Genomic DNA, 72089 nt, shown 5'->3' with positions numbered 1-72089 from the left:
TTGTATGAATTAATCAAAACCTATAAATGTATTTATATATAAAATGTTAGATATGCAGAGCTGCTAAAAATACTTAGAAAGTATTCCATAACTATTATCTCCCTTAATTGTACACAAACAATTTGATATTAATAGTGATTTTTACTAAAGAAAATTTCCTTTAGAAGAAAAATCAGTATTAATGAGTTTTTGTTGAAAATACTCATTTAGGGCTGGGGATTTAGCTCAGTGGTTCCGCTGCCTGCCTTGCAAGCACAAGGTCCTGAGTTTGATCCCCGGCACCAAAAACAACAACAACAAAAAATACTTATTTAGATATTTCATAGATTTTTGAATATAAATTTAAGAAAAAGTATAATTAATTTCCTTGAATATATGAATTTTACACATTATTTTTTCTGATCATCTTATAATAATTTTTCCAATTACTCAGAAAACGAGCAAAAATGCAATTTTTACATTAAAATAATATTTCATATTTATTTCAAAAATCACACAAGGAAAACTAGTATATAAAAGCTAGATAAACATGCAGGAGCATAGTAACATAAGCCATGCTTTTGGGTTATTATAGGGTTCGAGTTCTGACTGTCACAAAATGCTGGTGTAACATTTGGCCTCACATAAACTATACTTCAGTGTTTTCAATGTGATATTCGTAACATTTTGCTCTAGGTTTATTAAAAGAATCAGATGAACTAATCTGTAAGTGTTAAGCACAATTCCTGGAAAATTGTAATTTTTCAATAAATATTACTACACTTAATTATAACATTTATCATATTCTCATACCCATATTATTTGCTCAATAATTTTTCAAATACACAATGCTTTCTATCGATATACATCGAAGTTTTTATTTTTATTTTTGGTACTGGGGATAGAACTCGGGTCCTTGGGCTTGTGGGGCAGGCAGTGGAACCACTGAGCTAAATCCCCAGCCCAACATTAAAGTATTGATAGCCAAGAAAATTAAAATTGACTTCCTTAAGATAAATATTTTAAAATATAAATATCTGCAACTAAGCTCAGGACTCTATGTGGAAATATTAAGAATTTTAAAATTATTATTACTTAATTCATCTATATTTCTTTTATTTGTCAAAAATACTTTTCAGCAAATAATACTTTTTTCTGAGCACTTTAATAGACCTTGAAACTATAATGGTGAATAAAACAAACCCAATCTCCTCTTGGAATCAAGAGAAGGTGGAAAGCATTAAATCCAGTTTGTAAATGAGAAACAAAGGAAAGATAAAAGAAATAGTGTCTTATTAGAGTTACCTAAACAAGTCAAAGGATAAGAAAAGCAATCCCAGGAAGAAATTGAGATTTGATGAATCTTATCATGATCAGTAAGAAATTAAAAAATGAATTCAATTTTAGTTGAGAGAAAGTTGGGCATATTTGTATACTATTGGAAAAGAGTTTTAGAGAAGGGTAAATATTAGAAAATTGTTAATTTTTAACCCAAGCCTTCTGACGCCCATGACTGGTGAGTAGTATTCATTGGAGGAATGGTTCTTACCTAGAAGGAATATTGTCCACGTGGTTGGAAAACTATTTGGTTCTTTTGTAAGTAAGAATGATCTCTTATAACTGTCATTTAGTAGGAGAGGACAGGATTGCTAAATGTTATGGTTTAGATATTTTTAAAAGTTTCATGTTCAAAGGAAGGCCTTGGTCAAGACAAGCAGTCACTAGGACCATGACCTGGACATGTGCACTCTTGTTGCTGTCTCTTTCCTTTCTTCTCCTCTTCCTGGCTACTATGAAATGAACAGCATCCTTCTTCAGTGCTCTTCCATCATGCTCTTCTGCCTTGGAGGCAGCCACTATTAAATCCATTTCATCCAGATTCAAGAGAGTGAAAGAGTAAAGTCCTTTGAAACTGCTTTGAGAAGAAGGAACCAAGGCACCCTGCTCACTAATGGCATCCTAAGAGTACTCCTGGACTTCCCTCATCCAGGTGTTAGGGGTCACTGTAATCATGGTTCAGGTGGGACAAGCCACCGCTTGAGCTGGCAGTAGATGGTGGTGTCATCCACCTGGTGTTGATTTTTTAGACATGCAAAATGCAAGAGTTAAGGGGTCATGAATTATAGGGTAATGGAGGCTTCTACCTCCACAGAATGTCTGGGATACCAGGGAATATGGTATGTGAGGACCACAGTCTGTTACAGAGAGCCCTAAGAGAGTGATATGTGAGGCTCTGAGAATTAAGCCAAAGAAGCAGTGAGACACTGGGAAATTGGAGATGCAGAGAAACATGGAATGTCAGCAGAGGAAAGCCATGGACAGTGATTTCAGCCAGCCCAAGACAGAAGCCATGTGGGCTACCACTAACGAGGCCATAAATGTGGGGCTGCCCAAACCTTTTGGAACTCACATATGACAACTACGTTGTCTGGGTGCTGGCCATGCATCTATTGGATTTAATGTGTACTCTGCTGGTTTTGGTCTTGCCTTTGTCCAATTCTTTTCTATAGTTCTAATCTTTCATTTTAGAATGGAAATATTTACCCTGTGCCATCGAATCTTGGAAGTATTTAATTTTCCTTTTAATGAATGTACAGCTAAGGGTTTGCCTTGATTGTCAGAGGAGACTTTGGAATTGGATTTTAAGCAATGCTGGGATGGTTACCAAATATGGTGATGCTTAGAGATGGACGAAATGTATTTTGCATAATGAAATCAACCTGAGCCTTCGGGGCTTAAGGAATGTTATGGTTTAGATCTAAAAATTTTCCCCCAAAATTTCATGTGGACAGATGTGGCCTAGTCAGAGGGAACTTCTCACTGCAGAAGTGACATGGAAAAATCAATTCTTGTTCTTGGCTCCAATCTTTCCTCTCTACATCCTGGCTGACATAAGATGAGCAGCTTGGCTCAGCCATATCAATCCAGCCTGCTGTTTCTGCCTTGGAGACAGTGGACATGGACTGAATCCTCTGAAACCATGAACAATAAATCTATCTTCCTTTAATCTGTGGGTGTTAGGTATTTTGGATTAGTGACTGGAAAGTGATTAATGCACTAAGTAACTTAAAGTGAAAAGGCAGCCACTGATAATAAACTGTCAATTGTGTCAGAATTAGGAAACTATACAGTAGGAACACAGGTGGATAAGATGTTATTAAAAGGAGAAGGGGCCATCTCCCCAGGAAAGAGAAGATGAAATGCAGTATTGTTTGAAGATGAAGGTGTTTTCAAGGATGTGATGATGTCATAGATAAAGGACTGCAGAATGAGACAACAACAAATATGCTTTAAAAAATATAACAGTACTTGGTTAAGGAAGTATATAAATATTTGCAAATGGTACATATTTACAATGATCTTAGTTTGCATATATACAAATATAACTATTCACATGTACATAGTATAAAATAATATATAATGTATTATATATGTACATGTATTCATTTTTATGTGTATATATTAAATATACATATTTAGAAACTACCAATCCTCATGCATGGTTTAGAAGACTGATGATGGTTATGATTCCAATTGAGAATTTTCTATAGGCAAAAAAAGAAAGCTAATAGTAAAACCAAAAATAATCATATTATAAAAATTAAGCCATGAAGATAGTGAATTACATGAAGTGATGGTTGAATGTTGAAAGAAAATTTAAGTGAACACACTGTACACTGTAGATAGGGTATTTTGGGATTAATTTATTACTACTATTATTTAAAGTTTATTAGCTTATTTATAACTACCCATTAAATAGTTGTAAAATGTAAATGAATTAAAGTAAATTATAAATAATTTGACTCATTTTGTACATTCTTATCATTTTATGTTTCCCCAAAATGCAGAATTATATATTAAAATAACAGAAAATTTGTTATATTTAGTGCATATAGTTTTAACATTCATAGCTTCAACAATTCTCTAAATATATTTTGAAATACTCATACTACATAATTGATATTTGCCAACCTTTTAAATAATATTCACATTTTTTAGTAATGTTCATGTTAGAGTAGTCTGCAAAACCCTTTTTTTCAAGATTTAATATCACTTATAACAACAGTGAATGTGAAACAATATCTACCCTAGTGAATATCACATTCCAACCAGGGAACCATATAATAAATAGATATGCAACTTGATATATAATGTGGTCACTAATATCAGGGAAAACTAAGCGATCTAAGGAGATAGGATATAACAAAGTAGTGTCTGATTTTTAGAATGGATGGTCAAAGAAGGTCTTTATTCATGAGATAACATGTGAGAAGGAACTTGATTTCTGTTAAAGAAGGGATATAAGGTATGATCTATAAATAAATATGAATATTCCATCTAGAATTTGTCTGTAAAACTGTGAAGTATTTTTGCTTTTCTAGAGCTGCATTTCAGCAGTGTCATTACTATTAAAGAATAGATTATATATTAATAGTAATCAAAAGAGTAAATTTTATTTCATTTTGAAGTTTAAATTTACTGTAAGTTAATGGGAGATAGTCACAATAAATATGTTTAAATATATATTACAAAATGTGAAATGAAATAGAAAAATTTCACAAAAATTTATTCCGAATAATGGAAATACAACTCTGTGTGTGTGTGCATGCATGTATGTGTTCTGGTTTCATTTAAAACTTTTCTTGGAAAAATTTTAAAATCATATCTAGTTGTTAACACCCAGTAAGTGTCTGAAAATTGATAACCATGAAAGAAAGAACAACAACCTGATCATGGTGTCAGCATGTGGTGCCATAATGGAGTCCCCTGCAGAAGAGTGCACACTTAACTTTTGTCTTTCCTCAGAGCTCCTCACTCTACGAAAAATGAGAGCTGAACTCTCTGAAGATGGAAATGACAGTCAAAAATTTCTTAGTCTCCAAAAATAGCATCTGTATTTGGGATTATTAAATATACAATAAGATTAAATGAATTTGAAATGTTTATTATACACATTTCAAAAACAATGTTCTATAGATAAGAAAACACTTTCCCTTTTTCAATTAAATAATTGTACAGCCAAACTGAAAGCATATTAGTTTTCTCTGATAAAACAAAATATGAAAGACTAGCAGAATGCCCAGACATTTTACAGTGGAATATTACAGAAGAGTTACTTCTGGCTAACTGGAATTAACTGTATATGGGTGGTGCTAAACAAAATATCAATGGTCTTCATGTGAAAAAAAAAAAAGAATTATGGAATTATAGAAAAGTATGTGCAAGTCATTGTGGTAATTATTACCTCTGCACTGTGATACATACCTATCTTTCTACATAAAGTTTGCATATATTTAAGCAAAAACGAAAGGTATGCAGATAATTTTAACAGGCATATAGATAATTTTGTCCCAAAAGATGTGATAAAAATATAGTATTTTAAGTTTTGAAATTTTATTGAACTGAAAGACACATTACCATGAATCCTCTCATAATACTTTTCCTTCCTATCAACACAATTATTCCATCATTCTTGCCACTTTTGGAAGCAGTTCTGGAAGTCCTTTTTCTAAGTGTCTCTTTTTGTCATGTCTTGGCTACCTCCATTTCCTGAATCCATGTAAAATGTTTGCCTTTCATGGTCATTTTGAATTTGAGGAAGAGCCAGATTTGTGCCATACCAGATCTAGAGAATAAGGTGGATGAGGAAGCACGATGGTTTGTTTGAGTCTGCCTTTCCCTTGGATAGCACTTGGCACTACCACTCCCTGGATTTTTGATCACACCTCCTGAAGACACTCATGAAAGGGGACTTCCAGAGCTGGTTCTGAAAGTATCAAGAACAATTGGACAAGTGTATTCAAAATGAGAGCAAGTATTTTGAGAGAGATTAATGGCAATGTGGCATTTACTGTAATACATGATTACTCACTGTATTTTTCATCACCTCTTGGATTTTAAAAATCTGACACAAATCCCTTCTAAAGGGTTATACTTGGCTGTGTAGGTTACTTGTGGGCTGGATATAAGATATGTCATAAAAGTTAGAAAGGATAGTGCCCTGGAGTTACACAGCAGCAACAGAAGTGGAAGTCTACAGATTGTAGAGATCTGGCGAACATGTTTAGCACAGTTCATAAAATTTAAAAGATAAAAATAGATGGTGGGTAAGTTCTAGAGTTCAGGTTTGCACACCAGCTGAGTGGCTATGATATCTATTAAATAAGGAATAAAGAAGAAAAATGGGGGCTATTTTGAGGATGGAAATGAGTTTTGTTCCAGTTTTGAAACATGCTTAATGTAATGACAGGAATGGGACTACGGCCATGGAGTAGGCAGCTAGGACCTAGAGGTACAAGAGCTGGAAATCCAAAAGCCTTTTACTGACATGTGATTGAGTTTTAGTTGTTTTGCTTCCAGGGTCATCTGTGTACGCTCATTCCTAAAAAATCAACAAAATCTCTATCAACAAGCCTCCACTAATAATGAGGGATAGATTTAGGGATAGGTAAAGCTAGCTACTGTTAAACACTTGATCCCCTTGGAATCAAGTGTGAGCTCTTTTGTGAAAGATTCTGAGTCTGTTGCTAAAAAATAAATGAATAGAGATCTGAGTTCATGGTGATGTGAATAGTCAGTAAAACTTTGACTTAAACCTACCACTCCACATTTTACTATTTTTTAACAAGTTTAAGCTTCACTAACTTATTCACAATTCAATTTTGTAAAAATAATTACTCTTTAAAGAAAAGAGAACACAAGTAGTTTAAAAGGGTTTATTTCTTGGGCCAATTTCTGCTGTTATTTCACATTTGTTTCAAGTTTTTACTTGCAAGGACTGCTCATAAAACTATTGCTTTGTATGAATACACACATAAGTACAACTCAATGCTGTTCTTACCTTAGCAAAAATCCAGGTGCTAGTCTCCCGCTGACTGTATCAAAGATTAAATGTCCACTTCAAATGCCCTTATGCTTCTATCCATTAAATTATATTCTCTTATCTCAAAGCTTTCTCTCTGGAGACGTTTTTTCTCTGTGTGGGCAAAAGAGAGAGATCACATAACTTTCAAAGGACCAACATCCTTCATCTTTCTGAATCATCTATTTCACCAGAACAGAATTTTATATAATAATGAAATCTGCTTCCACAAAGCATGATCTCAAAATACTGTAAGTGTATGTTTAAAAAGTAAAGAGACTCTACAAATTACACCCAAATGATAAGTATCTTTCCTCTTTACTTCAGTTTTTATACATCCAAGCAATTGAGTACGGCAATGGTTCAAATCCTTCCAAGGATTTATAGCCAGATTTCACTATTGACATGAAATAGGAAAAAAATGTGATAATATTTCCTATTTTATTCTACTATAAAATAGTAACCCACGAAATATTCTCATCTATATTATGTATTCTCATGTTATGTCCTTTATTTTATCAAGGAGACTGTATGCTTCTAAACTAGATAAAGAAACAGATTATGATTTTAAATCTTAAAATGACACTGAAAAATATATTCACTCCATAGTTTAAAGTAACTCCAGGAAAACTTCTCCACTGAGTATATTACAAATGACACTCCTTTAATATGCTCATCTGATCATATGTCTAGTAAGTAGGAAGATATGAAGGAAATTCTGTTAAACAGCAACAAATACCAATTCGTTCATTTTTATTTTATATTATGTGAGATTGCCTTAGATTATTAGCTCTTTAGACATTGTATTTCTGTTTTATTTGTAGCACTTCGCATGACAGAAAAATTAGACCAGTGTTAGTGATATTAATGAAGACATCCCTATTATAAACACCCAGATATTTAACTACTTCAGGTGGAGTAACACAAAGTTGATAACTGTTTCATTTAGTAATGAAAGATCAAAAAGAAAAAGCTACTTTAAATTATTTAACATTGAGCTGTTTTCTTTTTAAATTATATATTTTATTTAAAATGAAATGATCAATTTAATTTGTAAATATTAGATTTGAGAAGCAAGTTCTTTATGAGTAGATACAATAGATTCTCAGTAGTTGCTGTAATTTATTGATAAATAATAAGTTATTTGGAAAAGGCAATTAAAAATTATGTGGGAAACAAACTTTGGCCCTATACAGCACTTGATTCATTAGGTGCTTGGCAAAATGTAATTTATGCTATATAGAACAGATGTTAGGCCTACAGGTTAAAGTAATATTCATCTCAAAGTATTTCTGAACTGAGAATAATGATTTAGAAGATGACTCAACATAAAGACATAGAAAGCTTCATTTGGAGAAGAAATATTCCTAAGTATTTTTTAACATTTTTTTTTTTTTTAGCCCTGATAGTTCTAAGAAGCCTGCTCATTTCCATTCTTAAAGTTTCACAAGTTGAGTTTTAAAAACGACCTATTTGGCAGCTGTTGTTACTCAGTCAAATAACTCACCCACTGTCTAGATCTCAGTGGGGGACATGTGGGAGGTCCCATAGTTTCTATCCAGCTGTTACTGAGTCTGGGATAATGTTTTTGGCTCTGTGCAACTCCCAGCATGCAGTCTGCTCCTGACAACCTCAATAAAATTCCATTTAAGCAAAATGAATTAAAAGTTAGTGTAAACAAAGTTTAGACAGACAAAATTAAGTACTCTTTCTGAACAGGCTTATGACTTAGAAAGTTTCATCTTGAGGAAACCTGTCACCTTGCAGGATAAAATACCATAGGCAGCTTTGCAATTGCCTGATTCTACCTTTTGCTTTTCTGTGTAAACTCTTAAAAGAGTTAAAAGAGCTTCTACAGAAATATCTTGAGCTTAAGAGATAGCAACATCTGTTTGGTATGATAACACTAGCAGCCTTCTTGGCAGCAGTCTAAACCCTAAAATCTCCAAATACACCCCAGACTTAGAATCAGAGAAAAAAAGATTGCATTAAACCATCATTTTTCAAAACTTCCAGAGAGAACCATATCTGAAAGAAAACTCTCTCTCTCTCTCTCTCATCCAAATAAAGCTTGCACACACAGAATAGAGAGGGAAAATGAGATGGTATGGAGCAGCTAAATGACAAGTTATAGTGAAACACATGCAGTACATTTGGGGAAACTGACAAAATGAAACACAATGGATGTTTACTGAAACATTGAGAGTAATTGTGGATACTCAAACCAATACCCAACCAACAAAATGCTTAAAATTATATGTTGGCAAGAAATCTTAATTTTAAACAACCCTGCTATTAATGCATCTAATTTGTATTCTCCCTTACCTTGTTAATTATACAGTAAGTTTGTCTACATAAGAATCTCAGCTTTGCCTCTTATTAGCTACTTTTGTGCCTCAATTTCCTCACTGCAAAATAAAAATAATTATAGTATCCATCTTTGGTGTTAAAAATTGTGCTAAGCATGTAATAAAGACATATAAATGTTTGCTATCACTATTCCTCTTTTCTTTCCTAATAATTCTATTGTTCACTGATAGCCAATGCGTAGAAGAAAACACCATCAAATGATCTAAAGACAGTAAAGTACACAAACATTGTTTCCCTCTAAAATGAGTTTTTCTTCAAATAAATAAATGAATATACTAAAGTGTGAACAAATTTAAAGTCTTACCCAAAGGATTATTTTGTTTACTGTATGTTACATATACATAAGTATTGACAAGAAGTTAGGCTTTATTTTCTTTATTTTTATTGCAGCATTCATAAGTAATGTGATTATGTATTAGAGAAACAAGGTAAGATGGGGGACATCTTAAAATTTATCAAGCTTTAAGTACCATTATGCCATTGATTTCAAAATAAAGTGTTATCTAAGCTTAAATGGTCAAAAAACCCCAACACATATAATATACAATGATAGTAATAACTCAGTATTAATATATTTGAGTTCTTTTAACAGGTTTCCTAAATTTCTTCTATTGTTCAAACCACTGAGCTATCTAGAAACTGTACAATTATTTAGCAAAGGAAAGTTTCCTTCCAAATTGGCTGATTTTAGTGTTTTAATCAATATTTTAGTCATTCATGCTCAGTGAACTTGGTTTCTTTGCTGTAACAAAATTGTCATGAAATGACTATGGAATAATTGAATATGAGGAAACAAACATGGAAATATTTTGCTTCAGGAAATAGTTTTCTGAAAAAATAAGACCATAAAGGATATAAATATATTGAAAAAGACTCAACATTAAAGTGGGCTCTATTGCTTATCTTTGTCTAATTTGTTTAAATATCATGGAATTTGGTGTTCAAAACATGAGAGGGTAAAATTTTTAATTTGTAACATCTTTTCTCATATTAAAATACTAATTTTTATTGTGGATAAAAATGTTGCAGTTCAGCCATTCATTAGGGAGCATGGGAGCTGGCCCGGGACAACTGGCCTCTGATATCCCACAGTGCACCATGGGCTGTTCTAGTGCTTCCGGATCAATTGGGCTGAGGCTAAGAAGGGCAGGATGCCATTTTCCTGGCTTTCCTGGCTGCAGTTCCATGTCTTCAGGAGAAGTATTTCTAGTGACTTCAGTTTCACCTTCACATTTAAAGATTTTTTTCTCTTGTGTTTTCAGCAGCTGGGTTCAGTGAGTTCTGTTTGTCAGCAAATACGGTAAACTGTAGCTTGAACACATCCAGCCAATGATGCTCTACTGTTGGAAGAGTGACAGTTTATGTGGGTTTGGCCAGTCAAGTCTGTTGCGATCAAATAATGCTCACAGATTTTGATGTCCCTTTCACTTGAACGTGTCCCAGTTTGCATGAAAACGAGTGCTTATTCTGACATTGAAAGCTAAAATCTTACTACGCATACATGTCCATGAAAATATCCTTTCTCCCAAGAAGTCCTTCATCTAACAGTGCTCATTTCTTTGAGTTCCAGAGTGCATTTTCTTCTCTGTACTGGGGCAGTGGGTGGACTGAATTTAATCATTTGTGGCCCATTCTATAATCTTTATTTACCCTCTTTGGTACTCTATGCTTCCTATTAATAAAGCTGCATTGCCATAAACTTTACACTGTGATGGGTGAACTTGCTTATTTCACCAGTTGGTGATTTCCATTCTTGTAACTGTCCCAAATTCTCTATGGAAATTAATTTTATAGAGTAGGAATATAATGGAAGAATACGCTAACATTTCCTGAAGTCTGTTTGGCAAATATACAGTATCAAGAAAGGAAAAAAAAAAAAACAAAATAGGAAGATTTAGTGGGGCCAATCTTTCTTCCTTTCTTCCCCTCATCCCAGTTTTATTAAGATATAATTGACAAAAAAAATTTATGAATGTTGTATGACAGTGGTGGAGAAACAATTTTTTTCAAGATAAAAGATGTTAATGTATGAGTTGTTTTTTTTCTAAACTAAAACCTCAGTATTCTGGTTTAATTGTAGTGTTGGCCCATTGTGATAAATAAGTGCATTTTGGGTGGCAGTTTGGGCACTTGGTCTCTAAAAGATTCACCATCACTGTTGTGCGACATGATATTTTTATATATGTATACACTGTTAGAAGACTTAAGTTAACATACACTTTACTTGCATAGTGGTTTTCTGTGATCCATATCTTTATGATCTACTAATCTCATCTTTATCATTCTATATTCTATAAGTTGTTCTCAATTTTTTTCACTTGAAATGTTTCAACTTATTTTGTATATACCAAATTTAGTCCAAATTTCACATTTCATAGTGTTCACTAATTCTAACATATTGCTTTCTAGATCTGAGGGGAATATAGCTTTTTGTTTGTTTGGTTTTTTTTTTTTTTTTTTTTTGAGACAGTAATTGAAGAACAATGGGGTGATTTTGAGTTACACTTTTCTATAGGGTAACCATTGATGGAAAGAAAAGAGTACTTTAGACTTTAACTGAGCAGAAGTCATGGGGCACGCCAAAATTCACTTCTAAAATCTTACAAAGAAATTATAATGTCTTTGGTTATAAAAATACATTCATGAAAATCTGTGATTTCCTATTGCTTATTGAATTAAGTAGGCTTTTAAAATTAGGACATTTTAATCCATTTCAAAATAATATCTTTTAAAATAGGATTATTTATGAATTAGAGGTTCTAAAATAATGGTTTGCTCATTTCTGTACTTGACCCCTCCTCTCAAGTAAGTGAAAATATAGCCCAATATTTTCTAGATTCTACCTTATATACATGTCCTTCATTTTCAGGATTTCACACTTGCAGCTACTGATAAAAGTATGTTATTAAACATTTTGATATTATTATCTCAAATCTATTTTTCTTGAGACTAAAGAAAGTGAGATTATGGATTATTTCATCTACATGTATCAATTTTATGAAAACATATTAACTGTCCCTTTAAAGATCTTAAATCCTTTGAAGACAAGGACTGTAGTATTAATGCTTGATTCCTCTGCAGCCTGTAGAATGTATAGTGGTAATTAGTGTGAAGTGGTTTATACATTTTAGGTATTTGTTGAATCAAATTCCATTTTCTTTTTACAGAAAGCCCATAATTTTAGGTGAGACATCTTGAAAATAACTTTGTTTTAAAAATGTTTATGAAGTAGAGATCAGTCTAAGAATAATATTCACTTATCAATATTTTTATATCTTAATATTCATGTCTTTATACTTTTACATTATTAAAATGTCTAAGCATTATTTTTGTGCTTATTCTTTCTTTTTACTTTTATATTGTGACTGTCATCCAGGACAAAAATATGAGCCTCGAAAATATACTTTTCCTTTGAGAACGAATACTTAACTCTTATGAGATTATACACCCTCCACTCCTCAAAAATCCATGAAAAACTGAGTAATTGTCATGCATTTTTCTCATCCTGAAGAAACACTTGTGTTTTGGGGGTGACAAGGGATACTAAACAAAAATAAGAAGGTAATTATAACTAATACTTTTATGATTTTTTTCAATAAATATTTTTTAGTATCGTAGCTTACAAAGACCATGTTCCTATATCTGGATTTTGTACCTTATATCCTAAAATATATAATAATCTGTTTTAAAATAACTTTACATATATAAAAAGCTTATGTTGATGGGCATTTAATCAACTCTTTCTTCCTAAAGTGGATGACTTATACTTACAAGTCTCTGTCCGTGGCCTCATTTACCTCTATTTTACTTTGCCTATTTATTTATTTCACATGGTATGAGAAAGAAAACATTTTTTTAAAAAAAATTGATTAATTCTGTAGTTTTTTTTTAAGATGTGTTATAGAAAATATGTCATAAATATCTTTAAAACTTTATTGGTTCAGGAAAATTGTATAACACCAAACTTATCCTGGCACCTATCATGAATTTTTGATGTACCAAATGCTATTTTGAAGACTCATCTCATATTTTGCATGTAGCATTTCCATTTTCCTGTGAGATTTTGAAGAAGAGGAATTAAAGTCATTAAACAATTTTTCTGAGGTTAATTTTGTTCTCTTATAAAAATAAGCCTAATTTTGAGTACAAAATGTACAGAACTAACAAGAAATTTTACATGAGTATTTCAATTTGTGAAATAATAAATATTTAAAATTTTATCATCAAGATTCTATAATTAGTAATCTCAATTAATAACCACCTTTATAGAAATGAAGATTATTTAAATATACAATATTTGACCCATGTTTTAAATATTATAGCCACACAGCAAATAATTTTTGAGGGAGTAACGGGCATCGAACTTGACACTTTGCGCTTGCGAGGCAGGCGCCGGAACCACTGAGCTAAATCCCCGGCCCAGAGAATAAATAATTATCCTACATAAGTGAAGTTTTACATTAGGCCTTGCAAAAAATAATAATAAAGAATGAAGACTGCAATCATAAAAGTTGAATTAAAAATCTCTTTACCAAATTGTTTTCTTAAGCTTTTCTGGTAAATGTTAGCAAAGCAAATTAACATCATACATATGCATGGATACAAGCATACATAATGGAAAAATATCATGAAATATTATGGTGACATTTTTCCACTCTTGCAGTAGACAAGCCAGATTCATCTAAATCTATTCAAATATTATAGCTACAGAAAAGAATTAAGGCCAAACACTACATGAAGAGAGTGGAAATTATATAAAGAGACTCTGACTGAAGTGAAAACATTTTCTAAGACACTGTGAATTACAGAAAGAAAATGTGAGAGAATAAAACAGACATGAATATTCTGGTTCTCTATCCACACACAGGAGACACACAAAAAAGACTGGGAGATTACAAAATAGACAGATGGTAAATGAAATGAAAGGCAAATCCCATTGTCTTTTTTAGGAAGTTCTTTGCCTTACAGACAACCACCACCTAAAATAAGTATAAAGTGATCAGGCATAGAGAGTCTCATGTGCTGCAAACAAACTCATGCACTTGCCACCTTGTGTAGAATCTGAAAACTGCAAGTGTTTTGTTACCTACACAAGGTACTCATATGCAAGTCAGTGCCTTGTGCCTTGTTTACTTGGCAAGGGCCAAGAGAATTACATATACCAAAATTCTAATCCCCAAGGTGATAGTAGATGGAGGTTGAGTTTTAGGTTTAAAGGAGATCATGTAAGCAAAACCACCTCCCTCCCAAATCTCCATGAGACCAAGGCCCCTGCTTGAAGAGGAAGAGACCAGACTACCCTTTCTCTGTACCACCTGAACACACCAAGAAGGAGGACATCTGCAAGCCATGAAAAGGAACTTTACTGGAGCCTATGTTGGCACCTTAGTCCTGCATTTCTCAGCCTCTGAAACCATAAAAATATATTTCTGTTCTTTAAGTCATTCAATGTAAGTTTTTTTTTTAATGACAACTTGAGCAGACTAAGACAATCATGGTTTTATAAATTTTTCCAACATTCTTTCAAGTCACTCTCCAAATTGTTTAATCCAGGCACACTGATCTCCCTCTCTCCCAGAGCATGCTAATTTCATTTCTTCTCACTGGTTTTATAGTCTGAATTCCCTCTATTTTCATCATAGTTCTAGTTTTTCACCTACTTGACTCATTTCTACCATAGTGTTCAGACATCTTCCAGAATGAGTCTCAATTTCCATGATCATCCTACCTAAAGCCATTCTTTCCCAATTTATACAGTTACAAGTAAGTAACTGTAATTATTTCCTTCACTAAACATTTTATATTCTCTAAATGCCTTAGTTGTTAATTTATTCAAAATTGCATTGCTTGTCCGCCATATACCACTGCAAATTCCAAAATGTTTTAGCTTTCCTGGTGTTGGGATACAGTACTCATCCAAAAACTTAAAGGAAGAGAGATTTAATTTGGTTCATGTTTTCAGGAGTAGTCAGTCAGTTCATGGTTAGCTGTCTCCAAGACTGAGTCATCATGGTGGAAGCATATCACAAAGCTCATCTGCTCAGTTCATGGGATGAAGAAGCAGAGTAGGAGAACACCTCCAGAGAGAAAGAGGTGAAGAACAAATATATTACCCAAATCACATTTCTGTGACTCATTCAGACACATGCAGAAGTGTGTTTTATTAATCCCTTTGGTATTTTGTAATACAGTAAGGTTGACAAATTAGGATAAATAGTCACACAAAGTGTGTAAATATCTTCTATTTCTTTCTCACTCTAATATCCCATTTGTTACAAAGGATAGCATAAAATGATATTAAATACATTTGTGAAAAATGAATGAATTTCTAGGATAAGTTCACTGAAAAATAAATACCAGCAATGATCCTTATCCACATGTTCTATACTCATGGACTCAACCAACCACGGATAGAAAATATTGGAGAACAAAGCCAAGTTGCATCTGGACTGAATATGTATGTACTTATAACTAATATGATCATATCATCATCTCCTTAACAATACAGTATACCAACTAATTGCATAACATTGGCATTGTTTCAGGTATTATAAGTAAACAAGAATGATTTTTTTACCATTAGATAGATTTTTCAATCTGATCTACTTATTTTTCTATAACAAAACATTTATTGGGACATTTTAGGCATATATAATGATAACACTCATTGTAGGGAATTTACACCAGTAAATGGTACATCCCACCTCTTTTTTCCCAATCCTTCCTTCCCTCAAGCCTCCTCCTCTCCCTATGTCCAAAAGCTTCATTTCCATTTTTTCCTCTTATTTCACTTTTTTTCTTGTCCGTTCCTTCCTTTCTCCCTCCCCACTCCTTTGTTCCCCTTCCCATTTGAACATTTTCTTCCCATTTCCCAATATCTACTGTACATTTTAGTCCTTATTTCTCCTTTCATTTTCTCACACTAGAGAAATAATGTGATATTTAAACATATGTGTCTGATTTATTTCACTGAAGAGTATGTTCTCAAGGTCCATCCATTTAGCTCTAAATGTCTGAAGCTCATCTTTCTTTACAGCAGAGTAGTACTCCATTGTGGGAGAATGTACACAGACTGTAAGCAAATACTATATTTGCATACATTTTATATAGAAGACTTCAACATCTACAAACTTTAATATTTTCCTGAATTCCTTGTGGACATGGGGGCTAATTTTATATAGGGGTGTGTGTGTGTGTGTGTGTGTGTGTGTGTGTGTGGTGTGAGTTAAATCTTACACAATTCCTCAAAGGGTAGAACAAAAAAGCCTTGTTTACACACATTTTAGACATTTTTATAAGTACAGATATTTTATGATGATGAAACACTATGCTTTTGCCCTTGAGTCATTATGAAATTCAGCCAAGAAATGAATTGTTGCTGACTAAATCTACATTGTTTCATATTGTGCTCCATATTCAGAATACAGCATATGCCACATTAACCCTGGCTTTATGCAAATCTGTTTTTTATATTAGTTTTTTTTATTATATTATGTTTCTAAGAAGGAGTTTTAAGGAGAAAATTTCCATAGAGATGGGGCTTAAATTACTATAACATAAGTAACTACTCTTTAGAATCCATTATGAACACCATGATTGGGTAGAAATTTTTTATGTTTTCCTATAGAATAGAATAGTATAACATTTTCTAATAAGCCTTGGAGCCATACTTTTTGCAAGTTTAATGACATTAGGTAAGTGATGAAAACTCTGACTTCAATGCTTTCATCTACAATAATGGGAATAATAGCTCCATTATCATAGAATTGTTATGCAGAACAAAAGAGATTTATTTGAGGGTACTGCATAACAAAGGGTTTGCCACATAACAATGGCTCAATGAATCTTATGATGTTACTAATAGTTACCCAGGTATTTTCTGTTTAAACTTCGTCTGGCACTGCAAATGTCACCTTTTTAAAAACTACCAAAAACTATACAAGTTAGAAATTTCCCGACAGATGAGAAACTGTAGCACATAAAGATAAATTCCCTATTGCCAAACATTGTGACCAATAAAGACAACTAATTTTTATTTTACTTGGTTTATCTTGTTCCTAGTTAGAATTCATTTCAGAATTACTTAATTTCAGAAAACTGATAATAAACACTTTAAAAATAAATCTTTGAATTATTATTTCTCTTAGTTGGAGCTATTTGTATGTTGATGGTTAAGCAAGAAAGAAGGAGAAGGGCTGGGAATTTAGCTGAGTGGTTCTGTCGCATGCCTTGCAAGCACAAGGACTGGAGTTCGATCCCCAGTACCAAAAAAAAAAGAAAGAAGGAGAATAAGAGCAAACTAGAACAAAGAAAAAATAAGGAGAAAGTCAGAAAAGAAAGCCTGAGTATACTGTGTCTGTTCACAAAACACAGATAAGAAAATTGTCATATTTTTCTGTTTCCTAAAAAAGCCAAGATAGTAAAATCTTACTAATTATTGGACAAAATTTTTAGATATAAAAATAAATCAAAGAAGTATGTGAAAGAGTGTATGCCGTGTGGTAGTTAAACTTTTTGAAACAAGATCAAATTTAAAGATAATATTTTAACTTCAAAGGTTTGGCTATTCTACTTTCTCACTTCAGATAATTCCAGAGTACAATTGGAGCCTTCCTTACTCCCCTTTGTATATCTTTTCCTATAATTACATTTTTTTCATTCTTTCTGTCTTGCTCAAAGTCAAGATTAGCCAATAGGAATAAATGTACAGCTTGAAGAGTTCAATGGTCTAAACTGTTCAAGTTATATTTTTGTTCTGCATACTTTCAATTATGAATCAATCTATAAGTTCATCTTAAGAAACAAAACTATTTCTGAAAAAATCAATATATTTTATAATAGACCCAGGATACATTAGACATATAAGGTAAATGGAAATTTCATCCATTAAAAAATAAATAAATATGAAAATTTTCTCTAAATTATTCATCTCTCTTTTAGTCAAAATTACAATATTGTGTTCAATTTAAATATAATCCCTTGAGATTTAACAATTCTACCCTTTATTGGTTTCCCCTCATGTATTAGAGTGGAAATAAATTACTTATGTCTTGTCACACAACCTTCCCTGCTTAATTTCTCTGGCATCACTGTGTACAGGAATGCAAGTTAAGCTCTTTTAAATTAAGTGCCTTACCTTTTTCTGGTTCTCCTGTCCAGAAAGCTACCAGAAGTAAATGAAATATTGAATTCTCAAAAATAAATATTATATTTTCCAAATAATTTCAGAAGAATCTGCCTTTCATTTGAAAGCTTTAAGGTTGTGTGGCAATCAGTAGTCTCCATAGAGCAGTTCTGGGTATCAGGGTCCTTTGTGTCCCTGGGAACAACCTCCAGACAAATTGGTCTAAAGGAAAAATACTCAAGTCTCTGCTGAGCTGAGAATCTTTGAGGAAGTATGTCCTTTAATTACATCAGTTGATCGTGTTCTGAACATTTTTTTGTAATTATTGATTTTTATCTTCTCTTGCAATCTTAAGTTGAACCAGAATACACATACTGGGAAAAAATGCCTTAACAAAACAATGTTTGCTTTATCATTTTAAAATAAATGTAAGTGGAGGAGCACAAAGGTTAAAAAGCCAAAACTAAAGATTTTGAAAGGAAAAAAAACCCAAAAAACTGCAGCTTGTACAAAATTCACTCTCTGCTCAATTCCCAGTGACCGAAAGTGATCTATGTATAGGGAAATAATTCTGGGCATCATTACTGGAAATGAGAAAGGAGCCATGGGAAAGTAAATTTACTCCATTGTGTTGCCATAGAATGCAAGTATAAACACCAACACAGGAACTTCAGCAGTTAAGACTCCCCACACAACAATAACTTACAGTGTGATTGCACAACTCACAAAAATGTCCAAAACAACAGCACTAATAGCTGCTTCAGGCAGTCAGTTCTGGAGAGGAATAGCCAGTTATGTTTCTGTTTTTGCAGAGATGGCTCTATTGCCTCCTTGAAGCTACATTCTTAAAAAAAACTATTCCAGTCTCACTCTACTGGTCAGAAACATGGAACCACAGAGCACAAAGCCCAGGTTGAGGTTGAGCTATGTTGTTAAAGGTGTACTGATTGAATATCCAACTCTGCCTTAATTATCTTGTTCCCTTAAAATAATCATTTTTTTAAAATAACTTTATTATAAAACACACACACATACAAAAAATTAAAACCATTCAAAGAAGAACAATGCAAGGGGAAAAAAAACTACAATAATGTTCAAATACAGTAGAACCCAACCAAAACAAAACTGAAAAGCACTTAAACATTTTTCCATATAACTTAAAAAAGCATCTCAAGCACCAACAAGACAGAAGAGGATCTGATTTGTTTCAGAAAGGTCCCCCAAACCAACACTGAACAAATAATGATCTGGAAAAAAGCTCCAGTAAGTTAGCAGACTCCACATAAGCTAAACTTCTCCCTAATTTAAATTTCGATACAGTCATATGACACGCAATGGAAACACAATCTGAGAAATATGTTATTAGGCAATTTCACCCGTGTGTATCCTTAATTACACTTTCAGTTTCTCACACTAGAGAAACCATTTGGTATTTACACATATGTGTCCTATTTATTTCACTTAAGAGGATGGGATCAATATGCATCCATTTAGCTATAAATGTCTGTAGTTTCTCGTTCTTTATGGCTGAGTAGTACTCCATTTTATAAAAAAACCCACAGCTAGTCATTTTGTCATATAGAACTGGCATTTTGTGATACTTTTAAACAATATACTCATGTAAAAATATACTTACTAGTTCATAGACGTTATTAGATGAAGTCTAAATTGTGAATCGTTTTTTTTTTTCTTTTCTTGAAATTGATTGCTTAGTAATTTAATAACCACTTAAATTTACATTTACCAAATTAATCAATTAACATTAAATTGAGAATTAACAAGAGGAAAACTATTAAAAATTAAGGTAATAGTGGTGAGTAATAATACATTTTAGAGAGTTTTTTTTATGATAATAGGTGGTATTTTTCAGAGGTGGCAGGATCTAAAGCTTAGGAGCCTGGGATCAAAGGTGTGTGACTACTAAATACGCCACTGATTGGTTTGGCATAGTTCTGGATAGGATGAAGGGTGTCTCACCCTGGGTGTGAGTGTTACCTACCCTAAGGGCATGTAGTCTGGATAAAATATAAGGACAAAAAGAGGGTTCTTGCTTATCACTTGCTTGCTGCTTGCTGCCTTCTGCCTAGCCTGCTCTTCCATGGACTGTTTCTCTTCTGTGATGCCCCTCTGCCATGCCACCCTGCCTTGGAAGCAGTCAACAATGAACCGAAACCTCTACAGACTGTGAATAAAATAACCTTTCCTCCCTTAATTTATGACTGTTGGGTATTTTGACTCAGCAAGGAGAAAAATAACTAAGAAAACATATAATACAGAACAAAAACACATATATTATTCAAGATTACTTTCATATTTCCACTTCCTAAGAAAGCCCTCCTGCTTACAACAGATCTTAGTCAGTGATTCTCAGTAGGTGAAGTCATTATATAGTCCATACAAAATGTTATTCCTTAAATCAAGTCCTCTTCAAAATCTTTGCTCCTAGTGGCTTTACATTGTTTTGATTCAATCTAGAAAAGTTAAATGTTTTTAATCACTCATTATGTAGTTTTAAATCACATACTATTTTCCTGGCTCTTTTTTGCACTAGGCTTGAGGAGTTAAATAAAGCAAATTCTTGAATCACAATGTTTCCCTACAGTGTAGGAAAGCAAAACAATAAAATAATTTGAATTCCTATATTGGATACAGGGTTTGTATCACAACTGAGTAACCCTGAGCTCAGAAACCCAATTTCTTTAAAAAAGCCTGTGAGCAAATCTGTTCAATCATTGCTTGAAAGATAGCTTTATTTTTGTCATAGTGGTTAGCAAACAAATCTTCTTTCTGTCCTGAAGACAAATACTTTATCTAACAAAGTAGTTTCCTAAGCCAACGTCTTTGAAAAGATAATTCAAAATCATAGCTGATTCAGAATATGCAGAAATGTGGTGGAAACTTGTATCCTAACAGACATGTGATGCCTCAGAGTTAGTTGTTGGGTTGTATAAAAGGAAAGAGGTGCACATATTTAACCAAAATAAAAATCACTATTGCAGTCTGATGTATAAAAGGGTACTTTCATGGCAGATTATAGGAGTTGATATTAATAAAAAATAAGTATTTTCAGTGAATTTTAGAAACCAGACTTAATTGTGGGGAACACTGGAAATTGGTTAAACAATAAAAATGGATAGTGAAAGCAAAATTTGGAGAAAATTTTCATAATACATTTGCTGAAGAGTCATCCTCACTACATACCCTGCTAAAAGATGCACTGCATCAGGGAGAATCCACTGATTAGATAAGAAAAGACGACATCTGATGTGTTCCCACTGTCCTAAGCCTAAATAGCTAGGGAGAATTATGGTGCTATAAGGAGAAATAAGTAAGTCAGAAGTACTTTTTTTAACAGCTGGGAGAATCAGACTGATTTGAACTTTGTTTAAGTTGCTCTAGTCTGAAAATATCCAAGTAGAAAATATCTAGGAGGAAGTCGAAGATTGTAGATGAGCAAATGTGTTGAAATCAAACTTTCAATAGATGTGAATTGGAGAAGGCTAGCTTGTGAGCTAGCAAGCAAAATAAAATCTTACATCCTTCACTATGCCTGACAATATTGGAAGACTTAGAGTGGGAGTTGAACTGATAGCCTGTCAACATAAGAATAAGGGTATTGAAGTTAGGCATGGTAACACACCCCTATAATTCCAGCATCCTGGGAGGCTGAGGCAGGAGGATCATGGGTAAAAGCCTAGCCTGAGCAACTCTGTAAGAAACTATTTCAATATAACATGAAATGAAATGAGATGAAATGAGATGGGCTGAGAATGTACTCAGTGCGAAGTCTCTGGGTTCAATCCCCAGTAGTGGGAAAAAAAAGAATAAGAAAATTCTCTACAAATACAGTGAAGACCATTCTCTCACAAGAAAGCACTTTTACTCCCTTTGTAAATGCTAAGTTTGTACATTTCACAGATTGGAACTCTAGGTTCAGTCTGATAATTTGTACTTCATCCACTCTGATAAGGATAGTACTCAATTCCTTTGCCCACGGTCATGTAAGTACATTGGATTCAGTTAATTAGTAAACTAAACCTTCCCTGTCTAAAAAGCCCTTGAATATTCTTTCACTACTTTATATAGGGATTCTGTGGTGTTACCTCAGAGTTCAAGGAAGATTTAAACTGTAATTTGAGTTTGCAGAGTGGCACAGAAAACTCTTCTGCTTTTCCCTCTGGCAGTTCATTTAATTATTCCTTCACTCATATTCATTTATGCAACACATTCTCTATCAATAAGTGCAGTGATACATTTTGCCAGGTGTTATGTATTGAGCAACAATTAATCCACAGAGTTTGTATCTCACTTCTGGCGAAAAATCTCCACAGTGCACCTGAGCTGTGATAATTGAAGCAGTTTGGTTATGCCTAAAATTGCATCTTTATGCCAGACTCAGGAAAGATTCTCAGCTAAAAAACAGCAAAGCCAGATCTAAGTGAATCAAATAAAAGGAGAGAAAGAGTTGTCATTTGGGGAAGACTGCAGGCCAGGGTGAGGCAGTGGGCAGGAACAAAGGAGCCCATTTAGTCAGACCCCTAGCCAACATGAGTGACTTCCGTGAGGATAGAGTACATTTTTACATCTGTAACCTGACTCTTGCATAGCCTCTGTCTAAAACCCAGTGAATAGTAATGTCAGTTGCCAAGGCCTGTGGATGGATCTGTAAATCCTGCTACAAGGCACCTTTTGCGCTACAAACTTTGACTCAGACTCATACCACTCGCATCCTCCAGTTAATATTTCCTGGTGAGTTTGCACTTCATTGTAATTGTCTAATCCTTCTCCAACACTCTACTATTGGGACCATTCACGAAATTGGTGTAAATAGAGGATCATTATCTACTTGTTAACAAATTTAGTGTTTAGACATTTTATCTTAGAGTCTTAAAATCACTTTAAGTAACAGCTAACCTTTTGCAAATATCTTAGAGTGTCTAATAAATTATTGGACAGTGTGATATATTTGGAGCATAAAAAACCCAAAGCACATCTTTGCCTTCAATTTAGTCACTGTCTAGGGGGAAAAGCCATATAAAACAAGTTATACTGTACTGGAGTAACGGTTCACATGGGGCTTTGTGAAAGAACTATAAAAGCACAGATGAGAAAATAATGCTGCCTCCAAGTAGTGGAAAGAGGCTTCGGAAAAGAGTTGCATACAGTCATCAAAATACCATTTAGAAGTGAGCATCATTTTTCTACTAGTTGGACTATAGATCTTTCACAGAATTTTCAGTCAAACATGCACATTTAATTTCCTATACTTCACATAATTGAAGCAGTAAACTATACTTCAATGAGCATAATTTGGCTGGCTTCAAATAGCATCCCCAAATCTACAATTATATAGCATTTTGATCTTATATTCTCAAGGCCTTGGGCTACACAATAAATTTCCTTAATATTAAAGTAGTTGGATGATAAAGGAAAACAACATGTAACCAGAAAATAGAATTTTAAAAGCTGTTTTAAATGGACAAAAGAAACATATTCTGAAAATGAATTCTTTATCGTTGAGATTTTATCTGCCTAGGGTACACTTGTTGGGTGAGTGGAAGAGAAGGCAAAGGTAGATATAAATGGGAATGCATCAAAAGTTTACATTTTATGCTTCCTATTAGATATTTTATGGTGGTGAAAATATTTTTGTAAGCTCTCTGTGAGCAAAATATATCAGCTATGTTGTTCCATGGAATGGAATAAACCAAAAGTCTCCACAGTGTATTCAGCAAGGAGCATGTATGTTCACATCACTCAGGGTTTGTTGCCATAACTCCAAAACTGTCAACAAACTTTGGCAATAATATTGAGATCTTTCTTTTAATTTCTTGAGTTACTATTCCTAAAATAATAGCTTTATCAGAATGAGGAAGACTCTTAAAGGGACTGGGCCAGCTACCTGAAACTGAATCAAATTCTGACCAATTTTTCATTTTGAGAGATCATCAGCCTATTTTTCTTTTAAGGCCATGCAATTGTTAGCTGTTGTGAAAAATGTCTTTGTCATTCTTTACTCGCTCACTCAAAGAATTATTTATCTTCTATTAAAATTTTGTATGTTTTATTGCATGATTGTCACAAAGAGGAGCCCTACACAAATATATCTTTGCAAGAGATCAAAAATTGAGATAAATACAGAACGAGGCATAGAATGTATGATTTCTTCATTGTGGAAAACTGATAAATTGCTAAAAATGCAGAATTTTCCAGAAACAGTAGCCTCAAATGATGCATCCAAACTGGATGCAAGCAAGATAAGATATAGATACCCTGTGTACAAGAAAAGAGTCAAATAAAAAATTAAACCTTTGATTTAACAAGTTTATAGTAAAATATTTGCTGCGCATTGTGTATGGAGACATGCACATGTATTTAGCAATAGAGCCAAAGTATTTTGACTACACGTGTCCGTCCCAGAAGACCGTGGCCAGATCCCTGCAACTGTCTGCTAATATTCGATTAATATCTTTCACAAATACTTTGTTCCCTTGATTTTCTTAAAATGAATTTTACAAAAACATCATCATGATGTTTAGGATTATCTTACAATTCAGATATGTGTGTACACTAGTGATTGGTTATTGGATTAGATTTTGAGTCTCTTTTGCCTTTCCATAGAGAGCAGTTCTGAAAAAAAAAAAACAGGAATGAAATTAATTGTGCAAATTAAGATTCAAAAGGAGATACGGGGCAAGTACTTGGTCTCCATTGTGTGGCTATCTCTTTTGAGCCTGGTGTTGGTATTAATTAATAACTATTGATATAAAGGAAATTTAATCATCAAAACTTAGAGATAAAATTGGCAAACAATAATTACCTCAAAGCTTTTAAGGGTCAAAAATGCTTTAGCTGAGTGGTCATGTATCAGAATTTGTCATGAAATTATGTGGAATGAAATTAGGCTTGTCAATTATTTTCATTGATTTTATCCTAAGTTTAGAAAATAACTGGTTCATATAGAACATGCATGATAATTTCATTAACCCTAGGATTTGATTTTTTTCAAACATGTTATTGTGTAGCTCTATAAAGAAATAGAGACCTGCTACAGCAGCAGTGAAGTGTTTCTTTCATGAATGAACAGAGAGAAGTCAAATGTGTTACTTCCATGAATGAGCAGAGGAGGTCAAATAAAGAAACCTGCTGGATTTTATTGCTGTCTCATAAAGAGTGTATATACCATCCATAAAGTATATGGTGGAAAAGTAAATTATTTACTGTGAGAACCTTGGCTGTGAAATCCTTTATAAAGCACCAAGGGATTTGCATACCAGAAAGGGAAAAGAGCCTGAGAATCACATTTATATGCATTTCTCTACTTTTTCCAGTGAAGTATAAGGTATTAAACTTCTGAGATTTTCAACACAGTCAGAATGCCTGTCACAAATTTTCTGAAGGATAATTACTGAAGGGATTTATGACACTTAAAATTAATCATGGTTTCTTTTTTTCTTTAAAGAATATATTGGACTTTCTATAAATTTTAGTATGTTTAGAAGCATATTACCAGACACTTTATACATGTTCTGTGTAATCTGAAATGTTTATTGAACAGTTGCCACTGTGTTGGTCATAGGATACAATGAGAACCACATACAGAGAAGCACATAAAAAGTTCCATGCCCCCGAGAAATATTCTAGGGACTAGGTGAGTGTTCCTTGCACCATTGAATAATGTTGTACAAACAGGTTCATTTGTATTCAGTCTTTTGGTGAAAGAAAAGCTACTGTTCTAAATTACTTCTCTTAAACATAAAACATCAATTTTTTTTTTACACTACAGAACATGCTCTTTAGCTGACCAAAACTAGATGAAATATTCATGAAATGATTTTATTTCCTCAAAAGTTTTTCACCTGTAATTTTAACTTTTAAATTGTCACTTTATGAACATTGTTCTGTGGAGATAACAAAGGTAAGATATCAACAACACTTTCATTATACATGTACTAATATCAGAATGACAAAAACCACTGTTGAACAGTTTGTTGTGTCAGGACAGTAAATAACCCATTTCTGTTGTCCAGGTTAGCAATGTAGTATACTATTGACAGAAAGATAAACTACAATATATCAGCCAAAATTCAAATTATAACTTTTAAAGTCACAATGAAAATTGCTGTGGTAATCAAGAATCATGCATACACAAACAGTGATATAGACAGATTCTTAATATCAAACACGATAGCTAGGAATCTTCTCAAGATTATGGGTCAAATTAATGGAATGCCTTGAATGTCACACTAAGTCTCCTAACCTCAACTAAAGTGTTTTCTTCTTACTATGCTGTGCGGCCATTTAAAATTTGCTTAGTTTGTGTGAGGCCATCAAACCGAAGTTGTGTATCAGTGAAGGTTATTAGTTAAAAATAATTAATAAACCATAAAAAGAATTTTGAAGGAATAACCCATAAAATAATCAGAAAGTACCTAATTGATGCTCAGAAATGGCTGGCTACCATGGAGTGGCTAACATTCAGAATGAAACCAAATCCTGTGCCAGGCAGCTGTGAAAACACACTATCCCTGATGTCTTTGACACTAAAGGTAGCTAGTGGCTTTCCTCCACCAAAATGGTCATTTCTTAATGCTGGGGACCTGAATAAATAATATTTGGCTTTTAACCATTAATCATGGGAGGGAGCTTGTTCTTTTCCTTAAAAGAAGAAAGAATCAAATACTAAGCACTCCCAAAATGAAAAGAGCATTATCTAAACATTGGGAACATATTAACAAATAAAGAAATATCTAGTCAATTATATACTGATAGATTTATTTAGGTTCTATATATCAAAACTATGTATTGAATTTGCATGTTAAATTTAGCAATTCAACATAATTTATACCTTCCAAACAATTTTCTTCTCAAATAAATCATGATATGTATAGTTAATAGTTTTCTTTCCCATTATACAATAAGAACATGTATATTCATAGAACTCCAAAAATTTGGGCAGGTTTAATCTGAAACTGATAACAGAGAAAGGACCACAATACTCACATAGTTTTGATATCATGAAATAAAGTAAAAATTTATAAAATCAGGTGATATGATGAAAAGTTTTTCTATATTTCTCAAAGTCAAATATGCAAATATGCACACAGAAAGGAAAGATTAGTATAAAACTTTTGTTCATTTAATGTTTTGATAATTTTGCCAAATCAAGAAATTTTTTGTAATGTATACTATTTGGTACCCTCTTATGTATGTTTCAAATGTGTTTTCATATCTGTTATGAATTCTTTAATTTATATAATATGATTTAGTTCTTGGAGATCCCTTTTTCTTTTACTGTGTATAATTTTTGACTTGTATTAAAAGAACCTCCTCTCACTAAAATATCCGATAAGTTTTTCTAATATATGTATATATAGTTCTAAATATTCTTCAATCTGTTTTGAATTTATTTCTGTGAATGGCACAATGAAATATCTTAACTTCGTCATAAAATAGAATATTTTCTCCAAAACAGGATGCTAGTTTTTATTTAAATTCCAGACTAAAATATTAAGCTCTCAAAAATTCTAATTCTTTAAAGATAAAAGTTGTAAGTCAAAAATTATAGCTCCTTGAAACAATATCAGGCTTGTATTTTTGTTTCCAGTATTTATAGACCTCATCCTTTTCTCTTTTTTTCCTCTTTCTTCTGTTTTACTGCAATTACTACAAATTTTCTTACAATCTTCAATAATATAAATGATGGGAATTTTGGATATAAGTAACTATAAAGCAATGGTGGATAACTTTTATAAAATTATGGGAGTTTTTTTAAGGTTCCTTTTATTGAGATTTATTTTCATAATGAATTTTCAAAGAATGCTGTCTTTTGAAAAGGCAATCAGCTCTACTAATCTGTTAAATAAGTTAATTGTATTGTCATTTCCTATTAAGTTGTTACAACTTAGTGGTATTTTTCCTCATGAACTATTGATTTCTGAGGATAAATTCTATGACCATTTATTTTCTCTAACTTGAAATTTTACATATGATTTCTACATTTTATGCTGTGTGATTACTCTACAATATATGTCTATGAGTGCTTGTGCTTAACACTTCTACAGTTTCAGTGTAAGATTTACTCAATATACTAAGTTTAGAGAGATGTCCATATTTTCAAGTTTCCAGACAGTTAATATGATGTTAATTTTTCTTTAAATAATTTATATAGAAATTGATGAGAATTAATATTAAGAGAGTATCTTTCTAGTAGATATTTTAGGAGATTCAAAAATGTGTACTCTCATCTTGAGAATTTAAGGAGTTTATCATCCTTTTAAAAATTCATCAGACCATGTAAATTTTAAAGTCTGTTCTTTTTAATTATATAAACCTCAAAGATTTTGATTTGATATTGGTGAAATGATTATTTTGCTTTCATTTGAGATTTTCTGCTAGATTACATGTCATTGTATCACATTAATATTTTCTATCATTATTGATAAGATTTCACTTAAGCATCTTCTGAATTTTTCTGTCAATTAAATTCCTTTTATTGTAGTCTTTTTAACTTTTGACATTTCATTCAACAAACACTTTTTAATGCACTTTTTAGCATATTTATACTTATGACAAACCTATTTCTTTCTATATCCAGTCAATAGCAATTTTGTGCTTCCAAATAAGGCAGTACCTTTACCATTCATCAATTCTGTCTTTGTTACTGAAATCAGATGGAATTTTTGTGTCCACCTTGCCCATATAAAACTGACTCAGTTTCTTCATTTCAATTTCATATTCTCCTATGTCCTAATCAGATATAATACCTAATTTTAGTCCTATTGATTCTTATGTTTTCTCCAAAATCTATAAAAATCAACAGGAGAAAGATTATACTTTGTTTCTCACTATTATAGTAAAATAGGAGAAACAATTCAATTTTCATTGGATGTATATTAAAAACTTATGTTCATGAAAACAGAATTATGATGAAAGTATATGTAATGTCATTTCAAAATAAAAATATACAAAATGTACTAATTAAATAGTAATAATTTTTCAAAAAGCAAGAAGGAAATTTAAATGTTTTCACCATGAAAAATTAAAGGCTGAGCGTATGTTTAACCCGATTTAAATATTTTACAGTGTATACATGTATCAAAATAACAATAGTACCACATAAATATATATAAATTTTATGTTGTAACTATCACTTAAAAAATAAATTTAAAATATTTTCCTATTTTTTTCTTTTGGCTGTACATCTTGATATTAGGACTTTCATACCTGTTCAGAATTTGCTGAATATTCTAATGGAAGACAGGTTGGAGATACATCCAAATAGCAGCAATTCACGATATTAAATAAGACAATATTAAGTCTGCCAATTACCACGTCCCTGTACCTGTACTGCGCAAGTCCTTATGGGAGCGCGAAGTTTCCTCCCTTAGGGTCAGAGGGTCCGATCCTTAGATGAAGGGTGTCGAGTCGGCGCTTAGGCTGTCCGTCTCTCCGCTGGCCTCGTCCTCTGGTCTCGTCTGGTCGGTGGTGATGCTCCTTCCAGCGGGATCAGGTGCAGGTGTCCCGGTCGGTAGTCAGATCAACAGACTAACTAGTAGACTGGTCGGTGAAACGGATCTTCGACTTGCTTGAGGTCTTCAGCTCCTTTTATACTATTCTAACTGGGCGTTTGTGGTATTGGTTCAGACTTATCACACTGTCCATTTTGGGCCACGCCCTGTCCAGTTCAGTGTACATCCTTATCAATTCCACACCGCTTAAGGTTCTACTTCTATATCTTATGGTTACTATGGTTACATATCACTCACAGCACTCTTAAAGTGATAGCACACTTTAGGGTTACAGCACGCTTAGGGTTATACAATTCCATCTTATTTCAAATTGTTCTCCACAGTGACTGATTAAGTGAGGCCCTGCACAGAAAGAGAAAGCACACAGCTTGCCAGCTTTTTAATTTCTAATTATAAGGCCTATATCTGATGTTTCCCCAAAGCCTCAAGAACTCATAGGTGGAGCTTTTGGGAGTGACTGGATCACACATGTGTGATACAGGGTCATGCATATGTGATACTGGATTAGTCCACTTTTTTGCTTAGCATAGTTCTGAGTATAGATGATGGACTTACTGAAGACCCACCTGAGGTATGGGTGGTACTAACAAATAGGCTTGCAGCCTGAATGGAATAAAAAGGGAAGGAAGGCTCTGCTTCTTGCTTACCATACCAGACACTGTTTCTCCTCTGTCATGTCCCTCTACCATGGTATCCTACCTTGGAGCCAGTCAATTATAGACTGAAATCTCTACAAAATGTGAGTAAAAATAAATGTTTCTTCCTTTAACTTGTGGGTGGTAGGTATTTTGTCCTAGAATTGAAAAAGTAGCTAAGACAAATTTTGATACCAGAGAACTGGGGTCATTGCTGTGACACTACCTGACAATGTGATTCAGAAGCCTTTGGACCAGGCTTATGGGAAAAGTTTGGATAGGCTTGGAGATCCTGGCTGGAAAACCAAACCTAGACTGTTGTGAGCTGAGCTTGATTGGAGATTCTGGTTAGAGCTCAAAAGAACAGAATGCTGATAGAAGTGTGACAAGCAAAGACCAGGCTCAGGGTTTTTAATTGGGAACAAGGACTCCACTTGGCAGTTGGATTCCAGGCCAAGTGTCTCATACTTTGGAAGAAAATTTGTCTGCATTTTCTATGTCCAGAGATATTGTGGGAGGCTGAGATTAAGGGGAGCAGATAAATTAACAAGGTAGAAGAAATTTCAAGGCAGCCTAATGTTGAGGCAGTGGCAATGCTACTGTTTTAACCAGATATTCTTTAAGAATTAAGACCAAATAGTCCAGTAAAATTATCTAAAAGGTACTTAGTTTTGGCCAGAAAGGAAGCTCAGGTAATATTGTAGCCTCTAAAGATGGAGCTGAAAATTTGTTTGCTGAAAAAAATTATCATTAAAAAGCCAAGTACTTTGGAACAGAATGAGTTTCTTTAAAAATGTCCTGAGGGCATTAGAAGAACCATCAGGATTCCACTCTTTGCAGCCTCAAAACTACAAAAATGAAGGACTGATTTGAGGAAAGAGCCACGGGACTCCATGTTCTACAGTGGTAGCAGCCTAGGGAATTGATTCTCAGTATTGGGTTCATAGAGCTCAGCAATCCAAGCACTTGACCTCTAGAGCCAAGAGAGAAAGAAGCCTGGCTACTGCTCCAGCTGGCATCAGACCTTGGTATAACTGACATGGTGCTAATTTTAGACACATTCAGAATGCAATTGTTTTGCAGACAAGAAGAATTTGACATGGTGCTAATTTTAGACACATTCAGAATGCAATTGTTTTGCAGACAAGAAGACTTCCACCCAGACTTCAGAAGAAATATCAGGAGGCCAGGAAATGTATTTCTGAGAGGATAATGTGTGGAGCCAAAAGTTCAGCAGGAACACCATAAATTTGGAGAAACCAGGAACATGGATTGTCTCAGGAAAAGCTGCAAGGAGTGAGCAAAGTCTGTGCAAGAGAGAAAACATGAGGGTTACACCCACTGGGAGTACTGTAGGATCAAGGTCACCAAAGTATTTTGGAGTTCACAACTTGCTAATGATTGCCTTGTATGTGAGACTGCAACTATAGAATTTTATATTGCTACGCTATATTTTGGACTTGCTTTTATTCCACTCCTTTCTATTCCCCTATTTCTAACTTTAGGAATGGCAATGTTTATCTGGTGCCATTATATGTTGGAAGATGTTGTAAATGGCATGTGACAGGCCACTTGGACACAAGGTTTGTGTGTGAAAAGCTTTATTGTTATTTGGGTAAAAACAGGGACTGAAATTTGGGGCAAATTTTAGCAGCTAGCTGGGAAGAGCTGAATTTATTTCATCTATACATGGAGGGGCTGACATCAAAAGCAAGAGAAAGTTATTGTCACCTCCCTGGGAGAGAAATTAAGTTTATATAAGGTTTGGGAAGGGGCTAGGATCATAAGGAATGATTATGACTGAGGGTCCAAGGACAGTCAGTGCAGGTGTGTAGGCAATCACTGGTCTTCTCAGTATTGAGATTGTATATACAGTCCTAAATTTTCTTTATGGCATCTGTTCTGTTCTGAGAATAGCCTGGTGTATGCTGAGAGTGGCCTGTTTGCTTGTGAAGGTCTCAGTCAGGCCAGGCATGACAGAAGAGTTTAACTTTCTTTTCATTTTACAGGGGCTTACAGCTAAGTGTTTGCCTTAAATCTCAGAGGGGATGTTGGACTAGGACGTTTCAGCAGTTCTAAAACTATTAGGACTTTGGCAACTCTTAGATAGGGATTTAATGCATTTTGCATAAAATGATGAACATGAGTCTTTAGGGGGCCATGAGAAAAATGTTATGGCTTATAGCTAGATGTCCACCCAAACCTCATGTGCTCATAAGTTGAGCTTTTGGGAGTGACATAATAGATTTTGGCTGTGTGATACTGGATTAGTCAACAGATTGGTTTAGCCTACTTCTGGGTGTGTATGATGGACTTATTGAAGGACAAAGTCCTACCCTGTGTATGGGTGGCACCAACCAACAGCCTTGCTGCCAAAATGAAATAAAAAGGGAAAGAAAGAAAGAAGGGAGGCTGTGCTTCCTGCCTACCACACTATGAACTGTTTATCTTCTTCCATCACCTTCTGTCATTCTCCTTGCCTTGAAGTCAGCAGACTATGGACTGAAACCTCTACAAACTATGAGCTGAAATAAGCCTTTCTTCCTTTAACTTGTGAGTATTGAGCATCTTGTCCCAAGCATCAGAAAGTAAATAAGAAATCCAGATTTGCGTTCCTTGAGATCTGGCTGAATTCCTGTCTGAAGGATCTGAATTTCTGATTTTTATTTAAACCCTCTTTTTTTTTTTTTTTTCTTAAGAAGTATAGCATTCTGAATATAAGTTTAAAAGAAGACGTTAAACTTCTGGTAAGATTATGGACTGTATCACATTTTCTGGATAGAAATTTAACCAGATGGAAGAGATTTTAATTATATTGTTTTTCTAAGATAAAAAAACCCCATTTTTTCTAGAGAAATGGACTGCAGCTAATAAAGTTAAATAAGTAAAGAATATTAATGTAAATGATTGTCATAGTTCACAGATTTTACCAACAGTGTTTTGTTGTGGATGTCATCTGTTCTTTGATATTTAGCACAGAAGATTTGAATTGCAATTTTCAGTATTGAAAGCTGCTTTTATTCCTCCAAATAATAGTTTGATGATTGTAATTGACATCATTAGTATACAAAAGTGAAATGATACAACTAATTTGATTAATGTAGTCATGTTCTGATTGATAGACACGAGTATTTAGTTCAAGTCAATGGCAGAGACACCTCTGTCTTAGTTATCTTCTTGTTGCTTGAACAAAATGCACAACACACACAAGTTAAAGGAGGAAAGGTTTATTTTGGCTCACAAATTGTAGAGATTTTAGTTCATAGTCACCTGGCTCCAAGGCAGCTGGCATAGTAGAAGAGAAATAAATAGTCAATAACAAGCAGGAAGCAGCAAGCAGTGAGCCTCCCCTCCACTTTTTATTCCATTCAGGCTACCAGTCAAGTATTTAGTGGGATTTCCCATTTTTAACACTCAAAGCTATGCCAAAGTGATCAGTAGATGAATTTAGTTATAACATGCTCTTAAACCAGTATCACACACCCATGATCCAGTCATCTCCCAAAGCCCACCTAGGAGTACATAAGGCTTTGGGACAACATCTCATATATAAATAAATCATAACCTCAAAAGTCATGTTGATGAAAATTAACTACATCTGTTGATAATTTAATTCTGAAATACTTGCCTTATTGTGAGAATAAACACAGAAAAAAATAAAATGTAACTTCAATATGTAAAGTTTTTCTACATGACTTGGTTATTGTGTTTTAAGGTTTTACAAAATTAAGACAAGATAGTCTGCCATTTCAAATAACAGAATGAATACATAACACTTTAATTAAAAAGTGACAATTTATTCTTGTTTTATGTCTTTGACTTTAAGAACTTTTGGTGGATATACATCCACTTGCTTATTAATTTTTAATGGATTGACAAATTTTGTGATGAATATGCAACAAATGCCAATTAATGAGAAGTTTTAAGTAGCCAATGTCAAAATTCTAGAGTATAACTCTTAAGAAAGTCCAAATGCATGTATCTCCAGCATCTGAATATTCAAACCACAGCCTAGAATAGAATCCTCAGCACTGCTGGGTGAGATATATCTCTGGTCAGGTTAAGACTCAAAAAATTATTTGGGAAAAATTATTGATTGGTAAGAAAAATTAAAAGAAAAATTGATTCATTTATATTAAGAAATACAGCTTATGTGAAAGTGCTGTTGGATATGGTAAATTTATTCAATATATAGATGAATTTGTATATTTTTGTTATGATTCACTATACATTTATGTGAAAATATATCTTTAAAGGCTATTTTCCTCATCTTCAAATGTTTGTAAAATCTTCACTGTAGCCTCCTTCTTATTCTTTGTAACTGGATATTATATTACCTATTTTCCCAAATTAGTCCAATTTTTGATGCTATAACAGAACACCTAAGACTGGTTAATGTATAAAAACAGAATAGGGGATTTATTTTGAGTGACAGTTCTGGAGGCTGGAAAAGGCACTGGCATCTGCTCATGGTCCAGTGATGGCCGCATACTGCTCCAAACAGGGTGGGAAAATGAAGGAAAGCAGAAGAGAGACAGAGTAGGCAAATGCCCCAAATAGGTAGCTTATTTTCAGGAGAAAAACATTAATCCATTCATAAGGGCATCTTCCTCATGACACTAAATGGCTCATTAAAACACAGTCCCCTCTTAGTACTGTTATCTTGTAGACCAATTCCTAATATGAGTTTGAGAAAGGATAAGCCATTTTGAAACAATAGGTCTTTCCCAACCCCAAAGGGAGGGTCAAATCTTAACAGATACATTAGATTGCATTTAGTTTCATGGTAAATTTTACCTACTCTGTGATTCTTTTAGTATTTATATGTATTGTCCTTTTCATAAACTGGCAATTACTTTTTTGTGCTCTGGGACTGAAGTTTCTCATACTGAGTAACTCTGTCAGCTCCAAATATGAAATAACCATGACTCTCCCCGGACTTCAGTTTTAAGCCTTTATTGTTTCTTTTCTTTTTTCTTTTTTTTTTTTTAGCATTCTCTATTACAGGTATTTTCATATGGATCTAGGTTCAAAATTTTTTAAAAGAATATTTAATACAGAACTTAACATACATACGTAAAATATCTATTTTAACTCATTTTTCAGAAATACGTTTCAGAGAGCACAATGCAACATATTCTTGTTTTTATAATAGGCTAAATATACTCAATTTGAAATAAACTGGTTATCTACATATCCATATAAAACTAAACTCACAATTGAGCCTACTGTAGCTAATAGAGAAATAGTGAATATTTTTTCAAGGAAAGTTTTTTTTTCCAACAAAAAAAGCATTAGAAATTTGAATTTTGCTTCTTGCAATTTCTCTTTTGAAAACTGTGCATTATAATTGGAATAAAATTATACCACAGGCATAGGAAACCCTAACTACATATATTGTGATAAGCCAACTCTTCCCCATTAGTTTGCCCATAGGAGACTATATGCAAAATAACAAGGTAAGACAAAACAAAAGAAACTACACTTTATTGTTGGATGATAATTCTGCCCCAATCATATTATAGAGTTTTATTTAGATTGGATCATGTGATTTTCCGGCCTAGGTAGTTTCCTAACAATTTCCTAGCATCGTTATTAACATTAAAATGTTAATTGCCACAACATTATTAGTGTACTTTCTCAAGTGCATATGCATGCTCCTTTCTCAGTCTTTGCATTTGCTATACCTCTCCTGGAATTTCTGTTCATTTGCTTTGTTTATGTCTTGCTCTCTCACTTTCTTCCAGCCTTAATTCAATTTTCACCAACTGAGATGTTTTTCTAAATATTCTGTCTAATATCACCACTGTTCTCTATTTGGTAAAGTTTCTATTCTTATATTTTATTTTTCTCTTAGACAGTTATCTCCACAATTACTTATATTGTCACATACTTCACTTATTCATCTTATTTACTGATTCTCCTACTTCTAGCATAATATTTTCTAAGCAAGAATGAAGTTTCCAACATACACATTCAGATAATACAATGCGATGGGCATAGTGTATATATCAGAGACTTGCTGAGTGTTAACAACTTGCAGCCAACTATGGATACTGGCACGTCCATCTTCATACTCCACAGAACATAAAAGATACTCAATAAATACTACGTAACTGAAATAAATTTTAATTTATTAACTGTTTAACTTTTAAATAAGTTTTCATTGCAAATGTAGCGCATTCTTTTTAAGATGTTTCCCATTCCAAAAGCAAACATGTTCTTTAAGAATTAACCTGTCTTGGGCCGGGGATTTAGCTCAGAAGTTTCACTACCTGCTGCTCAAGCACAAGGACCCGAGTTCCATCACCAGTACTAAAAAAAAAAAAAAAAAAAAAAAATTAACCCGTCTTTGTATATGTGAATCCGGAGATGTATGTGTGTATATACATATGTACAGTTTTACAGAAAAGTAGGAACATAGCATAATACTAGCATACTAAAATAAAGTAGCAATACATCTTAAAAATTATTGTATTTTAATGCATATATATTATGACCATTCATTGCAATTCTCAATTTGACTGGGTCAGGAGATGTGTATCAGATGAGTAAAGCACATTTCTGGGGATGTCTCTGGGATGTTTCCAAAAATGATTGGCATGTAGGTCAGCAAACTGATGGCAGAAGACCTTCCCTGACTGTGGATGGCTTGCAGCCAGGATGGAATGTAAAGGAAAAAACATAACAGTGAGCTTGCATTTGAAAAGCTCCACTGTGTTTGAGCAGGTGCATCTCCTGCTATTGCCATCTCCTGTGGACATTAGGAACAACCTTCTCAGGCTTTCAGTGTAGACTCACACCAAAGACTGCCCTTGGGAGCTTTCAGGCTTTCAGTCTTGAACTGATACTATATACTTGATCTCTCTTACTCAAGGGTTCCAGCTTGAACTGAACAGCTGTAGGAGCATCTGCAGCAGATTGATGACCAATGTGTGGATGATCCCACTTCTAATCATGTAAGTTCATCTAGAGAACCCTGCCAAATTCATATATCTCTAATAATTTGTATAAGAACACTGCATTCTATACTTTGCATCTATGTATTATGACTTATTTAGTATCTGTAGGACTCCTTCATGTACATCTAATATCTAAGACATTTTGTTAATAAGCAATAGGTAACTCTTAAATGACTTCAGATCTAATAGTCCTCCACACAGAGTAAGGGAAAAAGGCCAATATTAGATATGATAGTGATGAAAGGATTCTCCAAGTTGGTGCCATTTGAGTCAATATCTGAAGGAGACAAAGGAACTGGGGCAAAAGTAATCTAGGAACCAGATAATCCACCAGAAGGAACAGAAAGTATAAAGGTCCTAAGACAGCAGAACATTGTTGATGTGTTTGTTGAGTAAGTTTAGCAATAACAAGATAAATTTCGTCTTTGAGGAAAAAAAAGTTTGACCAGCTCTAGGAAATTCCAAAGTATGCTTTCTGGAGAGTGATATATTTTTTTTTAAAAAAGGACTATTTGGCTTAGCAAAGTTATATTTTTAAAATGCTACTTGTTCAGGCAATATCATTTACTATTTTTTACTCCACCTTCTTTTCATCATAAACATAATATTCTGAAATAAAATGTTATCTGCAGTTTTTTCTATAGCTGATATTGTATATATTAATCATCATACCACACAAAAGCAGTTAGACTTGTAAATTTTCATGCAAAGCAAGTGAAGGAATAAAATGCCCAAGTTCAATGGAAGTAAACAGCAGAGAACATACTCATATTTAAGGATTTCTAAGAGAAAATTATATGAGCTCTATCCCTTGCTATACTAGGAGACCATTTGTATATTTGGTTATAATTAGATATATTCTTTTTTATAAGACAGATGCTGCCAGACTGGCCTTTGAGAATCTCTATTTTCTAGGTACTTGTAACTTAAACTACTAATAATTGAATTTTCTCTACCCATTTTAGATTATTTATATCTTATAGAATTAAATTTATTTTCTAAATTATCTCATATTAGTGTTGCTTTCTGTCAAAGGTAACTTTAAAAATCCTATCAGATTAATAATTTTGATATTACACAAGTAATTCCTCCTAATTTACTAGGGATTAACTCCAACACCCCAGTGGAATATTGAATTCCCAGATATTACTGAACATTATGGGTACTACACTTTTATCAGATAGGTAGATAGATAAATTTATGAATCAGTGAGATAAAACCTTACCAATAACTAATAAGAGCGTAATTATAACAGACATTTTGACACAGAGACAACATTCACATAACTGTCATAGTATATTGTTATACTTGTCTGTTTTTTAACTTAAGGGAACATTTTTTGGCTTCTCTATGGTTTATAAAAGTTGCAAATCTCAGCACTCTTATGTTTTATGGCCATTATTAAGTAAAATAAGCTACTTATACATAGACATTGTGATAATATGACAGATGACCTGATAATTGAGATAACTACAAAGTGACTAACAAGTGAGTAGAATATACAAAGTAGATTTTGTGGACAAGGGAAGATTCATATTCAATGTGGGACAGAGAGAGATAATATGAGGTTTTACTATGTTCCTGAGAATGACAGCATTCAATTTAAAACTATGAATGGTTGAATTCTGGAACTTTCAATTTATATTTTCAGACTCCAATGAGCTGTGGATTACTGAACATATGAAAAGCCAAAATGTATATAAAGGACAACGACTGTGTTGCAAATATAAATTAATTTACATTACTGTGTATTTTTTTCATTTTGTTGTTGTTCACATGAGCTACTTGTATAATGATAAATTTTTTTACAAGTAGCATTTTATCATTTCTTTCTAGTTACTAAACCAAATGTCCAATTCACCTGTTTACATTGAATTCATATTTGTAAAAATATTAAATTAGGAATATGGGTAGTGTTCTCAAATTTGAAAAAAAGTAAAAATATAAGCAGTGGTACAACAAAGCTTTTTGGATGACATTTTCTATTTCCTTTCTCCTAAGATTCCAATGCTAATGAAAAACAAAGGAAGAAAAGGAAGGAAGGAAAATGAAAGGAAGTAAAGAACAAAAATGAAAGAAGGAACAAATGAAGGAAGGGAGGGAGGAAGGGGCAAATTAATATGAACAGAATGGGATAATTCTTCTCTGTTTTGTCTTACTTCTCTCACCTAATACTTTCATTATTCTAAAAAGTCAAAGATATAGTGTGAAAACCAAAGATGTTTAATATTGATAAGAAATAAGGAAATGAACCTCCTTCCCTCCTTATCGTTTCAGAGCCATTAACTCACAAAATGTTCCAAAAGCAGAAGAAAGGAAAAAATAACTTACTACTTTGATTTCAAAGAGAAGTTATAAGAAGAAACACTGTAAGTTGTATCTGATGTTCCACCAAGGCTTTCCTTTTTATTAAGAAAAAGAAAACAAGGGCTGGGGATTTAGCTCAGTGGTTCCACCACCTGCCCCGCAAGCAGAAGAACCCGAGTTCGATCTCCGGTACCAAAAAAAAAAAAAAAGAAAAGAAAAGAAAAAAAAAAACTATGTGTAAATATCTACAAGGTGTGATGAGAATATACAGTACATGTTGGAATTTTTTTTTAAATTACAGTAAAGGACACTTTGCCGTGAATCCTCAAACTACTCCCCCTCACTTCCAGCACACTTATTCCATCTTTCTTGACCTTTACTTAAACAGTTCTGGAAGTCCTCTTTCATGAGTGTCTTAATGAGATGTGATTAAAAAAAATGATAAATGCTCTTGCTAAATGGCATCCATTGGAAAGATCACCTTATAAAAATGTTATGGTGTATTCTCCTTCACCTCATTCACTGGATCTGACTTTTGACACTTTTGACCCCATGTCAAAATGACCATGAAAGGTAAACATTTTGACTCCATTCAGGATGTCAAGGCAGTCACAGAACCCCAACCCAAAACATTCATGAAAGAGGATTTATAGAACAACTTGAGGGAGATTAATGACCATGTGTTTACTGCAATATATCTTTAAAAATTCAAACATTCACCATATTTTCAAACATTCCTTGTATATCTTTTTATCTACATGTACATCAATTTCTCAATTATAGAATGGATTTTTTTACCATCTTGTCCCTGATACCTGTGTTCTGCTCTTTTCTCTGCTAAGTATATCTGTTATGCTATTTAGAATCTGTTTCCTAATTTAGAAAAAATATTTCCTAATGGGAAAAATATTACTACTTTCAAAGACTGTAGAGAAAACAAAATGATATAATAAACTAGTGCCAATTCATACTTGAAACATATTAATCACACTGCACATTGTTTCCTAGAGGCAATTATATTGCACGATAAAAGTTGAGCTATTAATTTCAACAGATATCTTTTAAAAATTATTTCATGTGACAAAAGAGTAGCAGTGATAGGAAAAATATATAAATCAATGTATATCAACCTCATGCATCCTATACTTCTGTATATTTTGCTCTATATCCTTAAAACATATTAAAAAATCTATTGCTAGATTTGATCTTAGCAAGTCAGAATTCCAAAGAATGTAAGAGAATTTAGATTCATTTTCTTCCTTGTCCCTAACAGATACAAAGTTTGAAGTTGCCACTGAAGAGAAAAGAAGTTTTGATAGATCATTATTAGCAATTATATGGAAGGTATCTAGTGGGCAATTAGATATAGGTAATTCTGCTTTTGATGGTAAGAGTGTATCACTCTCTATGATAAGCAATGCCTTAAACTACAGCTGTAAGTTTTCTAATGGACAAAGTAGAGTCATGGTAATTTAATCAGTGGGGGAGACAACCATGATCTGGAGATAGGTTAATCATTACCATCACCCCTCCAATTCCCAAAATGCAAGTGTTTTGAGCTTATGGACCAAATGGTCATAATTCTAACATGTCTTTTTATATTCACATAACATCTATTTGCTAATAGATATGTGGTATACAGAAGAAAAATAAATACAAAGAAAACAACATTTGACACTAGATTGATTCAGAAAACATCAACAAGTCTGAGATCTTACCTCTTGCATTAACTTTTCCCATGTGGGACTACATAGATATTTTTGAATGAATAACTGTCATTTTAAATCTGTCCTTCAAAAAATTTTTAAATAGGAAAAATGCATAGATAGTTACTAGCATTCATTTAAAAATTTTAATTTCAAATGTTTTTGGTTGTTGATTATTCTCTTTTGTGGCAAAATTATAGAGAAATTCATTTGCAAGTCAATTTAAAGAGATGAAGAGAAAAGAAATTTATTGGCCTGCACATAGACGTCTGTTAGTATAGCTGGGATTCAGTGACTTTTAAAAATTCATTTATTTCCTTTTTCTTTCTGCCTTTGTGTGGGCTTCACATGGTAGCTCCTTGTAAGTTTAGGTTTTATTCTCATCCCTAGAATGATAAGCTTACCTCGATTCAAAAAGTCCAGTAAAATTCCTGCTGTATATTTCTCATGCCTGTTGTATCACATATTTATCCCTTAAGAAAGATTCTAGACAGAAAAATTGAATGCTTAGTGCTAAGATTTGAGTCAATAAAAAGAACATCACAAAAAGAAGAGCCCAGAGAAATGATGTTCCTCACAGATAAAATTAGTAATGAAAAATAATGCTGTGCTTATTATTTATGAAATATAAAATATTTCTAAATATATTACTTTTCTAGAAATATGAATGTTTTGTACTTTTTAATAAAGAGATGTGCATCTAACCACATTACTACAACTTATTTTAAATTTCATTCCATTTCATTGTAATGTTATTTTTTACTAGGTATCAACAGGGAAGAAAAATGAAGTTCTAAATAAACTATAATTAAATTAAACAAAGCAAGAAAGAGAGAGCCACTGATGTATAAGATTGGTTCCTTTAACAAGTTTGTATAATCAAAATTATATTAAAATATACAGCCTTGAAAAAAAATTAAAATAAAAATCCAGCCTTAATTTGAAAAAATCAGTTTTGAAATCCAAAGAAAATAAAATAACTGACATAAATGCAAGTTTCAATTTTAGTTTTTGCAAAAACCATGTTCAAAAAATACTATACTTGTTTTTGTTTGCAAATGTCTGACTAATGATGAATTTCTGAAAGATAAAAGTTAAATAAATCCTCTACTGTATATTTGTGAAATATACTTATGGATTTTTAAAGAAGAAAATGCACTATATTAAATAATAAAATATATGCGTGGCATTAATTTTTTTCTGTTTTGTTCAAGTAAATTTTACACCTTTTGAGCCTGTATTTGGCTATAGTTCCATAATAAATTTTAAAGAATAGAGTGTTAGGTTAGCATAAGGTCACAAATTTTTACTTTTCATTCACAGAATTAATAGGTTAATAATCAAACATATTTCATATGCTAAAATGTTTCTACAATTAAAACATCTTCATTTCCTGAAAGAGTATGAAACAGAATATTGGAATGATAAGTAAAAATGGAGGATAGCTTAAAAATGGATTAATAAATGTATTACTTCCTTTGGATTCAAAAACACATGAAGTATAAATATTGCTGGAAATGATATCATTTTTCAATAGGAACACTTCCATAAATTAAATGGCTAGATACAGATTAGACTAAAATTTCTGGTTACAACATAAAAAAGAGGAGCTATGACAGAAGTATATATTAGTTCTCAAAACAACTCAGTACATTATCACTGCAATGAATTTTACCAAACATTATGGAAAAAACTCACCCATTTACCTGATTAGCTGTTTTTTTTTCTTTTAGAATTGTACCTTTGCATAATGCATCTTAGTTCTTATTTTGTCCCCATTCCTAGCCTTCCCTTCACCCCCTCCACCCTTTCCTATTTACAAAGACTTTATTTCCCTTTTTTTCCATTTCTAATCATTTTTCCTTTCCCTTCTTTCCTTTCCCCTGCCCCTCCCACTCTCTCTACCCCTTTGGATCATTTCTTCATATTTTACATTATCAATTATTCATTCTAATCATTGGTACATTTCAGGTATACAATATAATGACATTCATCCTTGGAAATTTGCACCTTTACATAGTCTCTCTTGGTTCTTATTTTTCACCCTTGACCAGCCCTCCCTTCAACGCCTCCAGCCCTCCCTATTTACAAAGGTTTGGTTCCTGTTTTTCCATTTTCTCATATTAATCCCATTCCTTTCTATCCTTTCCCCTAGCCCTCCCATTTCCTTTCCCTTTGGCCCTTTTCTTTCTATTTCACATTACCTATTATAAATTTTAGTCCTTATTTACACTTTCAGTTTCTCACACCAGAGAAACTATTCGGTATTTATACATGTGTGTCCTATTTATTTCACCTAAGAGTTTCCCCTCAATGTGCATCCACTTAGCTATAAATGTCCCTAATTTCTCATTTTTTATCACTGAGAAGTACTCCATTTTATAAAAAAAACGTATTTACTTTATCCAGTCTCCAGTTAATGGCATTTGGGCTGTTTCCAAGTTTTACCTATTACAAACTGTGCTGCTATGAACATGGGTGCCCATATATCACAGTGGTATGATTCTTTTAATTCTTTGGGGGAAGATCCCCAGCAGCGGAATAGCGGGATCAAATGGGACTTCCAGTCCTAGTTCTTTGAGGTATCTCCATACTGATTTCCACAGTGCTTGCACCAGTCTACGCTCCCACCGGCAGTGGAGCAGGGTTCCTCTTTCCCCACAGCCCAACTAGCATTTGTTATTGGTTGATTTCATGATAGCAGCCATTCTTTCAGGAGAGAGGTGGAATCTCAGCGTTGTTTTCATTTGCAACTCTCAAATGACCAGTGATGTTGAACAGTTTTTCATGTATTTATTTCCTACTTCTACTTCTTTATCTGAGAAATGTCTGCTCATTTCTGGTGCCCATTTTTGGTTTGGGTCTTTAAATTTGGGAGGCCTGATCTTTTTAAGTTCTTTATAGATTTGAGATAGTAGACCTTTGTCTGAGGAAGAGCAGGTGAAGATTTTTTCCCACATTGTGGGTTGTCTCTTCACACTGCTGGTGGTTTCTCTTGCTGTGCAGAAGCTTTTTAATAAGAAGAGATCCCACTTGTTGATTGTTTGTGCTAGTTCATGGGCAACTGAAGTTTGATTCATAAAATCTTTTCCTACACCGATGTCTTCAAGAGTTCTACCTAACCTCTGCTCCAACTGGTTCAGAGTTTCCATTTTAACATTTAGATCTTTAATCCATTTTGATTTTAGTTTAGTGCATGGTGAGAGACATAGGTCTAGTTTTAATCTTTGGTAAGTTGAAACCCAATTTTTCCAGTACCATTTATTAAAGAGGCTATCTTTCCTCCAGTGAGGGTGTTTGGCTCCTTTATCAAAGATGAGATGGCTGAGTGTGTCTGACGCTGTTTCTGCATCTTCAAATCTGTTCCACTGGTCCTCAGGTCTGTTTCTTTGCCAGTACCATGCTGTTTTTAATCACAGTAGCTTTGTAGTATAGCTGCAGGTTGGGGATGGTGATACCCCCTGCCATGTCTCTGTTACCTAGAATTGATTTTGCTATTCTGGGTCTCTTGTTCCAAATGAATTTTTGGATTGTTTTCTCAAGGTCCATGAAGTATGCTGCTGGGATCTCAATCGCAATTGCATTAAATCTATATAGCAGTTTTGGAAATATGGCCATTTTCACTATATTAATCCTTCCTACCCAGGAGCAGGGGATGTCTGTCCATTTTCTGATATCATCTTCAATCTCTCTTTTCAGAGTGCTATAGTTTTCAGAGAAGAGGTCTTTGATTTCTTTCATCAGGTTGATTCCTAGGTATTTCAGTGTTTTAGATGCTATTGTGAAAGAAATTATTTGCCCTTTTTCTCTCTCAGTGAGTCTGTCATTCGTGTAGAGGAAAGCTATTGTTTTTTGTGTGTTGACCTTGTAACCAGCTACTTGACTGAATTTGGTCATTAAGTCTAGAAGACTTTTGGTGGACTTCTTGGGGTCTTCTAAATAGAGTATCATGTCATCTGCAAATAATGACAATTTGACTGCTTCATTTCCTATCTTTATTCCTTTTATTTCTTTCTCTTATCTAATTGCTATGGCTAATGTTTCCAGAACTATATTGAACAAGAGTGGTGATGGTGGACATCCTTGTCTTATTCCTGATTTTAGTGTGAAGGATTTCAGTTTTTGGCCATGATGCTGTTTTTCATAGATGCCTTCTATCAGTTTGAGGTAGAGACCATCTATTCCAATTTTTTGTAGGGTTTTTATCATAAATCCATGTTGGATTTTATCAAATGCTTTCTCTGCATCTATGGAGATGATCATATGGTTTTTGTCCTTGGCTCTACTGATATAGTGTGTTACATTGATTGATTTGCATATATTGAACCATTCCTGCATCCCTGGGATGAATCCCACTTGATCAGGGTGTATGATCTTCTTGATGATCTTCTGCATTCTGTTTGCCAGTATTTTATTAAGGAGTTTTGCATCTATGTTCATTAGTGAGATTGATCTATAGTTCTCCTTTTCAGTTGGGTCTGTCTCTGCTTTGGGGATCAAGGTGATGCTTGCTTCCAGGAATGAATTTGGGAGTATTGCTTCCCTTTCAATTTCATTGAAGAGTTTAAACAGTAGTGGCAGCAGTTCCTCTCTAAATGTCTTGTAGAATTCAGCAGTGAAGCCATCAGGGCCCGGGCTTTTCTTAGTTGATAAGTTTTTAATTACATTTTCAAATTCATTGGTTGATATTCGGTTGTTCATAATTTTTAGGTCTTCTTTGTTCAACTTTGGTAATTTATATGTACCTAGGAATCTGTCCATTTCTTCTGTGTTGTCCATCTTATTGGCATATAGGTTCTGGAAGTAGGTATTGATGATCGTCTGGATTTCTGCTGGGTCTGTTGTAATTTCACCCTTTTCATTCCTAATTGCATGGATTTGGACCTTTTCTTTCCTTTTTCTGATAAGGTTGGCTAAGGGTTTGTCAATTTTGTTGACTCTTTCGAAGAACCAACTCTTGGCTTCATTGATTTTTTTGTATTGTTCTCTTAGTCTCCATTGCATTGATTTCTCCTCTGAGCTTTATAATTTCCTCTCTTGTATGAGCTGGGGTTGTCCTGCTCTTCTTTTTCTAGAAGCTTGAGGTGCAGCATCAAGTTGTTTCATTGGGCTCGTTCTGTTTTCCTAATATGTGTATTCACTGCTATGAATTTCCCTCGTAAGACTGCTTTCATTATGTCCCATAGATTCCGATATGTTGTATTGTCATTGTCATTTAATGAAGGAACTGTCTGATTTCTTCTTTAATTTCCTCTGTGACCCATTGGTTATTCAGAAGTGTGCTGTTCAATTTCCATGTGTTTAAGAATGTTTTCCAGTTTCTTTTGCTATGGATCTCCAATTTCATCACACTATGGTCTGATAATATACAGGGGATAACTTCAATTCCTTTGCACTTACTTAAACATGTCCTATGTGTGAGTATGTGGTCTATTTTGGAGAATGACCCATGTGCAGCTGAGAAGAATGTGTATTCTGATTTTGTGGGGTGGAAAACTCTGTAAACATCTGTTAAATTCATTTGTTCAAGAGTTTGATTGAGTTCTTGTATTTCATTACTTATTTTTAGTCTCATTGATCTATCTATTTGTGACAGTGGGGTGTTGCGGTCCCCCACTACAATTGTATTAGTGCATATGTGGCTTTTCATGTCTGTTAGTATTTGTTTTATATAGTTGGGTGCACTAGTGTTTGGTGCATAGATATTTATGATTGTCATCTCTTCCTCTTGGATTCTTCCCTTTACAAGGATGTAGTGTCCTTCTTCATCTTCTTAATCAGTGTTGGTTTGACTTGATCTGCAAAGAGGATAGCTACTCCTGCTTTTTTGTGGGGTTCCTGTCACATGCAGTATTGTTTTCTACCCTTTCACTTTCAGTCTCTGAGTTTCCTTTTGAATTAAGTGTGTTCCTTGTACACAGCATATTGTTGGATTTTGCTTCTTGACCCATTCTGCCAGTCTATTTCTTTTGATTGGTGAATTGAGACCAACGTTGATGGTTATAGCTGAAAGTTATTGACTTGTCATTGCCATGACTTTTTCTTTTGGTTGGGTTCTCCCCCTTTACATTTAATTTCTTGTCATGCCAGATGGGTTCATTCTGCTTTGCTTCCTGGGGTTGTGATCCTCAATGTCTGTTTCTAAGATATTGTGTAAAATTCTTTGGAGTGCTGGTTTGGTATTCATGAAGTTCCTAAGGTGCTCTTTGTCATGAAAGTATCTTATTTCTCCATCCATTTTGAAAGATAGTTTTGCAGGGTACATCAATCTGGGTTGGAGGCTGTTTTCTTTTAGGGCTTGGAATATGCCACTCCAAGCTCTTCTTGCCTTGATGGTTTGTGTTGAGAAGTCTGCTGTGATTCTGATGGACTTTCCTTTGTTTATGATTTGTTTCTTTTCTCTGACTGCTTGGAGAACTTTGTTCTTCTGTTGTGTTTCTGGAATCTTAACAATTATATGCCTATGTATAGATTTTTTTTTATCAAGGCTATTTGGAGTCCTATATGCCTCACTTATCTGTATGTCAAGCTCTTTTCCCCTGCTTGGGAAGTTTCCTGCCATTATTTCTGTGAAGAGATTTTTTATGTCATCTGCACTCTCTCCTGTTACTTCATTGACTCTGATCAGTCTTATGTTATTCTTTTTTGCATCATCTAGCAGCTGCTGGATTGCTTTCTCATGGTCTCTTACAATTTTAAAGCAATTTTTCTTTTCCTGGTCACTAATTGCAATCTTATCTTCTATATCTGAAATTCTGTCCTCACACTGGCTCATTCTGCTGTGTAGACTTTCAATGGAGTTTTTCATGTCCTGGAAATCTATTTGCATCTGTTTTATGGATTCCATTTGTTTTCTATGTTGGCATTCCATCATGTTCCTCAGCTCCTCTCTAGATTTATTGATCTTGTCTTGCACTAGGGGCACAATTTCTCCTGTTAGCTGAGAAATTATTTCTGATTTCATTTTTTTAGATCCCCTTTTGTTGCCAGTTCAGTGGGTCCAAGTGGTTGAGTATCAGAGTGTTCCATCTCATTTCCCTTTGGGGTTGCTGTAGGTGATCTGGAAGTCTGGTTTTGAGACTTATTTATTTGTTTTCTCATTTCGACTGGGGCGGGGTGCTGTTAGCGCCTGCACGGATTACCTCCTCTGAGCTGGGTGAGGTGGGACAGGGGCCGGGAGCAGTGGTAGGGATGGTGACCCAAAAGCCCTTTCCTGTGGGCTGGGAGCAGTCGGAGGGATGGTGGCTGGGAAACCCCTTCCTCTGGGCCAGGAGCAGCGGGATAGAAGGTGGCCCAAAAGCCCTTTCCTCTGGGCTGGGAGCAGCGGGAGAGATGGTGACCGGGAAGCCCCTTCCTCTGGACCAGGAGCAGTGGGATGACGGCTCAGAAGCCCTTACCTCTGGGCCGGGAACAGTGGGACTCAGTACCTTGGTGTGGTGGTCTGGTGTCCTCTGTGCCTTGGTAATGTGGAATCAGGTGGCTGCCTGTCTTCAGTGGGGTGATTCGGTATCTTCCGCGTGACTCCGGACCTCGGTAGGGCGTGCGCAGACCTGCCTCTCTGCAGCGGGCTGATTCGGCGTCTTCCACGTGACTCAGGACCTTGGTAGGGCCAAGTTCAGATTTTTTTAAAAATGCTTCTTGGTGGGTTCCATTATTTTACTGTCCCTTTATATGTTTATTCCTCTGAGAAGTGATCCAAATATACAGTGTGAATGCTTGAATTTTAAAAACTTGTAATAAAAACTCATTACCATTTAATTCTCTCAAAATACTACCCCTTTCTTTTGTTACACTTACCCATCATTCTTGCCAATTTCTAAAATAGTTTTGGAACTTCTTTTTTGTGAATATCTTTATGGGTTGTGATAAAAAATATGGCAAATGCTGATGCCAAGTGCCATCCAACATAAAGGTAGGCTGCTGAAAACATTCTGTCCTATTCTTATATGCTCTATTAACCACATGTGACATCTTATGACTTCTGGTTTTTCCCTAAAGTCACAATGACCATGAAAAATATATATTTGTAATCTATCCAGGACATTGGGGCAACCACAACAATGCAACTAAAGACCTTCATGAAAGTGGACTTTCCAAAACTGGTTCACATATTGGACAGAATCATGTGATAAGCAGTTAACCTTGTGCGGGGGATTTTGGCTATGTATCTATTAGTGTAGCAAATATTTTAAATTTAAGTATTCACCATATTTTTGATCACACCTAGTTATTAAGTAAACTATTGCAGTACATACCATTCTACTTTTAGATATTTTTATGACAAAATAATTTTATTTATCTGTGAATAGTTACTGTTGAATACAGAGACATTTGTGTCATCATAGTATGAGTATAAAAAGAATATCAGTGCTGGGGATTTATCTCCGTGGTTCCACCGCCTGCCTTACAAGCACAAGGTCCAGAGTTCAATCCCTGGTACCAAAAAAAAAAAAAAAGGAAAGAAAAGAAAAAGAATTATCACTATAAAATTTTTACATTGTTAATCAATTAACTTATTTTCAATTTGTTTTTATTTTTGTAAACACCTACAGCATTAATCCAGTTACTTTACATGTAAAGTGTCTAGATTTAGTATTCAAATTCAACAGTTGGCTTTACCTGACTTGTATTCTATTTTTTTTCTTTTTAAAGATCATATTCATATAGAAAGATGTCCATATTTTAGCATCATGTTCTTATATAGAATATTATTTTCCTTGAGCTCTTTATTTTTAATTCTGTAATTTCAGTACTATCATTTTACATGGGACTTTATTTTTAAAAGATTCGTAAGTTAATAGCTTTTGTCTTAATTTGTCACTAATAGCTTCATTTTCTTATCATTCTTATCATTTATTTTTCTTATCATTTCATTCAAAACATGCATTTTATCACATTGTTGCTTTTTCTTATTTACAAATCATGATTTATAAATATGAGTAACTTTACACTTAGTATAATGTGAAATAAATTTTGAAAGACTGTGATTATAAGCTCCTATTAAATTTTATTACACTTCTGAGAATTTGGGGCATTATTAAATCTTGACTTCTATTGGGAGCCATTCTACATAATTTTGAGGAAAATTATTTCACAATTAATTTAGGATTAGGCCTAGTTTTCTTCTACAGGCTGGCTATGACATGCTGAAACATAACTCCATTTTTGCCTCTGGTCACAGCTGAGACCAATGATCTCATGATGCTGTGACATTCAAGACCAAAATTACATCAGCTGAAGTCATTCTGGTGCTTGAGAACCAAGTAGTAAGAGATAGCTTTCACTTGGGAAAGGACAAATTCCTTATCTGCTTAACTCATCCCACCTACTAGTCTAAGAACATCTTTGCTCATCTTACTGTCCTAATCAATTTAAATTCCTCATCAACCTACAGTCCTCATCAGCATAAGATCCTCATGATCATAGGATTTCCACAACCCTCCTCCAAAACATCTGATACTTTCTCTAATCATCAATCTAGGTTTATCACTGCCCTCTGAGACATCTGTTATTCCCCATGAACCCAATAAATAGTGGCAAGCTTGGAGTGCCTTTGTCTTGGCTGCCCAGAGCAGTATTGATTGGGCCCAGAACTCAGCTTCTTCTCTAATTCTGATTTCCTGTCTTTATTCTTTAATTGTCCTTGTGCTGTCTTAGCTCACAGGAGGCCAGGACTCACTTCAGGGGTTTTGGAAATGTCATCTTTCCTTACCGACTTCCATTTTCTTCCAATAAGAAATGAGTTAAAGTTTTAAAGTATTTATTGTGAATTTATCATATATTTATTCAGTTCTATGAAATCATCATGCAGTAAATACTTAGAACAAGAATGGGAATGTTGTAAACTTATATATCAAAATATTTAATGAAAGAATTTATCTGTTTAATGCAAATAAACTCTGAAAAAGGAGTTGGTGAATTTATTGAGTTGATTATATATAAAGAGCCTCATGCTACAGTAACCCAGTTATTGATATAAATGTTTTGTTCCTACCAAACACAACAAAGACCACTCATTTTTGTGATCATTTGTCTAATACAATTCTCACTGCAAAAGAAACATGGGAGGAATACAGCAAAATAACAGGTCATCCAAAGTGCTTATATATTCAGGAGTACTAAGAATGATTTGAATCAGGAGAATATTTATTAAATATTTATATCTATGAGCATCTATATTGTTAATCCACAGAAATTGTGATAAAATCAGATTATTTCATTTTTACAAGTACTTACTGAATAGCTAATAAGTTAGACATTAGTAATACCATAGTGAGTAAAACCAACAAAATATTTTTGCTACCCTTCCTTCACACCACAAAACTAGCCTTATTTGAACATGGATATGTAGGTAGAATATGAAAATAGCAAGCAAACTCTGCCACAGTAAACTAGCAGTGCCCAATTTACTGATGGTGGAAGGTTAGAAATGTGAGAAGTGTGTGTTAACTTTGTTATTGAGAAATTAAAAATGATAGTCATGATAATGAGAAACACAGGATAAGTGATAAAAAATGGAAATGGAATCTTTCTAAGATATTAGAATATTTTATACTAGACTTATCACATAATTCATAGTACTGAAAGAAGAAAAAGAAGGTAATGTTTAGTAGTCAGGAAATTGAGACTTCTCACTAAACTGGACTTAAGGATGTTTGAAGCTCAGAAGGATCAGTATAACCACATGCACTAGAGTGTGGAGATATATGATTTTTGGAATATAATAGTAATTTCAGTTGACTGCAATTAATATCCATCATCCAGAGTGTAGATAACTGGAAGGACTTTATAAAGACAAGTTATTAAAATTATTTGATCTAGAATTATATTTGATTAAGGAATTGAAAAGAACTGAAATTTTATAAAGTCAAAAAGGACCCTGAAATGTGGATTTTGAATTCAGTATGTTTGTTTATTCTCAAGGACAGATTTTATATTAAAATATTAAGAAACAGAATTGCATTTCAATACGTAAAACAAATAAAATCATATAGTATATGCATAATTAAATAGAATACCTCATTTTAAGTTTTAGTGTTAAATAAATGTTTGTTAGTTTTAAAATATTGACAGCAGTTTTCCTATACTTTAAAATAATATATTAGCAATTGTGCATTTTTAATTCTGATGTGTTATGCAAATTCATCACTCTTCCCCCACTGATTTTTTAACAAGAATTTAATTATTTAAATACAGAAGTCAACCTGATTTTAACTTGAATTAGTATATTTTATAAGAAGTAAAATTTAAAAGGTCATTTTCATCATGGGAGTAATAAAATTAAAGCTGCTTATAAGAATACGCTCATTAAAATATATATTATACTGAGTTTATTTAATGTTTTTCATGAATGATTATCTTAGCCCTATGTTAATTTTTTGCATGAAATTATTGAATGAAGATTTGAATACTATAACAATGTACAAATTAGTGTATGTAATATACCTCTATTTCTAAAAGCTTAAATTTTATTAAGAAGTAACGTGTAATATATTTTCTACATATATATATATATATTTTTGTTGTTGTTGTTGTTGTTGTTGTTGTTTTTTGGTACCAGGGATTGAACTCAGTTGTTGTGCTTGCGCAGCAGGTGGTGAAACCATTGAGCTAAATCCTCAGCCCTTATATTATATATTTTTAAATACTACATTTTTAAATATATTAACTATTTTTCTTCATTTAGTGAATTTAGTATTTACAACCATAGACTATTAAAAACATATTTTTCAATGTGGAAAATAAAAAATATGACTATAAATCTAATTTTAAAAGTTATTTTATTTACAATCACAGCCATTTTCAAAATACACAGTGGGTTATACACATCAATTCTAAGAACATGAGACCATTTGATGGGCTAGGAAAATAACACACTGTTCTTCTATAAATATATCCTTATATTCTTCCAGATGATCAATCAACAGCTGCTCATTGCATCAGCTGCCATTCATTTAGTTTGACAAATGAAGCATTCTTTTGATTTTAAATCTACCACTATTAGGTATATACAGTTATAACTTTAAAAGTTAAAAAAGGGTATATTCTGTTTTAACTATATTACCATGGGAGAAAAATATTTTTAAACATGGCAAGTGTGGCAATAAAAGGCATATATCATTCCACATTTTTACAATTTTAAGTTTAAATGAATATTGCTTAGTACTGACCATCATCATTATTACTCATTAGTTCTTATTCTTTTTGAAAGATTGAATAACTTAACAGTATAACACAATCTTAGTCAAATAATTGTATTATGTGATCATCATCTCCTTTTAATCTTAAATTGGAAGCTCATTTGATTCATTCCACATAATAATCAGCTGATCGAAGGTAGTTGCATGGTAAAAGCCGCCTGCTATACAATTTAAGCTAGAAAAGAATCCTTGGAAGATTCTTATGGATTTTGAGACTGAACCAAGTGAAAGAAAGGAGAGAATTTACATGGGCTTCGGGAATAACCAGAACCAAGGATTTGAGTATCAGCACAAAATTAAACATCATCATCTGAGGAATGGTCCCTGATGAGTGGGGTCTAAAGATCTTCAGTTGGAATTCACCCTGAAATCTGGGCAGGGTCAGGAGGCTGAACGCAACCACCTACAGAACACTGGAAACCCTCACTATGTTGGAAATGAGATTAAGATCTAAGGGGTCTGAGGAGTCTTCATAAGGAGAAGCAAAGCCAGAAAGAAGGGATCAAGTCATTCTTCAGTAAGATGGAACAGTTCTTCCAGCCCTACTTTTGAAGACTTTCCTTTCTCCATTGGTTGTGTACATCTATTAAAAGTCAACCAACAAGAACCAATTTTGAGGTCTGCGGATGCCCTACCAAGGTCGGGAGTCATGTGGAACACACCAAATCAGCCCGCTGCAGCCACCTGGTTCCACACAACACACACGCAGAGGACACCCCAACACCAGATGATGGTACTGAGTCCCGCCACTCCTGGCCCAGAGGTTGGGGCTTCTGAGCCACCTTCCCACTGCTTCTGGTCCAGAGGAAGGGGCTTCCTGGCCACCATCACTCCCTCTGCTCCCAGCCCAGAGAAAAGGGCTTTTGGGCCACCTTCTGTACTGCCCCTCCTGGGCCAGAGGAAGGGGCTTCTGGGCAACTTTCCTTCCCGCTGCTCCCAGCCCAGAAGTAGGGGCTTCTGAACTGCCATCCCACTGCTCCTGGTCCAGAGGAAGGGGCTTCCTGGCCACCATCCCTCCCGCAGCTCCCAGCCCACAGGAAAGGGCTTTTGGGTGACCATCCCGACCCCTGCTCCCGGCCACTGTCCCACCTCTCCCAGCTCAGAGGAGGTAATCCATGCAGGGGCCAACAGCCACCCCACCCCCCCGGAAAAATGAGAAAACAAATAAATAAGTCTCAAAACCAGACTTCCAGATCACCTACAGCAACCCCAAAGGGAAATGAGATGGAACACTCTGATACTCAACCACTTGGACCCACTGAACTGGCAACAAAAGGGGATCTGGAAAAAATGAAATCAGAAATAATTTCTCAGCTAACAGGAGAAATTGTGCTCCTAGTCCAAGACATGATTAATAAATCTAGAGAGGAGCTGAGGAACATGATGGAATGCCAACATAGAAAACAAATGGAATCCATAAAACAGATGCAAATAGATTTCCAGGACATGAAAAACTCCATTGAAAGTCTACACAGCAGAATGAGCCAGTGTGAGGACAGAATTTCAGATATAGAAGATAAGATTGCAATTAGTGACCAGGAAAAGAAAAATTGCTTTAAAATTGTAAGAGACCATGAGAAAGCAATCCAGCAGCTGCTAGATGATGCAAAAAAGAATAACATAAGACTGATCAGAGTCAATGAAGTAACAGGAGAGAGTGCAGATGACATAAAAAATCTCTTCACAGAAATAATGGCAGGAAACTTCCCAAGCAGGGGAAAAGAGCTTGACATACAGATAAGTGAGGCATATAGGACTCCAAATAGCCTTGATAAAAAAAAATCTATACATAGGCATATAATTGTTAAGATTCCAGAAACACAACAGAAGAACAAAGTTCTCCAAGCAGTCAGAGAAAAGAAACAAATCATAAACAAAGGAAAGTCCATCAGAATCACAGCAGACTTCTCAACACAAACCATCAAGGCAAGAAGAGCTTGGAGTGGCATATTCCAAGCCCTAAAAGAAAACAGCCTCCAACCCAGATTGATGTACCCTGCAAAACTATCTTTCAAAATGGATGGAGAAATAAGATACTTTCATGACAAAGAGCACCTTAGGAACTTCATGAATACCAAACCAGCACTCCAAAGAATTTTACACAATATCTTAGAAACAGACATTGAGGATCACAACCCCAGGAAGCAAAGCAGAATGAACCCATCTGGCATGACAAGAAATTAAATGTAAAGGGGGAGAACCCAACCAAAAGAAAAAGTCATGGCAATGACAAGTCAATAACTTTCAGCTATAACCATCAACGTTGGTCTCAATTCACCAATCAAAAGAAATAGACTGGCAGAATGGGTCAAGAAGCAAAATCCAACAATATGCTGTGTACAAGGAACACACTTAATTCAAAAGGAAACTCAGAGACTGAAAGTGAAAGGGTAGAAAACAATACTGCATGTGACAGGAACCCCACAAAAAAGCAGGAGTAGCTATCCTCTTTGCAGATCAAGTCAAACCAACACTGATTAAGAAGATGAAGAAGGACACTACATCCTTGTAAAGGGAAGAATCCAAGAGGAAGAGATGACAATCATAAATATCTATGCACCAAACACTAGTGCACCCAACTATATAAAACAAATACTAACAGACATGAAAAGCCACATATGCACTAATACAATTGTAGTGGGGGACCGCAACACCCCACTGTCACAAATAGATAGATCAATGAGACTAAAAATAAGTAATGAAATACAAGAACTCAATCAAACTCTTGAACAAATGAATTTAACAGATGTTTACAGAGTTTTCCACCCCACAAAATCAGAATACACATTCTTCTCAGCTGCACATGGGTCATTCTCCAAAATAGACCACATACTCACACATAGGACATGTTTAAGTAAGTGCAAAGGAATTGAAGTTATCCCCTGTATATTATCAGACCATAGTGTGATGAAATTGGAGATCCATAGCAAAAGAAACTGGAAAACATTCTTAAACACATGGAAATTGAACAGCACACTTCTGAATAACCAATGGGTCACAGAGGAAATTAAAGAAGAAATCAGACAGTTCCTTCATTAAATGACAATGACAATACAACATATCGGAATCTATGGGACATAATGAAAGCAGTCTTACGAGGGAAATTCATAGCAGTGAATACACATATTAGGAAAACAGAACGAGCCCAATGAAACAACTTGATGCTGCACCTCAAGCTTCTAGAAAAAGAAGAGCAGGACAACCCCAGCTCATACAAGAGAGGAAATTATAAAGCTCAGAGGAGAAATCAATGCAATGGAGACTAAGAGAACAATACAAAAAAATCAATGAAGCCAAGAGTTGGTTCTTCGAAAGAGTCAACAAAATTGACAAACCCTTAGCCAACCTTATCAGAAAAAGGAAAGAAAAGGTCCAAATCCATGCAATTAGGAATGAAAAGGGTGAAATTACAACAGACCCAGCAGAAATCCAGACGATCATCAATACCTACTTCCAGAACCTATATGCCAATAAGATGGACAACACAGAAGAAATGGACAGATTCCTAGGTACATATAAATTACCAAAGTTGAACAAAGAAGACCTAAAAATTATGAACAACCGAATATCAACCAATGAATTTGAAAATGTAATTAAAAACTTATCAACTAAGAAAAGCCCGGGCCCTGATGGCTTCACTGCTGAATTCTACAAGACATTTAGAGAGGAACTGCTGCCACTACTGTTTAAACTCTTCAATGAAATTGAAAGGGAAGCAATACTCCCAAATTCATTCCTGGAAGCAAGCATCACCTTGATCCCCAAAGCAGAGACAGACCCAACTGAAAAGGAGAACTATAGATCAATCTCACTAATGAACATAGATGCAAAACTCCTTAATAAAATACTGGCAAACAGAATGCAGAAGATCATCAAGAAGATCATACACCCTGATCAAGTGGGATTCATCCCAGGGATGCAGGAATGGTTCAATATATGCAAATCAATCAATGTAACACACTATATCAGTAGAGCCAAGGACAAAAACCATATGATCATCTCCATAGATGCAGAGAAAGCATTTGATAAAATCCAACATGGATTTATGATAAAAACCCTACAAAAAATTGGAATAGATGGTCTCTACCTCAAACTGATAGAAGGCATCTATGAAAAACAGCATCATGGCCAAAAACTGAAATCCTTCACACTAAAATCAGGAACAAGACAAGGATGTCCACCATCACCACTCTTGTTCAATATAGTTCTGGAAACATTAGCCATAGCAATTAGATAAGAGAAAGAAATAAAAGGAATAAAGATAGGAAATGAAGCAGTCAAATTGTCATTATTTGCAGATGACATGATACTCTATTTAGAAGACCCCAAGAAGTCCACCAAAAGTCTTCTAGACTTAATGACCAAATTCAGTCAAGTAGCTGGTTACAAGGTCAACACACAAAAAACAATAGCTTTCCTCTACACGAATGACAGACTCACTGAGAGAGAAAAAGGGCAAATAATTTCTTTCACAATAGCATCTAAAACACTGAAATACCTAGGAATCAACCTGATGAAAGAAATCAAAGACCTCTTCTCTGAAAACTATAGCACTCTGAAAAGAGAGATTGAAGATGATATCAGAAAATGGACAGACATCCCCTGCTCCTGGGTAGGAAGGATTAATATAGTGAAAATGGCCATATTTCCAAAACTGCTATATAGATTTAATGCAATTGCGATTGAGATCCCAGCAGCATACTTCATGGACCTTGAGAAAACAATCCAAAAATTCATTTGGAACAAGAGACCCAGAATAGCAAAATCAATTCTAGGTAACAGAGACATGGCAGGGGGTATCACAATCCCCAACCTGCAGCTATACTACAAAGCTACTGTGATTAAAAACAGCATGGTACTGGCAAAGAAACAGACCCGAGGACCAGTGGAACAGATTTGAAGATGCAGAAACAGCGTCAGACACACTCAGCCATCTCATCTTTGATAAAGGAGCCAAACACCCTCACTGGAGGAAAGATAGCCTCTTTAATAAATGGTACTGGAAAAATTGGGTTTCAACTTACCAAAGATTAAAACTAGACCTATGTCTCTCACCATGCACTAAACTAAAATCAAAATGGATTAAAGATCTAAATGTTAAAATGGAAACTCTGAACCAGTTGGAGCAGAGGTTAGGTAGAACTCTTGAAGACATCGGTGTAGGAAAAGATTTTATGAATCAAACTTCAGTTGCCCATGAACTAGCACAAACAATCAACAAGTGGGATCTCTTCTTATTAAAAAGCTTCTGCACAGCAAGAGAAACCACCAGCAGTGTGAAGAGACAACCCACAATGTGGGAAAAAATCTTCACCTGCTCTTCCTCAGACAAAGGTCTACTATCTCAAATCTATAAAGAACTTAAAAAGATCAGGCCTCCCAAATTTAAAGACCCAAACCAAAAATGGGCACCAGAAATGAGCAGACATTTCTCAGATAAAGAAGTAGAAGTAGGAAATAAATACATGAAAAACTGTTCAACATCACTGGTCATTTGAGAGTTGCAAATGAAAACAACGCTGAGATTCCACCTCTCTCCTGAAAGAATGGCTGCTATCATGAAATCAACCAATAACAAATGCTAGTTGGGCTGTGGGGAAAGAGGAACCCTGCTCCACTGCCGGTGGGAGTGTAGACTGGTGCAAGCACTGTGGAAATACCTCAAAGAACTAGGACTGGAAGTCCCATTTGACCCCGCTATTCCGCTGCTGGGGATCTTCCCCAAAGAATTAAAAGAATCATACCACAGTGATATATGGGCACCCATGTTCATAGCAGCACAGTTTGTAATAGCCAAAACTTGGAAACAGCCCAAATACCCATCAACTGGAAACTGGATAAAGCAAATGTGTTTTTTTAATAAAATGGAGTACTTCTCAGCCATAAAAAATGAGAAATTAGGGACATTTATCGCTAAGTGGATGCACATTCGGGCAATACTCTTAAGTGAAATAAATAGGACACATATGTGTAAATACCGAATAGTTTCTCTGGTGTGAGAAACTGAAAGTGTAAATAAGGATTAAATGTATAATAGGTCATGTGAATTAGGAAGAAAAGGGGCAAAGGGGAAGGAAGTGGGAGGGCTAAGGGAAAGGAAAGAAGGGAATGGGATTAATATGAGAAAATGCAAAAATAGGAACAAAATATTTGTAAATAGGGAGGGCTGGAGGGGTTGAAGGGAGGGCTGGGCAAAGGTGAAAAACAAGAACCAAGAGAGACTAAGTAAAGGTGCAAATTTCCAATGATGATTGTCATTATATTGTATACCTAAAATGTACCAATAATTAGAATGAATAATCGATAATGTAAAATAGGAAGAAAAGATCCAAAGGGGTAGGGGTAGTGGGAGGGGCAGGGGAAAGGAAAGGAGGGAAAGGAAAAAATGATGAGAAATAGGAAAAATGGAAATAAAGTCTTTGTAAATAGGAAAGGGTGGAGGGCGTGAAGGGAGGGCTAGGACTGGGGGAAAAGTAAGAACCAAGATGCATTATGTAAAGGTACAATTCCCAATGAGAAATGTAATTGTGTTGTATACCTACAATGTACCAATAGAAGAATTTAATACAAAAAAAAATCTGAACTCGTGTAGCATGAAGGTAAAAAATATTTAAAGAATTTCATTAATGAAAATCTTAAAATATATAAATTATACTAGTATACTATAAATTATACTAGTAATTATAGTAATAGCCTATACTAATAGGCTACAGTAGAGTCCAAAGCAAATAAAATACTTTTAAAAATGGGAATCAGTGCACGAGATAAGAAAAAAAATGAAACAAAAAAATAGTAAGAAATCCAAAACACCACAAGTGATTATAAAATAAAATCCAAGTATAAACATGATCAAATTCAATGAGCTATCAACCCTCACAAAGGTTGTACAGGATCCTTTAATGTAAATTAAAATGTAATGCAAATTAAGTCAAAATAGCCATTTTGAAAATACTCTTCACAGTATGATTCAATTATATCATACTCTGGCAAAGGCAAACACATGGAAAAATAGGAAATAGGAAAAAAAAAAAAAGAAAAAGATGTGTTTACCAGATGTGTTCGTCAGAAGGAAAAGGACAGAAGGATGAACTGGAGGGCAAGGGCATTTTTAGAGCAGTTACATTTTTTTATAGGATAATGGAATGACATGATACTATGCACATGGAAAAACCCATAGAACTGTACATAACAAAGAGTTGATTTAATTTTAATACTGGTTCAATTGTAATAACATACTCTAGCAATTGAAAATGGCAGTACAGAAAACTGTGGGTAGAAGGAGTGGGAGTATAAGAAAATTTTAGTACTTTTGACTCAAGCTTTCTGTAAACCCCTAGGACTTCCCTAAATATCATCTTTTAATAAAAAAATAAGTAAATATATAAGCGAATAAAACAAATGCATTTTTCATTCTGGAACTTCAAAAAACTAGATTTTCTAAAAATTATTAAAGATAGATTTTCTGGAAATTCATAAGAATTGTGCTTTTATGTTCAGCTAAAAATATCCAAGAAAGATTTTTATGTAAAGCAATCCATTTTTATTTGGATTCATAGGTTTTCTGTCTTATTTTACTTTTATTTTTTATTTTTTTATTTTACTTTTAATCAGTATAACAATGCTAAATTCATTAGAGATTTTTGTAGAGACTTGAATATTTATCCTTTAACTAACACATTTCTTTATTCTCAACATTTACTCCAAGTGTTCATGAAGGGATCTTACCTATCCTTCTACGCATCAAATACTATAAACTACACATCAACTGCTCTATGGAATTATATTTCTCTCTGCTGACACATCATTGCGTTTCATATGGATATTTTTAACACAATTGTATCCACTTTAACACGGAACCTAAATGCTTATATTGATATATTTTCTCTTATATACAGTGTTCCTGACCAACTTTGTTGTTTCTCACTTTGAAGATACCCTGATTTATAAGATATCCTGTTCTCAACAAGTACATCAATTTATCTGCCATGTTAATATTATGCTTAGTTATTTATTTTAATCCTATGTTATGTAACAAACACACAATAAATAACAGCAATGTTTGCATATTTCTTTAAGATACTTGTTTGAAAATGTATTTTTAGATTAAAACCCCATTACTTTGGAAATAAATGAAATTCATTTTGAAATTATTAATAAAAATCTACAAAGAAAATTAGTTCATATTTGTTGACAATTGACTTAACCTAGAGTTTTTTCTAAATTCATTGAAAATGAATGTTTGTGAAATGAGTAAAGGTTAATTCAAATTAAATATTGCAACTTTAAATAGAAATGGTTGAACAAGACATTCTGCAATTAGGGTAATGTGTTTCCATTTTTATTTGTCATTACACAGGTGAACAGAAAGCAGTTTGGATGATGCAATAAAGGCAAATTTTTAGCCTTTGAAGTCAGAGTCCATCTGTCTGACATAAAAGCTGAATAACTGAGCAAATTATTGGAGGATTCTGATTTTCTAGCTCCTTAGAAAATTGAGAATTATATCATGAAGTTCTTTCAAAACTGAGGTACAAAATGCAGTCGTAATGCAGTCACAACCACATATTAAACATTTGATAAATACTAGAACATTTTTCTTTTTCCTCCTTCCCTCTCCATTTCACATATTTGAATTGTCTGTATGCGTGCTTAATTGTATTGTCTTTGAAGAGGACACTGCGGTTAATTTTCATTGAGAGAGAAGAAAAGCATTCCAAATGTATGTACTGCTCTGTACAAATAAAAATTTCTGGTTTGATTAAATGTCAAAAGATAAAATTGCATTTGTTTAGCTGAGTTCCCTGGCAGAAAATTCACATTTGTAAAATTCAAGTATAGCTAGAGCAGTATGCTAACGACTCAGTTAATTTGCTCATTTCTTTTCTTTTTATAAGCAATAACTCGACAAAATTCATTTATTTTTGAAATATATGTATATTCACTTAGTATAGTTTGTATTATTTATGGTTTATTAACTATTTATTGTTAACTCTATATTTTAAGTATTAAATCTAAAATAAAGATATATCTATTTAAATTTAATACAATTACAATGTTACTTCAGAAGAATAACAACAATCTCTCTAAATAAGTTTATTCTTTCATATGGAAAATGGAAATAAAAAATTAATTTTTACTGTACATTACAACATTTAGTATAATATTGAAAGCAAGTAGCAATTAATTAAATCCTTGATTTATTTATAATTCATAGTAAAAAAACTCAATAGTAAGCTAATAAGTATGATGATTTCTATTATTTATAAGGTTTTGTCATATAATGGAAGCTCACTTCTATCTATAGTTTGTTAGAAGTTGTTTTATGATTGTGTAGATTATGTATAATCTACAATTATGTAGATTATGTATAATCTAGTTGTTAGATTAATACAGACTTAAAAGTTTCACATCTTACTAATGGATTAGGAATTTTTAAAACCACTGTGAAAAATTATTTCAAGTGATGTTATCACTTTAAAATTAACTGATAAACATATATACAGAAGCTTTCTTTATTCTTTTGATTAGTTTTTATATTATATATACTTTCTGTTGTTTATATTTGGTTTTAGGTGTTATTTTTGTACTTCACTGAATTTTAGTTATTTTAAAAATATTTAACTTTACTTTTATAGTATTTTTATTAGTATATGCTTGCAGTACATCTCTTTTTGGAAGCATACTTTGCTTTACCTCATGCTGCTAGTCTATCTTGCCATTTAATCAGATTGTGGTTTAGCCATAAAAAGGATAAATTTGAGTCATGTGTAGGAAAATGTATGCACTTTGAGACTATGATGTGAAATAACTCAGAAGCACAAGTGTAGGGTACCACAATATTGATTATGCCCAAAGCAGGCTGTAACCAGTACAGTTTATAAAGGGTAAACCCCTCAATTGGTTTGTTTTGAGAAGCGAGTCTGACCAAAGCCTACATCTGAGATCAGAGTAACTCACACCCAAATTCCATTCCCACAAATAAAACCTTCTTAACTAGGACACGATCCTAATTACAACCCTATATTTTGTCTATTCTGTTCCTTACTCGAGAATGCTTTGTCTTGTCCTTTATGAGCCTTGCTTGCATTAGTATCCATAGTAACTGCACACTGCACATTCTCACACATAGTGCCTCTTTAGCATGTAGTTCCCCTTTTCTCCAATTGGATCACCAATAAAAATCAGTGGGTTGGACTGACCAGCACCTTTGCTGATTAAGCAGCATTGGTCATCCTGGCTCCCCAGTTTCTCTGTCTCTTTAGTTCTGTCTTTTAGTTTTTTTCTCAACCCTGTGCCAAAGCACCAAGCCAGAAATCAGAAATGACTGTAGAGGTCTTTGATACACAGATTAAATATTACATGGTTTCTCTTGTATGAAAAATATATATATATATTATGTAATAAAAGAGAGATAATAACTAAAAAGAGAAAGAAAAAAATGGTATTATAATCCAGTGGAGAAAATGTATCTAAAAGTGTACCTGGACTTAGTAAAATTGTCTTATATGTCTTATACATTCTTTGGCCTATTATTCTAGTTTTCAATCTGTGTGTATGATGATTAACTTCTAAGGTCTTATAAATAAATGAATCTGATATTGGAAAAATGAAATGTGGCTTAAGGGTCAGGAAAACAGAAGGTAATTGAAATCTTTTATGTGCATGTACCAATTCCCTACAGTAAATGTAATCATTATGTATTGCAAACATGGACTAATAAAAGCCAAAAAAGCAAAAAAAAACAAATTTAACTTGAATTACTTTTCACAAAATTCAAAACAAAACAAAATAAGAAACATGCAATATTAAAATTGCACTTGCTCTTTTCTTATCTCATATACAATGAAAGTGCCCTCATGTCTTTATAATCACATATATTTAAACTCTATAATTTATTGTTATCATCACACAGGTACTCACCTACATTTATCAAAATCTTTGTAGTTTGCATTTTGTTTATTCCTTTTTGTGGTTCCAGGATCATTATACTCATACTGTTTTAAAACTTCTTTTCATTATGTTATTTGTGCATAGTGGTTTCTTTCAATATTTGTATTAAAACATCTGCTTTGCTCTCAAGTTTTAGGAAATTTTTTTAGCTTCAGAGCATTTGTTTGCCAGTTATTTTCCATTATAAGTGTATACAATTATTTATCTTTTTTCTCATTAATTTTTTTGATAAGTTAACTAAGCCACTCTTCTGGTAAATTTTTTGAAGCTAATGTGTATTTGTCTTACAGTATTTTCTGGTTTCTTTTAAATTTTATCTTTGTCTTTGTATGCTAGGAGTACAATGGTGCTGCTTCTGCTGCTGCTGCTGCTGCTGATGATGATGATGATGACGATGGTGATTAGAAGTGGGAATTGAACCCAGGGCCTTTGAGCTAAACTGAATTCTTAGACCTTTTATTTTATTATTGTCAATATTTTTATTTTGAGATATATTATATACATATTATACATATAATATGTATATAATTATAGCATGGAATGTTCAAACACATTTGATTTGTTTCTATAGTCTGTTTCGCTTTCTTGTTTTTCAGTCCTGTAATTTTTTCTGTTATAACCGGTAAATTTTAATGTGCACCACATTAAATAAAAAAATTTAGAAAAAAATTTAGAATCTATATGATTTTGTTATTCCAAGGAAAATTTATTGTTGGTAAATTTGAACAAATATAGAAGCGCTAATGATTTTAAACCAATCAGAAATCGATCTAATCAATTTGGGCTTCAGCCTTTGTGAAATCTCTCACTCCTGCCACCACTATTGAACAGAAAACTCTATTTGTTTTCCTAATATCCCATTCATTTATTAAAGTTTAACATGTGACCTGAAGAAAAATAATTGTGACTATTTTATGCATTTGTCTATACTTCTATATGAAATTTGAGCCAGTTAAACTTCTTGATGACTTGATAACTTTTAGCTCTGAAATAAATATTGTGACATTTTATTAGTTCTTTCTAAAAGGATTCATTTTCCACAGACAATCCACCATTGCTACTAGTATCTCTCTCTTTAAATATATATGTATATATGTTTACATTTTTATATATTTAGACAGAGAGAGAAGTAACTTTCCATATTCTAAATAATGCTTCTAATTATTCCGTGTGAGATCATCTAGATTTTTAAATATTTTATTTATGTATTATTACAAATTGAAATAATACCCCAGACAGCATAGTATAGACAGTTTCAATGTACAGTTCCCTGAGCTGTTCCTGCTGGTAGCATTTTACACAAATGCTAATTGAAAAAAAGCATTAGCAAAAAGCAGAAAATGCTCATTGCTATAATATCTACACCGCAGAATTCATTAGACACTATATGTTCTTTCTTTTTAAGTGGTTTTATACAATTCTATGAAACATCAAATTTTAGCTAATTCATGGCATAATAGACTTTCATGTTGCTATTTTTACTATAACAGAACTATAGCACTGAAATTTGTGTATATAGCATGTATTTTGTAAATTTATATGAGACCATCTGTAAAATTAAATCATTTAATAAAATTGTTTGGGTATGTATCTAATTTTAATTAACATTAACAAAACTTTTGTATAATGTTCTGTGAAATTATAAGTTCAGCAGTCAAAACTCTCTCCAAATTTTATATTATCAAAGTGTTATCTAAGATAGCAGCTTACTGCTCTACTTTGTGTTTCTGTAAGTAATGTTAACTATTATTAATAGCTTTACTGTATTGTAAATTTGTGAATTATAGTCTAGGATTATATTTTTTCTAGTTTTGTCTAAATTATTAAAAGCACTTTGGATATTCAAGAAATTTACACATTCACATATAAATTAAAAATTATCATCAATGTATAATTCTCATTTTGCAGTATCTTAGCTTCTGTGTTATGAAGAAGAAATCATTTTATATAGTCAAATTTATGAATATTGTTTTTATGATTTCTGGATTTAGCATTTTTCCTTTCCTTCAGTATATTTTTCTTACAAAATTAAAAATACTTTCCTGTTCAAGATTTAAGATGGCTTTTAATATTATTAGAAATCAAATGATTTTTTATAATAATGTCATTATTTACCAAATTCTAAATACATTTCTCATGGAAATTCTGGTATTTAGTTCTTTAATAATTTTATCTGCATATAATAATTTTGATTTCTTCTTTACAATATTTAGTATACTTACTTTTTACGAAAAGTGTCTGTGCTAGCACTTCTAAAATGATGTCAGTGATGAATGTTGAATTCACAATGTCAGAGCAATATCTGACTCTCCTGGACTTTGATGGGAAAAGTTTTAATATTCTCCAATTAAAGTGCAACTATCTCTGAATATTTATATATCTATATTTCTATAATATATCTATGCATATCTATGAGATTAATTAAGATTCTTTATTCATTAAATAAAATTTGATGCTGTACCTTAAGACATTAAAATATATTTTGGTTTATGGGATTGCTATTTTTTATTTCATTAAATTATAAACATAGATTTCTAATAGTGAATAAACTTTCCTTTATATATTTATACAAATATATATATATTTTATAAATAGATGTGTATATATTCCATTATAAACATAGATATACATATAGATGATATCATTATATATAGAGATTTTACACATTTTGGATTGAAATGGCCCAAAATTTTAGTATGGATTTTGTGTTATATTTATTAGTAAACTCCCTTGATAATATCAGTTTTTTGTGTTTATTGGACTAATTTAATATTTTCTGTATAGAAACCCTTGAAATAAAAATAAGGTAGAAATTTTTTCATGATTTTATTCTCTGGATTATTTTCCATGACATCAGAATTTCTTAGTTGAAATTTGAAAAAATTTCTTGGAAATGATCAAACTGAAACATTTTTCTGGTAATTTTTATAATTGTTTTCCTCACAATTTCCCATAACTTCTATTCTCGCTGTTTTGAATCTTCTTTACTTCCTTTTATTACATGGAGAAAAACATAATAAGATTGTGTAGAAATGATACCATTATTAATTTATCATTTAAACTCTAGCCTGTTTCTTAAATTTTAATCTTATGTATTTGTAAAACCAATTTGTTATGTAATATTCTTTGACACTTAATATGCTCAAAATCAAATACTCAAAAATTTTCTCCAAATTAATTTTCCCTGTGTGGCTGCCACATCAGTCAATAGCAATATTAATTAAACAAGTTCTTAAGATTGTGAAAATATGTTGGTGTAATATTTGTTCTCTTCATATAAAAAAACAGTGATGCATCTTGTCTCTTCCTTCAAAATATGTTCGGAATCTGCACCCTACTTACATTCTTCATATCAATGCCTTATCTAAGGCAGCATAATGTCATAGTGTCTCTGTTAGAGAGTAGCCTTAGACATCTGAAAGTTGTTCTTACTTTGGTCTTGTATTCTTCATCCTCCAACAAATGATGTCCTTTAAAAAATGAGACCTAAGAAGCTCAGCCAGTCCCAGCACCTGGAAGGAAGCTCCCCTGCCTCCATCCCAAGCTCCTAGGGCAGAGAAGATTAGCCAGCCCCAGCACCTGGAAGGAAGCTCCCCCACTGCCATCCCAGGGTCCTTGGGCAGAGAAGGTGAGCTGGTCCCAGCACCCAGAAGGAAGCTCCCCCATGGCCATCCCAAGCTCCTGGGGAAGAGAAGCTGAGCTGGTCCAAGAACCTGGAAGGAAGCTCCCCCACCTCAATCCCAAGCTCTTAGGGTAGAGATGGTGAGCTGCGTGGGTGCCAGAAGCACACCCCCCCCCCCCGTGGAAATGAGAAGACACATAAACAAGCCTCAAAAACAGACTTCCAGACCACCTAAAGCAACTGCAAAGGGAAATGAGATGGAAGAATCTGATACTCAACAACCTGGACTCTCTGAACTGGCAACAAAAGAGGATCTGGGAAAAATGAAATCAGAAATAATTACTCAGATAACAGCAAAGATTTTGCTCATGGTGCAAGACATGATTAATAAATCTAGGAGGACACAGATAAAAAAATAGAGGATCTGAGGAACATGATGGAATCCCAACATAGGAAACAAATGGAATCCATAAAACAGATGCAAATAGATTTCCAAGACATTAAAAACTCCATCGAAAGTCTGCACAGCAGAATGAACCAATGTGAGGATAGAATTTCAGATATAGAATAAAAGATTGCAATTAGTGAGGAGGAAAAGAAAAATTGCATTAAAATTGTAAGGGAACACGAGAAATCAACCCAGCAGCTGCTAGATGATGCAAAGAAGAATAACATAAGACTGATTGGAATCAATGAAGAAACAGGAGAGAGCGCAGATGACATAAAAATCTGTTCACAGAGGTGATGGCAGAAAACATCCTAAGGAGGGGAAAAGAACTTGACATACAGATAAGTGAGGCATATAGGATTCCAGCTAGCCTTAATTAAAAAAAATCTACACATAGGCACACAATAGTTAGGATTCCAGAAATCCAACAGAAGAATAAAATTCTACAAGCAGTGAGAGAAAAGAAACAAATCACATACAAAGGAAAGCCCATCAGAATCACAGCAGATGTCTCAATGCAAACCCTCAAGGTAAGAAGACCTTGGAGTGATGTACTTCAAGCCCTAAAGGAAAAAGTCTCCAACCCAGATCGCTGTACCCTGCAAAACTATCTTTCAAAATTGATGGAGAAATAGGATACTTTCATGACAAAGAGCACCTCAGGAACTTCATGAATACCAAACCAACACCCCCAAAAATTTTAGACAATACCCTAGGAAAAGACAATGAGGATCACAACCCCAGGAAACCCAGCAGAATGAATCCATTGGGCATGACAAATTAAACACAGAGGGGAAGAATCCAACAAAAAGAAAAAGTCATGACAAGGCTTTTAAAACTTTTGACTTCATCTCCCTAATGAGTGTATGATTCAATCTTATTATTGTACTGATTAATATTTTTCTGATTCTAGAGTTGCACATCATTCCTTGTGCTATACTGGCTATTTATCATCTTCTTATGTCCACATTTTAATTGAGTTGTCTATTAATGAGCTCTAAGAATTCTTTATATATTCTGCTCATAGGTTATATGTATTGTAAATATGGTCTCTTTAAGGACTACTTTTCATTTTAATGATGTCATTTAAAGTTCTAAATTTTGATGGAATCTCATTTATCAATTTTTTTCTTTTATACATCATGCTTTTTGTATCCTAGGTAGTTCTTGCCTACACTGAATTCATAAATATTTTCCCTTATAATTTCTTTTTAAAGTTTTATATTTTTAGGCTTTCTTATTTAGGTTCATAGATATCTTCAAGTTATTTTCATGTATGGAAAAAAAAGGTTGAGGTTAATTTTTTATATATGGATACCAGGTGTTCCAGTGTCGCTTGCTGCGAACACTATCTCTTCCTCGGCTCTTGAATTGAGTTTATATTCTATAAAATGCTAATGTTAAATAATCTTTCAAAACTCAGTGGACCATATATGTGTGGTTCTATTTCTAGATTCTCTGTTTTATTCAAATGATCTATATGTCTTTTCTTACACAACACTGCCTTGATTACTGTAGCTTCAGAAGAAGTCTTAAAATTAGGTACTAAACATCTTCCAACACTGTTTTTGTTTTTGTTTTTAACTTTTCTAGGTCCTTTGTACTCTTACATAACTTTTAAATTTCAGTATTCATTTTTTCATTTATAGCAAGTATACACAGACCTGAATTTTTATGTATACCTTGTGTTTTCTAATCCTGCTAAATTCAAATACAAGTTCTAGGGGCTCCTAGAGATTTCTTAGTATTTTCTCTGTAGATGATCATTTCATCTACATATAAAGATTTTGCTTCTGTTGTGCCAATCCTATCCTAATTGTGTCATTTTATTGACAGACTATTTTGGTAGGACCTTGGTTTCAAAGCTTAATGGACAGATAAAGAGTAAGCATATCTGCCCTTGTTCCCCACCTTAAGGAGAAAGCATTGTATCTTCTCCATTCATATAAGGCATTCTTGCTGGAAGTATGGAGTACATGTCTTTAATTTGTTGAGAAGGTTCTGTTCTACTTCTAGTCTCCTGGTAGCTTTTACCACGAACAGCTGTAGATTTTAGTCCAATACTTTTTCTCCAACTACTGACAGGATCATAGGGTTTTTTCCTTTCCTTTGTTAAAATGATGACTTTTGGGGGTGGATCTTCCAATGCTGAACCAACACTGCCATCCCTATAACAAAACCACTTTCTACATCCTGCCAGATCTGACTTCCAATAGTTTGTTTTTTTAAACAAATTTCTATCTATGTTCATACTTTTTTCTTCTATTATCTTTATCCAGTTTTAGGATTAACACAATGTTGAGTTCCTAAAATGAGGGGAGAAGTGTTCCTTCTTTTTTCTGCTTTAATTGATTGATATAATTTATCAGTTAAGATGTTTATGAGCCTGCTGTTGTCATATAGGTAGGTTTTCAAGCTAGGAATATACTTTCTTTAATAGGTGCTATTCAAATTTTATATTTCCTCCAGAGTTAGTTTCATGAATTTGTCTTCCAAGGTACTTCTTAGAAGTTGTCAAATTTATTTCAAAAAAGATTTTTGTAATATGCTTTCTATATCCTTTTGAATTCTGTAAAATTTGTGGTAATGTCTCCTAGATCTTAATATTGTAATTTAAAAAATGTATAACTGATATTGTGTAACAGGAAGAAAAGGTCTAAAAGAACAGGGTAATTGGGAGGGGTAGAGGAAGGGAAAAAAGGGAAGGGAAAAATATGAGAAGAGGAAAAAAATGGAAACAAGGTCTTTGCAAATAGGGAAGGGTGGAGGGGGTGAAGGGAGTGCAAGGGAAGGGGGAAAAAAATAAGAATCAAGAGACTCATGTAATAGTACAAGATCCCAATGATGAATGTAACTGTATTTTATACCTAAAATGTACCAATAAACTTAATGAGGAAAAAAAAAGACACCTAATCTTACATGACGCAACTCTATCATGTCATTTTCCTGCTGTAACTTTCTTCTTATTTTCTTCTAGAACATTAAAGTTTAAGTATAATTATATTATGAAGATTATGAGGAGGGAAGAGAAAGGGAGAGAGACAAAGAAGGAGAGAGAGAAATCGAACAATTGGACTTTCTAAATCTTTTTGGAACCACACAGCTTAAAAAAAATTTCCTTGAATCTCTATGTTTAAAATGATTTGGCACACACCCAAAAAAAACTTAATCATTTGCCAGGGATTTAGCTCAGTGGTTTCACTGCCTGCTGCACAAGCACAAGGACCCGAGTTCGATCCCCGGTACAAAAAAAAAAAAAAAAAAAAATGATTTGGCACAAGGCACATCAGGAATTAAAGAAATGCTTAGTGAGTCTATTTAAGTACAACAAATTATCAATTTATTAACAATCGCACAAAAGCATTCATGGAAATGATAGCTACTCATGGATCA

At 33.6% G+C, this 72089-nt stretch overlaps 1 long non-coding RNA gene across 2 annotated transcripts; it reads left to right on the top strand.

Annotated features, from left to right (window-relative positions):
- Positions 1–31581: 31581 nt before the first annotated feature.
- On the top strand, positions 31582–66413 carry LOC147825091 (uncharacterized). 2 transcript variants are annotated; one of them, XR_015441312.1, is made up of 7 exons: positions 31582–31909; positions 32007–32084; positions 32989–33054; positions 37379–37460; positions 39741–39832; positions 62033–62204; positions 64963–66413. It is a non-coding gene; the product is annotated as an uncharacterized LOC147825091 (long non-coding RNA). The 2 variants fall into 2 exon arrangements; XR_015441311.1 differs by lacking the exon at positions 32989–33054.
- The last annotated feature ends 5676 nt before the right edge of the window (positions 66414–72089 follow it).

This window comes from Heterocephalus glaber, unplaced genomic scaffold (genome assembly GCF_053883595.1).
Source record: "Heterocephalus glaber isolate CG9 unplaced genomic scaffold, H.glaber_assembly_v1.0 deba00001509, whole genome shotgun sequence".
NCBI lineage: Eukaryota > Metazoa > Chordata > Mammalia > Rodentia > Bathyergidae > Heterocephalus > Heterocephalus glaber.
This window is presented reverse-complemented; position numbering and strand designations above follow the sequence as displayed.